General features: G+C 36.0%; 3 protein-coding genes, 2 non-coding genes and 1 pseudogene across 6 annotated transcripts in view; 3 read left to right on the forward strand and 3 right to left on the reverse strand.

Annotated features, from left to right (window-relative positions):
• Positions 1-2,062: 2,062 nt before the first annotated feature.
• LOC148581729 (small nucleolar RNA R71) lies at positions 2,063-2,166 on the reverse strand. The gene has a single exon (XR_015899370.1). It is a non-coding gene; the product is annotated as a small nucleolar RNA R71 (small nucleolar RNA).
• Positions 2,167-24,842: 22,676 nt separating this feature from the next.
• Positions 24,843-24,946, forward strand: LOC148581730 (small nucleolar RNA R71). Its single transcript, XR_015894568.1, has one exon. It is a non-coding gene; the product is annotated as a small nucleolar RNA R71 (small nucleolar RNA).
• A 12,792-nt stretch (positions 24,947-37,738) lies between these two features.
• LOC107623386 (transcription factor MYB3R-1) lies at positions 37,739-43,770 on the reverse strand. Of its 2 annotated transcripts, none has more exons than XM_016325626.3 (12): positions 43,566-43,770; positions 42,971-43,164; positions 42,603-42,657; positions 42,339-42,396; positions 41,928-42,022; positions 41,693-41,796; positions 41,403-41,531; positions 39,491-41,195; positions 39,143-39,414; positions 38,718-38,832; positions 38,399-38,632; positions 37,739-38,080 (listed from the first exon to the last, which is right to left on the reverse strand). In XM_016325626.3, exons 2-12 carry the CDS (start codon positions 43,045-43,047, stop codon positions 37,964-37,966), a joined length of 2,961 nt encoding a protein of 986 aa, XP_016181112.1. In that variant the 5' UTR covers positions 43,048-43,164; positions 43,566-43,770; the 3' UTR covers positions 37,739-37,963. The 2 variants fall into 2 exon arrangements, with proteins under 2 accessions (XP_016181112.1, XP_016181111.1); XM_016325625.3 differs by having other exon boundaries at positions 42,971-43,169.
• A 3,073-nt stretch (positions 43,771-46,843) lies between these two features.
• Positions 46,844-50,598, reverse strand: LA1 (La protein 1). The gene is made up of 10 exons (XM_016325677.3): positions 50,333-50,598; positions 50,129-50,207; positions 49,884-50,033; positions 49,267-49,409; positions 48,940-49,088; positions 48,532-48,636; positions 48,039-48,447; positions 47,668-47,815; positions 47,232-47,313; positions 46,844-47,094 (listed from the first exon to the last, which is right to left on the reverse strand). Exons 1-10 carry the CDS (start codon positions 50,381-50,383, stop codon positions 47,004-47,006), a joined length of 1,407 nt encoding a protein of 468 aa, XP_016181163.1. The 5' UTR covers positions 50,384-50,598; the 3' UTR covers positions 46,844-47,003.
• A 3,757-nt stretch (positions 50,599-54,355) lies between these two features.
• Positions 54,356-55,089, forward strand: LOC148581731 (uncharacterized; annotated as a pseudogene).
• A 16,639-nt stretch (positions 55,090-71,728) lies between these two features.
• Positions 71,729-72,089, forward strand: part of LOC107621087 (E3 ubiquitin-protein ligase RING1-like) — a 525-nt gene continuing 164 nt past the window's right edge. The window contains exon 1 of the mRNA XM_016323134.1: positions 71,729-72,089. This exon is cut by the window's right edge and continues 164 nt beyond it. Coding sequence (XP_016178620.1) covers positions 71,729-72,089 — 361 coding nt within the window.

The raw sequence follows: 72,089 nt of genomic DNA on the forward strand, positions 1-72,089 counted from the left end.
TTCTGGTTTTTTTCTGAATGGCGTTTGAGTCAACGTTGGCCATCAAACATTGACTCCAACGTGAGGCATCAGAATTCACAATTCAAACAGATCTCTTCTCAACAGCAAGGGAAACCAATTGGAGAAACTTCAACCCAATTTGATCAAGGCCAAAAGCCCAATTCAGAGATTGAAGATCAATGGAAGAAAGTGTATAAATAGCTTAGAATTTAAGTTAGAAAGGACTTTTTCACTTTTCACTTTTCAGTACCATTTTAGTTTTCTGCAATTCTTTAATTTCGAGAATGCATCTTCCAATTGTAATTTCCATTTTGAGAGCTATGAACAACTAAACCCCATTCATTGGGTTAGGGAGCTCTGTGTAATTCAATGGATCAATAGTAAATTTTCATTCATCTTCTTCTTTCTTTTCTCTTGATTTTGCTCGAAAGCTTTCGTTCTTCATCCAATTGGATAGTTATCTTGGGAAAGAAGCTATTCATAATTGGATCTCTTCGAAATCTTGGAAGAGGAATGAGGAGATCATGCTAGAAATGCTTTCTCACATTGGATTAGATTGGGGTTTGGATGGATATAGTGACATGTAATCCTACCAACACTTTGATCTATGAATTTGTGTGGTATAATCAGTGACCAGACTTCATCTCTTCCCATGAGCACTTAAATCAAGGAATTGGGCAATTGTTCATGCTTAGAGAGATTGGTGAGCCAAGGAATTAGGATCCAATCATTTAAGATTGCCAAGGAGATCAATGAATGCATTGATTGCGGAAGGGATGAAAATGAATTTGATCCAGAGAATTATACATCTCCTAAACCCAATGATTTTCCCATCTCTGATCTACCCATTCTATTTACATTCTGCTTCTTTAATTTCTTGTTAAATCCCCGTTACCTTTTAATTTCTTGCAATTTAAGTTTCTGTTCTTTATTTCCAGCAATTTAATTTTCTGTCATTTAATTTCTTACAATTTAAGTTTCCCGCCAATTTTTACTTTCTGCAATTTCCAATTGAATTCCGATTTCGCTCAACTAGCATAATTCTCCAATTAACATTGCTCAATCTACCAATCCCTGTGGGATTCGACCTCACTCTACAGTGAGTTTTTACTTGACGATAATCTGATGCACTTGCCGGAAGAAAATTTGTTGAGAGGCAAGTTTTTTTTATGAATCAAGTTTATGGCGCCGTTGCCGGGGATTGATTTTGTATTGACAATTACTAAATTGAAGGATAACTAGATTGAGCACTTTACTTTTCCATTTGATTAATTGAATTTTAATTTCAGTTGTGAATTTTTATTCTCTGCAATTTTCTGTTAGTTAATTCTCTTTAATTTTACCTTACTTCTTTACTTTCCAGCAAAGCTAACCCACTAACTCATTAACTGTTTGATTAATTACCTCAATTGTTATAACCACCCTTTTAATTAATTGTGAATTCTTGCTGGTTGCTGTTTGTTGTGCTACTTGTATGACAGATAGGAGAAAGGAAACCTCAACCTCATTTGATAGTGAACCGGAAAGAACCTTCCTGAGATTAAGGAGGGAAGCAAGAGGAAAAAGAGTTGTTGGTGCAGAAGAAGAGGATGAATACTTTGATATAACCATGGAGGATGATATGGAAAACCATCACGAAGGAGAGGTGAACAATCATGCCAGAAGAGGTGGAGCTAACCTTGCTGGACAAGAGAGGAGAGTTCTGGGATCATACATCAATCCAAATCCAGGAAATTGTGGTAGCAGCATTCAAAGGCCAACTATCCATGCTAATAATTTTGAATTGAAGCCTCAGCTTATAACTCTTGTCCAGAACAACTGTTCTGTTGGAGGAAGTACCCAAGAGGATCCTAATGAGCATCTCACTAAATTCCAAAGGATATGTGACACAGTTAAATCTAATGGTGTTCATCCTGACACCTATAGATTGCTACTATTTCCATTTTCTTTGAGGGGCAAAGCATCAAAATGGATGGAGTCATTTCCGAAGGAAAGCTTGACCACCTAGGAAGATGTAATGAATAGGTTCTTAACAAGGTTCTACCCTCCACAAAGAGTAAACATGTTAAGAACTAAAGTGCAAACTTTCAGACAACAGGATGGTGAGACTCTATATGAAGCCTGGGAGAGATTCAAGGATTTGACAAGGAAATACCCCCCTAACATGTTTAATGAGTGGGTGCAAATCCATATCTTCTATGAAGGGCTGAGTCATGAATCAAAGAAGGTTGTAAACCACTCATCTGGAGGTTCCCTCAACAAGAAGAAGACCATTGAAGAAGCCATTGATGTTATAGAGACAGTGGCTGACAATGAGTACTTTTATGCCTCAGATAGGAGCAACAACAGGGGAGTCTTGGAATTAAACCACATGGATGCAATCCTGGCCCAGAATAAGATGATCATCAAGCAACTAGCTGAATTGACCAAGCAAACTGAGAAGAATCAGGCTGCAACTATCCACACTCAACCATCATCCCTAGAAGAATTAGAGACAGAAGAAGGAGTTAACTGGGAGGAAGCTAATTACCTTGGAAATTCATCCAGGCAAGCTAATGATCCATACTCTAAAACCTATAACTCTGGTTGGAGGAACCACCCAAACTTTGGGTGGGGGAACTAACAAAACCAACGCCAAGACCACAGAGCCCATAATCCTAACCAGTATAACAACTCCACTCACCAAAACTCCAACCAAAGACCATACCAGACCACACAAAACACTTATTCACAACCACCATATCAAAATTACAACAACCACTCTCAACACTCCAATTCCAACCAACCATTACCACATGATGATGACAGAATGGCCAAGATGGAAGCTATGCTTGCAAACCTTAGCAAAGAGTGTGAAGACATGAAAAAATTCAGGAAAGAAGTGAGAGGTAATATAAAAAGCCGAGGGGAGGTTCTTAAGAATCTCGAATCTCAGGTAGGACATCTTGCACAACAGACTCCAAAGTCCACTGATAATTTTTCAAGTGATACAGAGAAAAATTCAAAAGGAGAAATGAAGAAGGTAAGGTGGGAAGAATGCAAGTCAATCAATCTAAGCAGTGAAGAAGGTCTGAAGGAAGAATGCTCCAGACACTCAGAGCATGATGAAGGAGAGTCAAGGAAGAATGTAAGGGAGATAGAAGAAATGGCTAGCCCTGAACAGAGGAACGAACAAAAAGAGAAAGAATCCCTCAAGCCTTTTGTGCCACAAGTACCATTTCCACAGAGACTCAAGGGAATTGAGAAAGACAGGTCATATTCAAGATTCCTAGACATGTTTGCATCCCTCAATGTCAACATCCCCTTCATCAAAATTCTCCAACAGATGCCAACATACATCAAGTCATGAAAGAACTATTGACCAAGAACGGAACCTTAAAAGGGGGACAGACAGTGATAATGAACAAGGAATGTAGTGCCATCATCAAGAAATACATACTCATGAAGAAAAAAGATCCAGGGAGCTTTCATATTCCATGTGCCATAGGAGAGACAAAAATTGACAGAGGATTCTATGACTTAGGGGCTAGCATAAATGTGATGCCTCTATCTCTTATGAAGAAGTTGCAAATCAATGAGTTGAGATCCACGGATGTAATCATCTAATTGGCAGATAAAACTCAGAAGCAGGCCGAAGGAGTAGTTGAAAATGTATTTGTGAAAGTAGGAAACTACTTCCTCCCCACTGACTTTGTTGTTATGGACATGGAGGAAAGTTACCTTCATTCCATTATTCTGGGGAGACCATTTCTAGCCACTGCTAGAGCCTTGATAGATGTGGAACAAGAAAAGTTAATCCTGAGAATACATGATGAACACCTCACCTTCCATGTGTTCAAACCTACATCTGAGTCTGAGCCAGAACCTAAAGAGTCAAAGAATGATCACAGCAACATGTGCACAAAGGGAAGCAACAGTAAATCAGCAGCTGAACCACTGAAACAGTCTTTGGTGAACAAGCAAGAAATTCAAGAGATACAGCAACCAGGAGAACTCAAGAAATAACTGAAGCCACAAGAGTTGAGAGGAGCAGCTAACAAGGAACTTCCTAACACAATACTCATTGGAGCACCACTGGAAGAAGAGGAAAAAGTTGTGAAGAAATTGTCAAGGCGATGGAGAAATAAAAAGATTCCTACAGAGGGTTTTTTCCCTAGAGACAAGGTGATATCAGCCCACCAGCCACCAACCCTACCCCATCTTCCAACCATTCCATCTCAATTACCTCAAGTGTTCACCATTAGAAAGGTCCTCTCCCTAGAGCATGTAGAAATCATTAAAGAATCAAGTGGAGACCGCTTCACTGTAAGGGGAGAAGACCTAAGGCACTACAATCCACCATGACAAAGACCAACCGTCAAGCTAGTGACTCTAAAGAAGCGCTCCATGAGAGGCAGCCCATGATTTAGATTCGTTGTTTTTAATACTTCAGTATGAATAATAATTGTTGCTCTAACATGAATTCAAGCTCGCATAGACAATTTTGACAACTATCCATGCTATGGTGAAGCATATGATCCAATTCTAAGTTTGGTGTGCCTACAGGCACACTAAGATACCTTTCAAAAATAATGATCATATTGCCATGTTAACATATCTTTCCTGGAATATATAGCCAAACATTAAGTTTGGTGTTCTATATATTGCAGGAACAAATCATGAGAGTCAAAGTTCTTTTGAGTCTTAAAAGTCATGAAAGTGCAACCATGTTAATAAATTTTAGTTCATGTTTAGAAATAGAAAAAATAAAGTGTTATCATAATGGTCCAACCAAAAGTGACAATAATCCCGTGAGATTTCAATGATAATACTTGGAGGAAGTAACACTTTGAACATATAGCCAAACACTAAGTTTGGTGTCCTCCAAGAATATATAAAATAAAATAAAAAGGGAGTCACGGATGGATGAGCAATTATAAAGAACACTAGTCAAATTTTTAGTTAAAATTTAAGCATTGCTTACCATGTATTCACTGCCACCTATTTTAATCCTTTTCTTTGTTGTGACATGATGGATAGGTATGTTGAAGAATTGTTTGATGAAAGGGACGGAAGAGTAAAGCTAGCATGAAGACAAAAGTGAGTCACATGGCTTGGAAGGTTGCTTTGTAAGGATCAAGATCTGCACATCCTTGGGAGAAACCCTTAGAACACCGACCCCACATGCTTAAGGAAGAGGCAACTTTTGTCCTCGTTCATCTTTATATGCAAACCATTAATTCATGACTTGTCCCAGAGAATCCTAGCCATCCATTCTTTATTAAAGCTTACTATAAATGGCCCCCCTTGAACCGTGCATGTAAACTATAGTCTCACACTTCTTGTACTCCAAATATTCAGCTCTTGTGTCCTCTAAAACTAAAACCCAATAGCTGTGTTATTTGTGCAACAAAGCACCATTGTTCACTTGCTTCCATAACACTACCTTAAATTCAAACACTTTTCCCCCGAGAGTGCATCACACCAACCGTCCCTCTTCATAAACCTTTAACCCCCACTCGGCTAACCAATCAAGGAAAGCATGGCATCTTCTTCAAGTTCTAAAAGAAGGAGAGGAAAGGAACCTGTCACTGAGGAAGCTGAAAATGACTATGATCGATGGAAGTTCAGATCATGGTTTCACCAAATGCAACTTGGGTGGATGAATGACAAAAAGATATATCCAAAAATTCCTTTCTTATTGTCCGAGGAGAAATGCCCAGAAATAAAAGCTAAGATCAGAAAGAGGAAGTGGGAAAAGCTAACCTCACCAATCACCAAGATTAATGCAAACATCATAAGAGAGTTCTATGCTAATGCTACAAGGCTGGATATGACTGAAGCACTAACATACAAGAGTTCTGTATGGGGTGTAGAAGTAGACTTTAGCCCGAAGGCCATTATGAAGGTCTTAGGACTAAGGCAAGCACATTTTGATTAGCCAGGGTACCAACAAAGAGTGAACGGGAACCCCGATTATGATGAAATTTGCAGTGATATCTGTGTGATAAATACTGACTGGGAGAGGACAATGAAGGAGGGCACAAGTACCTGAGAAGAGGAGATCTCACTCCTGAGGCAAAATGTTGGTATGAACTTATAAAGAGATCAATTTTGGACACAGTGAACACCTCTAAAGTTAACAGGCAAAGGGCTGTCATGCTACACTGTATAATAGTGGGAGGAGAGGTAAAGGTTCATGAGATCATTGCAAATGACATTCAAAAGATCTCAGAAAAAAATTCTGCTGAATCCTGGCTATACTACCCTAGCACTATAATGCTGTTATGCATGAAGGCCAGAGTTCCACTGGAGGATGCAAACCCAACATGGCTGCACCCAGGAATGCCTATGACCCTCGAAAGGATGATGAATGTCATGGAGACACAACAAAGTCAAAGACCCCAAAGGAGGAGAAGGAGAGAAGAACCACGGGAGGAAGAACAACAACAAGAAGAACAAGAAGAGGAGCAACAATTCCAACCACAAAACAACATGGACATGGGGCTGATGCAAGAAGCAATTGAAAGGTTATCAGAATAGTACATGAGAGTTCAAGAGAAGTAAGAAGAATTCCATTCACAGTACATGAGAGCTCAACAAAGACAAGAGGAGCTTCAGTTGAGAATGATGAGTCAACAGAGAGATTATGAGTCAAGATCCTTAGTTATGCAAAGGGAACAAGCTTCACAATTTCAAGAATCTTTCAACCAGCTGGTCCAACTTCAAGTTGATGACATGAGAGCTTTCAAGGAGTTCACATTCCTTCAGGATGCAAGATATGGAGTTCGAGCTGATTATAACATAAGTGGCCAAATCAAGCTCAATTATATGGCAGAACATCTACCTGGTCTGAACCCAGCATTTTCAAATTATGATCAATACTTCAAGGTACAAAGTGAGATAGAAGTAGACAAAGCACTATGCTTGAAGACAGAGTAGAGAAGACAATGAAAAAAGCTGGATTCTGGACAAAATTAAAGGGAAAAGGCAAGGGAGAAACTAGTAAGCAAGCAGGAGAGAAGAAGAAGAAAGACAAACAAAATGAAAAACGAAATGTGGACCTGCTCCTTGTTTATCACATTCAATAAAGAAAGAACATGTCTGTTTTAGTTGATAGTGATTTTTAGTTTAAGTTGTTTTGCATTTTGTCATGTTTAGTTGTGCAATAAGTATGCTAGCCTAAGTGTGTGTGCTTCCACTTTCACTTGTTAAATGCTTGTCTTGTCCCCTGAGTCTTTTCAAATTAAATAAAAGAAATGTTTGAACAAGAAGTGGAATAGTTCCTTTTTAGCAAGAAGTAAAATAATAGTAAGTGGTGGTATATATGTTTGATTGTGTAGTAGCTCACTTATAATGAATAAAAGGATAGATTGTTTCCACTTTAGTGTAGATTAGCATGCTGTCTATGAATCTTAGCAAATAAAAGTCCTTGGAGGAAAGAAAAATAAGTAAAAAGAAAGAAAAGAAAGGCCAAAAGTGGTAATAAAAAACAGAAGAAAGCAAAAGAATAAGGTTAGACACCAATAGCTTGGACCTTAGGACATATGCCTGTGGTGTCTTTGTACTAGGATCTGCTTGGATGATTAGGTTCTATGGAGTGCTTTAACACTTGGTAATTTGGGTTAACTAACCCGGGATTATCAACTGAAAGTCCATTATCAAGAGCAACCTAGTTACAAGGCATTTAGTGACCCAAAGAGGTGCTGGGCATCAATGTCTTAAGAAGAATTGTGAGCCAAGTGTCTGTAGTGAATATGTGTTAAGTACAAATGAGCTAAAGAAGCTACTGCTACACATGACACTAAGCTACAAGTAAGAAACAAGTTTACAGAAAAAAAAAAAGAAAGAAAAGTAATTACCAAGGATGAGTGAATAATAAGAGGTCATAGCAGTGTGTTAATTAATGCTTAAAGGAGACAGCCTATACCTAAAGATCAATAAAAAGTGAGCTGCTGCATTCTCTGCATAAAACCACATGAGCTACTAATAATGTCTTGCTGATATTAATATCACTTTCTGTTTCATTCTTTCTTCTCAAATAATTCATTACTTGCTTAGGGACAAGCAAGATTTAAGTTTGGTGTTGTGATGCCATGGCATCTTAGGCTAGTTTCACTATCCTTTTTCCTTGTTTTTAATAGGTTTTATGCACTTTTTTGAGTTATAAGTAAGCAAATTGGGTACAAATTCATGCATACTTAGATTCATCCAATTGTGATTAATTTGATGCAATTTCATGAGAATTCTGTTATAATTACTTGTGTGCTAAGAATGATTAGAATTCTCATGACTTTAGCAAGGCTTTGATGCATGTATTGGTTGATGATAGGTGAAAGAAAGCATAGAGGAAGGATGAAGAAGAAGCAATGTTGGTGGCCACGTTGGACCACCAACGTTGCCTCCAACGTTGGAAGAGAAGTAGAGCAAGACTCTGCATGAATAAGTGATGCTCACGTTGGAGGGAGCGTTGGACATCCAACGTTACCCCCAATGTGGTAATAAAAGAATTCAATCCTGGAGCTAAATGAATTTTGAGTGACGCGTAAGCGTCTACGACGCGTACGCATGAAAAAGCAAAATCTCTGTATCCGCGCGCAAGCGTGAGTCGCGCGCACGCGTGGAATAGCAAAATTGACCATCCACGCGTACGCGTGGGTCACGCGTACGCGTCATTACACGAACGTTGGAGTCCAACGTTACCTCAAACGCTAGCCTCCAACGTTCGCGATAAAGAACCCAGGATTTGGATTTGAAAAACTTGAATCGACGCGTACGCGTCAGTGACGCGTACGCATGGATGGGGAAAAAGGGCAATTCACACGTGAGCGTAATGCATGCGTACGCGTGAATCAGCAAAATCATAGACTTCACGCTTAAGCATGAAGCACGCGTACGCGTGGGAAAGCAGAACGTTGGCCCTCCAACGTTGAGTCAAACGCCAATGACAGCAAAGTATCTTATTTTTCTGGTTTTCTTCTGAATGGCATTTGAGTCAACGTTGGCCATCAAACGTTGACTCCAACGTGAGGCATCAGAATTCACAATTCAAACAGATTTATTCTCAACAGCAAGGGAAACCAATTAGAGCAACTTCAACCTAATTCGATCAAGGACAAAAGCCTAATTCAGAGATTGAAGATCCATGGAAGAAAGTGTATAAATAGCTTAGAATTTAAGTTAGAAATGACTTTTTTTTTTAACTTTTCACTTTTCAGTACCATTTTAGTTTTCTGTAATTCTTTAATTTCGAGAATGCATCTTCCAATTGTAATTTCCATTTTGAGATCTATGAACAACTAAACCCCATTCATTGGGTTAGGGAGCTCTGTGTAATTAAATGGATTAATAGTAAATTTTCATTCATCTTCTTCTTTCTTTTCTCTTGATTTTGCTAGAAAGCTTTCGTTCTACATCCAATTGGATAGTTATCTTAGGAAAGAAGCTATTCATAATTAGATCTCCTCGGAACCTTGGAAGAGGAATAAGGAGATTATGCTAGAAATTCTTTCTCACATTGGATTAGATTGGGGTTTGGATGGATATAGTGACATGTAATCCTACCAACACTTTGATCTATGAATTTGTGTGGTATAATCAGTGACCAAACTTCATCTCTTCCCATGAGCACTTAAATCAAGAAATTGGGCAATTGTTCATACTTAGAGTGATTGGTGAGCCAAGAAATTGGGATCCAATCAATTAAGATTGCCAAGGAGATCAATGAATGCATTGATTGCGGAAGAGATGAAAATGAATTTGATCCGGAGAATTATACATCTCCTAAACCCAATGATTTCTCCATCTCTGATCTACCCATTCTATTTACATTATGCTTCTTTAATTTCTTGTTAAATCCCCATTTCCTTTTAATTTCTTGCAATTTAAGTTCCTATTCTTTATTTCCAGCAATTTAATGTTCTGTCATTTAATTTGTTGCAATTTAAGTTTCCCGCCAATTTTTACTTTCTGCAATTCCCAATTGAATTTCGATTTCGCTCAACTAGCATAATTCTCCAATTAACATTGCTCAATCTACCAATCCCTGTGGGATTCGACCTCACTCTACAGTGATTTTTTACTTGACTATAATCTGGTGCACTTGCCGGAAGGAAATTTGTTGAGAGGCAAGTTTTTTTTATGAATCATAAATCAACATGCATGTACCTCTCTCTCATCCCTTCTCATTAAACTTTATCAATCTGAGCCTTCCATCTTGACTTTGTCCCCAAGAAAGAATTCTAACCCTTGATGAACTCTTGATCCTTGACAGCTCCATCTATTCCATTTTTGCTTCTTCCTCTACGTCGCTGCAGTAGCTACCTTCTGTCTTAGATGAACAAAAGTGGAAGAGGAATGCTAGGGGGCCAGCAATTTTGGTGTTTTGTAAGCATCAATGGCCATCAATAGTGTTTTTAATGGTGTGAGATTACATCTAATGGTGGGAAATCACTCACTTTTGTTTTGATGGTTAAGTGATGGCCAGAAAACACAAAATTTGCTGGCCCCCTAGACTTTTCCAAAGTGGAAACGAGCTTCACCACAGAGATCTTCTTCTTTGACCGAGCTGATTGCTTCTACTTTTGGTATGAAGATCTTGAAGCTTTTTCTTCACACCTTGCCTTTAGTGGCAACAATCTTGGCCACTCCATGCTTTGGATCTTCTTTTTGCAAAGGCCATCACCCTAGCCTTTTGCTTCTTCCTAGCTCCTCTGATAATTTCTCTGATAACTTTTACCTTCTTCTTTCCTGTTGATATGACCAAAGAAGAGAGAGAGGAGAGAGAAGAAAGAAGAAACTTTGGAAGCAATGAATAAATTAAAACAAATTAAATCCCACTTCCGTTTCCCTATATAGTAACGTGTGGAACATTTAATGCAACAAATCAATTTGAATTTTTTCTTTCCTATTACCAATGCATGCATTCAATTTAATTAAACTTTGAATTCAACCAAAGAAGAGAGTGGGTAATGGAACCACTCTTTTTTCATTCCTTCTCTTTTCAATTTCAGACCATGATGATGTTGGTCTCTCAACAAAAGATTTTGGGCCGCACATTGGCTTTCTGGCCCAATTAACATTTGCAATGCAAAAATATTTCAGCCATAATGCTTGAAATATTTTTGTACCAAAGATGAATATATTCTCTTCACATTGGGCTTGTGTAACTTTTGGCCCAATAACAAAATCTGCATACTAACAAAATTATTAATCAAACAATTGGAAGCATAAATTAAATTAACAATTTTGTAATTAATCATTTTTAACAATGTTTGATCATCACAATAATTTCAATTTTTCCAAACTCATCAATCTCCCCCTTGATGACAAACATTATTAAAAATTTAATTGAAAAAGGTTAAGGATTAAGAGAACTCCCTTGTTGATTTTGAATCCTCCCCCTTTCAATTGATCACATGGCTCCCCCTTAATGTGTGCATTAATCCAATGGAAGCTTTTATCTGTAACATGCTTTAAACAATTCCAAAAAATTTTATGTATTCAACACATGGAACCTTTCAAACAAAGACATGTTAAACAGCTTGTTTTTTGAGCAGATTGATAAAAATAATCAAGACTTAATTTTTTATCTTTCGGATAACATGTTGCTCACAAAAAAATGTTCTTGTAAACAAAGTATGTCAGAGTACTCTCAGAGTACATTGCAATAGATGACCAAGACTCAACATACTACATACAGCATTATATCCAAAGGCAAATAATCCCTGCCAAAAAAAATGTTTCCTGCCAATCAAAGTAATTAAATCAAGCAAATGAAACATATAGCCAATATTCAGCCATCAAAATAGAATATCAGAAATATTGGCATGAAGCAATAATCATCAGAAAACTTAAAAAATCAAAAATCAGAGCACACAAATTAGATTGACAGTCCCAATCCTATTCGCAAAAGATCAGCCCCTTTTTCTTTTCTTTTTAATATTCCTCCCCTTTTGTCATCAAGAGGGAAACCTACAAAACAGATAGAAATAGTAATGTAATGCAAAATATTTGATTAAAAACCAAAACAGAGTACTTAAAGTTACTTAGTACAGTCATCCAACATCAAACAATTCAAAAGACACTAAATCCAAAGGAGCAGTAAAATAGAAATTATTCAAAGTCATAGGCAGCAGTGGACAAAACAGTCAAGCATCAGAAAGATTTATGTCCGAGTCAAGGTGATCATCTTCTCCATCGGAATGAGCCATGTCTTTCTCCAAGCTCTTGATTAGCAAATTAACCCTCTCATTGCACTTGGTCCAGGCCTTTTCGTTTTTATATGCTTGTTTCCAAGCCTCTTTGTAGGTCTTGACCATCAGACTAGACATGTGGGAGAACTCATTCAACACATCCTTGACAGATTCAGAGAGCTTAGAAGATTTAGAAGGAAGACTATCACTTTCGCTATCAGAGAGCATGGATGCCATTGAACTTTTGCTCCTTTTTCCTTTCACAGACTCGGGAACACCACCTCCCTTAATAGTAGAAACCCTGTTCTCAACAGGTTTATTGCTTAAATCAACATTAAAATACTCAAATAAGCAAGTCAGAAATATTCCATAAGGTAAATTTGCTTTCTTATCACTGCGAACACAATCCCACATGTGTCACACCATCAGATATGAAAAAGAAATTGATGCAGAAGTAAGAATAGCAAATAAGACAAGAGTATCACAAACAGTGACTTGCTGATAGAAACCACTTTGAGGCATGAGAATGTGATTGATGATACGATGAAACACAGGTCCGAGTGCCTTGTGGGTCAAAGTAGTTCCATCGAGAGTAGAAAAGTTTTCACAGACCCGAGACAGGGCTACCTGAAGGGAAATCCCAACATGGGAGTCCCATTTTCTGGACATGTAAGCCCTTGCTCCTTCATCTTCATATCCCAAGGCAGCGCTCACTGTATCTCTGTTCAAAGTCAGATGCACCCTTTTGACATATGAGTGTAAAGCCCCATCATGATACATCATGTTAGCATAGAACTCACGAACCAAATTCGGGTAAATAGGTTTACAAATTTTGAAGAGTGGAGACCATTTTAGATCATCAAAGAGTGCAGTAAAGTCAATACCTTTTTCACTCAGATTTTCCAGATTTACAACATAGGAAGCACACAAATGGCGATTTACCAGAACTTGTGCGAGGAACTCAAAAGCAGCGCATGACATAAAATGCGCAGGATCAAAATGTGAGTGAATTTTACCAAACTTGTTTTTGAAGTCCAGAGAGTCCAGGTTAGGGGGTTCTCTGGTGTTGTGGAGTACTGGCTTCTTTGTTCTTTGGGACCGGCTGGATGGATGGGGTGTTGACCGTCACGGTGGTGAAGGTTGAGGAGATGGAAGAGACTCTTCTTCTTCTTCTTCAGGGACTTGCTCCTGTCCCTTGGTGTTCTTCTTGGATGAACCAGCCTCCTACCTTGCAGATGCTCTTGCATGGATTGTTTTATGTGCCATGGATGCGGTTGAGTGAGAGGAGGGTGAGAAGATGAAGAGAGGCCGAAGAGGGTGGAAGGTGGGGAGGGGTTTTAGATCACATTAAATGCTTAGTGGAGAGAATATCATTTAAAGAGATGAGCATATAATGGAAACGGTTTTCAATCAAGAAAATTTTAAAATAAAAACAAATAACTGAGACACTTGTTCCTTGAAACGTGGGAGAGAATAAGGGAAAAGAGATTTGATATGACATGAACTCCCTTTTAAAGATATGATGTGACAACCTTTCCAAAAAATATTTAAAAATTATTTTATTGAAACCATGATGAAGAAAAAAATGAAAGCGGGCCAGAATCATGGAATGGATCAAAGTAGTTGGGTTGGGCTTAAGTTAGAAGGCACCAAGGTTCAGTCTCCCCCTGTTTCATAGCTTGTTCATCACATGCCCAGATTTGTCTCCTTGCTTCCTATGAGATAAAAACCAACAGAAACATAAAAATCACAATTTTTCAACACAGTTCAAATCCATCATTCTCAAACTATTCCTTAAAGAACAAAACCTATCTTCACATAGAGGTTTAGTGAAAATGTCAGCCGGTTGCTCTTCGGATTTCACAAATTAAATATCAATAGTACCTTTTTGCACATGTTCTCTAATAAAATGATATCTTACTTCAATGTGCTTAGTTCTAGAGTGCAGAACAGGATTTTTAGAAATATTTATAGCACTCATATTATCACAAAATAAAGGTATACTATTGATTTTCAATTTATAATCCTCTAATTGAGTTTTCAACCAAATTAATTGTGAGCAACAAGCTGCGGCAGATATGTATTCAGCTTCAGTCGTGGATAGTGCAACAGTGGCTTGTTTCTTGCTTGACCACATATTGAGTGAGCTTCCAAGGAAGCAACACATTCCGAAAGTGCTTGTTCTATCCACTCGGTCACCCGCATAATCTGCATTACAAAAACCTACTGCACAAAATTCATTAGATTTTGGATACCATAAGCCAAGGTCATATGTGCCCTTAATGTATCTAATGATTCTTTTAACAGCCGAAAGATGGGATTCTTTTGGGTGTGATTGAAATCTTGAACATACACCCACACTTTGAACAATATCCGGTCTAGAGGATGTAAGATACATAAGTGAGCCTATCATTCCTCTATACCGTGTTTCATCCACATATTTGCCACTTTCATCCTTATCAAGTTTAGTGTTTGGATGCATAGGTGTTCCCATTGGTTTGGAATTTTCAAGGCCAAATTTCTTGATTAATTCTTTTACATATTTATCTTGGTGAATAAAAATACCACTAGGAGTTTGTTTAATTTGAAGACCAAGAAAAAAGGTTAATTCACCCATTAAACTCATTTCAAACTCACTAGTCATAAGTTTTCCAAACTCTTCACACAAGGTTTCATTGGCCGAACCAAACACTGTCATCCACATAAACTTCAACAAGTAAAATATCATCATTAGATTCTTTTATAAATAAAGTAGTATCAGTGGTACCCCTTTGAAAATGATTTTCCAACAAGAAGGCACTAAGCCTTTTATACCAAGCTCTTGGAGCTTGCCTTAGGCCATAAAGAGCATTTGAGAGTTTAAAAACATGATTTAGAAATTTTTTGCTTTCAAAATTGGGTTGAGCCATAAATACTTTCCTATCTATAAAACCATTAAGGAAAGCACATTTGACATCCATTTGGAACATCTTAAAACCCTTGTGGGCAGCATAGGCAAGAAGCAATCTAATTGCTTCCATTCTTGCTACCAAGACAAATGACTCATCAACATCAATCCCTTCCTCTTGATCGTAACATTGGGCCACTAATATAACCTTGTTACGAATAACACTAACATCCTCACCCAATTTATTTTTGAAAATCCACTTTGTATTGGTTACCTTCTTACCATTAGAATTTGGTACAAATGTCCAAACCTCATTCTTTTCAAATTGAGCAAGTTCCTCTTCCATGGCTTTAACCCATGAGGGGTCTGCAAGGGCTTGCTTTACATTAAGAGGATCCAATTGGGACAAGAAAGCAACTTTGCTTTGTTCCACTTGTTTCTTGCTTGAGGATCTAGTGGTTATGCCTTGGGAAGGATCACCAATGATAAAATCATGGGGTAACCCTTCAAAAACTTCCATTCTCGTGACCTTTGAGGGAAGGTTCTGCCTTGATGAGTTTCAGTGGATTGCTCTATTCTGGATTCTCTGGCTTGTTCAGGAGACAAAATAGAAATGTCTCCTTCATTCCGACGAGACGTTTCTGGACAGTTAGGTTCAGCAGCTGGGACGGACTTGGGATCATCTTGACTAGCTTCTTGGTTTACATCAGCATCACAACCTGCATCATCTTCTATCACAGCACCGGGAATAGAGTTAGAATCACAAAAGGACACATTTATGGATTTCTCTATTGTTCTATGTTCCTTGAGGTAAATCCTAAACGCTTTGCTAGTGGTGGAGTATCCAACAAATATTCCTTCATAGGATTTTGGATCAAATTTTCTAAGATTTTCTTTATTGTTAAGAACAAAACATTTGCATCCAAAAATGTGAAAATACTTAAGATTAAGTGGGGTTCCTTTCCATAGCTCATATAGAGTTTTCTTTAAACCTTTTCGAATGATGGTTCTATTCAGAATATAGCAAGCTATATTTACAGCTTCAGCCCACAAAAATTTTGGTACATCATTTTCACAAAGCATTGCCCTAGTAATTTCTTGAAGGCTTCTATTCCTTCTTTCAACTACCCCATTTTGTTGAGGAGTTCTAGGACATGAAAAGTTGTGTGCAATACCAAAATCATCACAAAATTTTTCAAAATCTTGATTTTCAAATTCTCTTCCATGATCACTTCTCAAGTGGGCAATTTTCAAATCTTTTTCATTTTGAATCTTTTTACAAAGAGTGGAAAAAGCATGAAAAGCATCATTCTTGTGAGCTAAGAAGAGAACCCAACCGAATCTAGAGTAATCATCCACCACCACCAAACTATAGTGTTTACCTCCCAAACTTTGAGTCTTAGTTGGACCAAAAAGATCAATATGCAACATTTCTAATGGCCTCTTAGAGGAAATTCCATCTTTTGGTTTAAAAGAAGATTTTACTTGTTTGCCTAGTTGACAAGCATCACAAGTAATATCTTTATCAAATTTAATATTGAGAATTCCTCTAACCAAGTTTTTCTTAACAAGCTTAGAAATTTGGTACATGCTTGCATGACCCAATTTCTTATGCCAAAGCCATTTTTCAGATTCAAGAGAAGTAAAACATGTAACTTTTTTATCTTTTAGATCCTCAAGAATCAATCCATACACATTATTACATCTTTTTGCTTCAAATAAGACTTCACCGAATTTTTCACAAATAACTAAGTAATCCAATTTTCTAAAAATAACCTCATAACCAAGATCACACAATTGGCTAATGCTTAGTAGATTGTGCTTTAATCCATCAACAAGCAAAACATCATTAATAAAAGAAGAAAAACTCTTACCTACTTTACCTATGGCCACTATTTTTCCTTTTCCATTGTCACTGAAAGTAACAAAGCCTCCATCATACTCATCAAGCTTGATGAAGAACGTTGCCTTTCCGGTCATATGCCTAGAGCACCCACTGTCCATATACCACATATTGTCCTTTCTTTTGGATGCTAGGCAAACCTACAAAACAAGCTCAAGTGACCTTAAGTATCCAAATCTTTTTTGGATCCTTTGATGTCAAACCATCTTCTTTATCCCAAGCCATTATAATCACTTATAAAACACTTAATAGGAAAATGACCATTCCGATTGCATAATCTACAAAATTTTTGAGTTGCTGTTTTTCTAAAGTTTGTTGGATTTTGAAACCTTATGTCACCCGAAGAGGATGCCATGTTAGTAAAAGAAGACTTTTCAATGAATTTTTTAGATTTGTGAAAACCCAACTCAGCTTTATCATAAAGAGATTTTTGACTAGCCAAGAGTTGATTTAAATTTTCAGAACTTTTATCAAAGTTAGCTAAGTCCTCTTTAAGTCTTTTTATCTCTTTATGCAGCCACTCATTTTCTTCAAAATAATTCAGATTAGCAGTCACAGAATGGTGATATTCACAGCTCTTAAGTTCAACCTTCAACCGCTTGTTTTCTTCAACAAGATCAACAACAGTTTCGGTTTCCCTTAATTTATCTTTAAGAAAACCATTTTCAGCTTTCAATATTGCTATTTGAGACTCAAGATCTTGGTTTTCACTTAGGAAACATTTAATCTTTTCAGAAAGATGATCTATCATAAGATGAAAGTCTTCAGTGGAAGGGTCAAAAAATACTACATGCTCTACGTGATTGGCCATGAGGCATGTTTGAGACTTGATTTCTGATTCTTCATCTTCATCTGAGTCATTTTTCAAGTCTTCCCAAGATGCCATGAGACCTTTCTTCTTTTCCTTTTTCGGCTTGTCCTCCTTCTTCAGTTTTGGACAATCAGACTTGAAGTGCCCAGCTTCTTTACAGTTGTAACAGATCAATTTGCTAAGATCTCTTTTTGGCTTCCTTGAGCTGCCTCCTTTGTTTCGTTCCTTTAGCTTCACCATTTTTCTGAATTTCTTAGCAAACAAAACAAAATCATTTTCAGATGAGTTATCACTAGATTCATCATCCAGTGGTTCAGAAACAGATTTGAGAGCAATTTCTTTCTTTTTTGTATCTTTTTTCAAATATGTGTTTTCAAAGGCAAGTAAATTTCCTCTTAAATCATCATAGGTCATAGTATCAATGTTACTACTCTCAGCTATTACTATTGCTTTGGTTTTCCACTCTTTTGTGAGACATCTCAGTATTTCCTCACAAGCACAGATTCTGAATATGTGATCTGGTATGCGAAATTGTTACTCAGGTTGTGAATTATTGTACGAAATTGATTCCCTGGCGATGGCACCAAAAACGGATGCACAGAACCAAGGTCTAAACATATCTTCACAACTTCGCATAACTGACCAGCAAGTGCACTGGGTCGTCCAAGTAATACCTTACGTGAGTAAGGGTCGAATCCCACGGAGATTGTTGGTATGAAGCAAGCTATGGTCACCTTGTAAATCTCAGTCAGGCTGATATAAAATAGTTATGTAGTTTTCGAAATGTAGTAATAAAAGAAGGATAGAAATACTTATGTAAATTATTGGTGAGAATTTCAGATAAGCGTATGGAGATGCAATCGTTCCTCTGAGCCTCCGCTTTCCTGCTGTCTTCATCCAATCAGTCTCACTCCTTTCTATGGCTGGCTTTATGCAAGGGCATCACCGTTGTCGGTGGCTACATCCCCTCCTCTTGTGAAAATGGTCCAAGATGCCCTGTCACGGCACGACTAATCATCTGAGGTTCCCGATCATGCTGGAATAGGATTCACCCTCCTTTTGCGTCTGTCACTACGCCCAGCACTCGCGAGTTTGAAGCTCGTCACAGTCATTCAATCATTGAATCCTACTCGGAATACCACAGACAAGGTTTAGACTTTCCGGATTCTCTTGAATGCCGCCATCATTCTAGCTTACACCACGAAGATTCCGATTAAGAGATCTAAGAGATACTCATTCAATCTAATGTAGAACGGAAGTGGTTGTCAGGCACGCGTTCATAGGGAATGATGATGATTGTCACGTTCATCACATTCAGGTTGAGGTACGAATGAATATCTTAGAAGCGAAATAAGATGAATTGAATAGAAAACAGTAGTACTTTGCATTAATCTTTGAGGAACAGCAGAGCTCCACACCTTAATCTATGGAGTGTAGAAACTCTACCGTTGAAAATACATAAGTGATAATGGAGTTCATTGGTCTCGGTCCCAGAGGGGAACCGGAGTAACCAAGACTTGATCACAGGATCAAAATACAATCCAGGATGTCTAATACAATAGTAAAAAGTTCTATTTATAATAAACTAGCTACTAGGGTTTACAGAAGTAAGTAATTGATGTATAAATCCACTTCCGGGGCCCACTTGGTGTGTGCTTGGGCTGAGCTTGAATGTTACACGTGCAGAGACTCTTTCTGGAGTTGAACGCCAGGTTGTAACGTATTTCTGGCGTTCAACTCTGGTTTGTGACTTGTTTCTGGCGTTTAACTCCAGACAGCAGCGTAGAACTGGCGTTCAACGCCCTTTTACGTCATCTAAACTTGGCCAAAGTATGGACTATTATACATTGCTGGAAAGCCCTGGATGTCTAATTTTCAATGCAATTGGAAGCGCACTATTTCGAGTTCTGTAGCTCCAGAAAATCCACTTTGAGTGCAGGGAGGTCAGAATCCAACAGCATCAGCAGTCCTTCTTCAACCTCTGAATCTGATTTTTGCTCAAGTCCCTCAATTTCAGCCAGAAAATACCTGAAATCACATAAAAACACACAAACTCATAGTAAAGTCCAGAAATGTGAATTTAACATACAAACTAATGAAAACATCCCTAAAAGTAACTAGATCCTACTAAAAACATACTAAAAATAATGCCAAAAAGCGTACAAATTATCCGCTCATCACAACACCAAACTTAAATTGTTGCTTGTCCCCAAGCAACTGAAAATCAAATAGGATAAAAAGAAGAGAATATACTATAAATTCCAAACTATCAATGAAACATAGCTTCAATCATATGAGCGGGACTTATAGCTTTTTGCCTCTTGAATAGTTTTGGCATCTCACTTTATCCATTGAAGTTCAGAATGATTGGCTTCTATAGGAACTCAGAGTTCAGATAGTTTTATTGATTCTCCTAGTTCAGTATGATGATTCTTGAACACAGCTATTTTATGAGTCTTGGCCGTGGCCCTAAGCACTTTGTTTTCCAGTATTACTACCGGATACATAAATGCCACAGACACATAATTGGGTGAACCTTTTCAGATTGTGACTCAGCTTTGCTAAAGTCCCCAATTAGAGGTGTCCAGGGTTCTTAAGCACACTCTTTTTTTGCTTTGGACCTTGACTTTAACCGCTCAGTCTCAAGTTTTCACTTGACACCTTCACGCCACAAGCACATGGTTAGGGACAGCTTGGTTTAGCCGCTTAGACCAAGATTTTATTCCTTTAGACCCTCCTATCCACTGATGCTCAAAGCCTTGGGATCCTTTTTATTTGCCCTTGCCTTTTGGTTTTAAGGGTTATTGGCTTTTTGCTCTTGCCTCTTGATTTTAAGAGCTTTTGGCTTTTTCTGCTTGCTTTTTCTTTTTCTTTCTAATTTTTTTTCGCCTATATTTTTTTTTCTGCAAGCTTTGTTCTTTGCTGCTTTTTCTTGCTTCAAGAATCATTTTTATGATTTTTCAGATTATCAAATAACATGTCTCCTAGTCATCATTCTTTCAAGAGCCAACATATTTAACATTCTTAAACAACAACTTCAAAAGACATATGCACTGTTCAAGCATTCATTCAGAAAACAAGAAGCATTGTCACCACATCAATATAATTAAACTAAGTTCAAGGATAAATTCGAAACTCATGTACTTCTTATTCTTTTGAATTAAAACAGTTTTTATTTAAGAGAGGTGATGGATTCATAGGACATTCATAACTTTAAGGCAAAGTTACTAAATACTAATGATCATGTAATGAAGACACAAACATAGATAAGCACTTTACATAGAAACGAAAAACAGAGAAAATAAGAACAAGGAATGAATCCACCTTAGTGATGGTGGCGTTTCCTTCTTGAGGAACCAATGATGTCCTTGAGCTCTTCTATGTCTCTTCCTTGTCTTTGTTGCTCCTCCCTCATTGCTTTTTGATCTTCTTTAATTTCATGAAGGATGATGGAGTGCTCTTGATGTTCCACCCTTAATTGTCCCATGTTGGAACTTAATTCTCCTAGGGAGGTGTTGATTTGCTCCCAATAGTTTTGTGGAGAAAATTGCATTTGAGGCATCTTCGGGATCTCATGGTGATGAGATTCATGCGCCTCTTGAGCTCCATGAATGGGCTCTCTTGCTTGCTCCATCTTTTTCTTAGTGATGGGCTTGTCCTCTTTAATGAGGATATCTCCCTCTATGTCAATCCCAGCCGAATTGCATAGGTGGCAGATGAGGTGAGGAAAGGCTAACCTTGCCATAGTGGAGGACTTGTCAGCCACTTTGTAGAGTTCTTGAGGTATAATCTCATGAACTTCCACCTCTTCTCCAATCATGATGCTATGGATCATGATGGCCCGGTCTATAGTAACTTCAGACCGGTTGCTAGTGGAAATGATTGAGCATTGAATGAACTCCAACCATCCTCTAGCTACAGGCTTAAGCTCCAGTCTTCTTAGTTGAACCGGTTTGCCTTTTGAGTCAATCTTCCATTGAGCTCCTTCTACACATATGTCCATGAGGACTTGGTCCAACCTTTGATCAAAGTTGACTCTCCTTGTGTAGGGGTGTGCGTTCTCTTCCATGTTTGGCAAGTTGAACGCCAACCTCACATTTTCCGGACTAAAATCTAAGTATTTTCCCCGAACCATGGTGAGATAATTCTTTGGGTTCGGGTTCTTACTTTGATCATGGTTCCTAGTGATCCATGCATTAGCATAGAACTCTTGAACCATTAGGATGCCGACTTGTTGGATGGGGTTTGTTAGAACTTCCCAACCTCTTCTTTGAATTTCATGTTGGATCTCCGGATACTCATTTCTTTTGAGCTTGAAAGGGACCTCGGGGATCACCTTCTTCTTGGCCACAACATCATAGAAGTGGTCTTGATGGGCTTTGGAGATGAACCTTTCCATCTCCCATGACTCGGAGGTGGAAGCTTTTGTCTTTCCTTTCCCTTTTCTAGAGGATTCTCCGATCTTAGGTGCCATCAATGGTAATGGAAAAACAAAAAGCTTATGCTTTTACCACACCAAACTTAGAATTTTGCTCGCCCTCGAGCAAGAGAAGAAAGAAAAGATGAAGAAGAAGAAAAGATGGAGAAGAGGGGGAGGTGTGTTTCGGCCAAGAAGAGAAGAGAGGGTTGTGTTGTGTGAAAATGAGGAAGAATGGAAGGCTTTATATAGGGAAGGGAGGGGGGTTAAGGTTCGGCCATTTAGGGTGGGTTTGGGTGGAAAATTGATTTTGAATTTTGAAGGTAGGTGGAGTTTATGAGGTAGGTTTATGGAGAAGAGTGGATGGATGTGAGTGGTGAAGAGGTGATGGGGAAGAGAGATTGAGGTGATTGGTGGAGGGTTTTGGGGAAGAGTGTTTATGGGATTGTGTGAAAGAGGGGTGAGAAGAAGTGAGTGGAGGTAGGTGGGGATCCTGTGGGGTCCACAGATCCTGAGGTGTTCAAGGATTTACAACCTTGCACCAAATTAGGCATGTAAAATACCCTTGCACACAACTCTGGGCGTTCAGCGCCAGGTTGGTGCTTGTTCTGGGCGTTCAGCGCCAGCTCTCCTCCAGGGTGCATTTCTGGCGTTCAAACGCCCAGATGCTGCCCATTTCTGGCGTTCAGCGCCAGAACCATGCTCTGTTCTGGCGTTGAACGCCCAAAACATGCTTCTTACTGGCGTTTAAATGCCAGTAAGGTCTTCCTCCAGGGTGTGATTTTTCTTCTGCTGTTTTTGATTCCGTTTTCAATTTTTATATTTATTTTGTGACTCCACATGATCATGAACCTAATAAAACATGAAAAACAAAAAAAAAATTAGATAATTAAACATTGGGTTGCCTCCCAACAAGCGCTTCTTTAATGTCAATACCTTGACAGTGGGCTCTCATGGAGCCTCACAGATGTGCAGAGTTCTGTTGAGACCTCCCAACACCAAACTTAGAGTTTGGATATGGGGGTTTGACACCAAACTTAGAGTTTAGTTGTGACCTCCCAACACCAAACTTAGAGTTTGACTGTGGGGGCTTTGTTTGACTCTGCTTTGAGAGAAGCTTTTTATGCTTCCTCTCCATGGATGCAGAGAGAGATCCTTGAGTTGTAAACACAAGGTTGTCCTCATTTAATTGAAGGATCAATTCTCCTCTGTCCACATCAATCACAGCTCTTGCTGTGGCTAGGAAAGGTCTTCCTAGGATGATGGATTCATCCTCTTACTTTCCAGTATCCAGGACTATGAAATCAGCAGGGATGTAAAGGCCTTTAACCTTTACTAACACGTCCTCTACTTGTCCATAAGCCTGTTTTCTTGAATTGTCTTCCATCTCTAATGAGATTTTAGCAGCTTGTACCCCATAGATTCCCAGTTTCTCTATTACAGAGAGGGGCATGAGGTTTATCCCTGAACCAAGGTCACACAGAGCCTTAAAGATCATGGTGCCTATAGTACAAAGTATTATGAACTTTCTAGGATCCTGTCTCTTCTGAGGCAATGTCAGTTGATCCAGATCACTTAGTTCATTGGTGAACAAGGGAGGTTCATCTTCCCAAGTATCAATGCCAAATAATTTGGCATTTAGCTTCATGATTGCACCAAGGAACTTGGCAGCTTGCTCTTCAGTAACATCCTCATTCTCTTCAGAAGAGGAATACTCATCAGAGCTCATGAATGGCATAAGGAGGTTCAATGGAATTTCTATGGTCTCTAGATGAGCCTCAGAGTCCTTTGGTTCCTCAGAGGGAAGCTCCTTATTGATCACTGGACGTCCCAGGAGGTCTTTCTCCTTGGGATTCACGTCCTCTCCTTCCCTTACAGGTTCGGCCATGGTGCTTATGTCAATGGCCTTGCACTCTCCTTTTGGATTCTCTTCTGTATTGCTTGGGAGAGTACTAGGAGGGATTTCAGTGATCCTTTTACTCAGCTGGCCCACTTGTGCTTCCAAGTTTCTAATGGAAGACCTTGTTTCATTCATGAAACTTACAGTGGCCTTGGATAGATCAGAGACTAAGTTTGCTAAATTAGAGGTATTTTGTTCAGAGTTCTCTGTCTGTTGCTGAGTGGATGATGGAAAAGGTTTATTATTGTTAAACCTGTTTCTTCCACCATTATTAAAGCCTTGTTGAGGCCTTTGATCCTTCCATGAGAGATTTGGATGATTTCTCCATCATGGATTATAAGTGTTTCCATATGGTTCACCCATGTATTTTAACTCTGCTATTGCAGGGTTCTCAGGATCATAAGCTTCTTCCTCAGAAGATGCCTCTTGAGTACTGTTGGATGCAGCTTGCATTCCATTCAGACTCTGTGAAATCATATTGACTTGCTGAGTCAATATTTTGTTCTGAGCCAATATGGCATTCAGAGTATCAATTTCAAGAACTCCCTTCTTCATAGGCGTCCCATTATTCACAGGATTCCTCTCAGAAGTGTACATAAGCTGGTTATTAGCAACCATATCAATGAGTTCTTGAGCTTCTGCAGGCGTTTTCTTTAGGTGAATGGATCCACCTGCAGAAGTATCCAATGACATCTTTGATAGCTCAGATAAACCATCATAGAATATATCCAGGATGGTCCATTTTGAAAGCATGCCAGAAGGACACATTTTGGTCAGCTGTTTGTATCTTTCCCAAGCTTCATAGAGGGATTCACCTTCTTTCTGTCTGAAGGTTTGAACATCATCTCTAAGCTTGCTCAGCTTTTGAGTACGAAAGAACTTGGCTAAGAAAGCCGTGACCAGCTTATCCCAAGAGTTCAGGCTGTCTTTGGGTTGAGAGTCCAACCATATTCTGGCTCTGTCTCTTACAGCAAAAGGGAAAAGCATGAGCCTGTAGTCTTCAGGATCTACTCCATTAGTCTTAACAGTATCACAGATCTGCAAGAATTCAGTTAAGAACTGAAAGCGATCTTCAGATGGAAGTCCATGAAACTTGCAGTTCTGCTGCATCAGAGAAACTAGCTGAGGTTTCAGCTCAAAATTGTTTGCTCCAATGGTAGGGATGGAGATGCTTCTTCCATGTAATTGGAATTAGGTCCAGTAAATTCACCAAGCATCCTCCTTGCATTATTGTTGTTGGGTTCGGCTGCCATCTCCTTTACTTGTTCGAAATTTTCAATAAGGTTGTCTCTGGATTGTTGTAATTTAGCTTCTCTTAGTTTTCTCTTCAGATTCCTTTCAGGTTCTGGATTAGCTTCAACAAGAATACCTTTTTCTCTGTTCCTACTCATAAGAAAGAGAAGAGAACAAGAAAAGAAGAGGAATCCTCTATGTCACAGTAAAGAGGTTCCTTATTGTTAGTAGAAAAAGAAGAAAAGGAAAAGAAATTCGAACACAGATAGAGGGGGTTCGAATTTGGTGAGTGATGTGAGGAAGAGATGTTAGTAGATGAATAAATAAATAGAATAAGATGAGAGAGAGGGAGAGGATTTTCGAAAATAATTTTTAAAAAAGAGTTAGTGATTTTCGAAAATAGTTTTTGAAAAAGGTTGATAGTTTTTCGAAAATTCAAATAAAAAATAAAATAATTAGTTTAATTAAAAAGAAATTTTGAAAAAGAGGGAGATATTTTCGAAAATTAGAGAGAGAGAGAGAGTTAGTTAGATGGTTTTGAAAAAGATAAGAAACAAACAAAAAGTTAGTTAGTTAGTTGAAACAAATTTGAAAAGATAAGAAGTTAGGAAGTTAGAAAAGATATTTTGAAATCAAATTTTTGAAAAAGGTAAGATAAGAAGATATTTTTGAAAACATATGATTGAAAATAGTTTTTAAAAAAAAGATTTGATTTTTAAAATCACAATTAATGACTTGATTCACAAGAAATCATGAGATATGATTCTAGAACTTAAAGTTTGAATCTTTCTTAACAAGCAAGTAACAAACTTGAAATTTTTTGAATCAAAACATTAATTGATGATGTTATTTTCGAAAATATGATGTAAAATTAAGAAAAAGATTTTTGAAAAATATTTTTAAAATTTTCGAAAATAACTAAGAAAAATGGAAAAGATTTTATTTTTGAAAAAGATTTTGAAAAAGATAAGATTTTTAAATTGAAAATTTGATTTGACTCATAAAAACAACTAGATTTTAAAAATTTTTGAAAAAGTCAAATCTAATTTTCGAAATTTTAAGAGAGAAAAAGGGAAAGATATTTTTTTTTTTTTTTTTGAAATTTTTTTTATGAGAGAGAAAAACATGCAAAATGATGCAATGCATGAGAATTTTGGATCAAAACAATGAATGCATGCAAGAATGCTATGAATGTCAAGATGAACACCAAGAACACTATGAATGTCAAGATGAACACCAAGAATATATTTTTGAAAAATTTTTAATGCAAAGAAAACATGCCAAACACCAAACTTAGAATTCTTTAATGCTTAGACACTAAGAATTCCAGAATGCATATGAAAAACAAGAAAAGATGCAAAACAAGAAAACATCAAGATCAAACAAGAAGACTTACCAAGAACAACTTGAAGATCATGAAGAACACCATGAATGCATGAATTTTCGAAAAATGCAAAATGAATATGCAATTGACACCAAACTTATAACATGACACAAGACTCAAACAAGAAACATGAAATATTTTTGATTTTTTTTTTTTGATTTTATGTTTTTTTTTTTGTATTTTCTTTTAATTTTTTCGAAAATCATTTTGAAAAAGAAAAATAAGGATTTCAAAATCTTTAATATGAATTCCAGGAATCTTGTACTCTTTAGTCTAAAGCTTCAATCTGAGGGTTAGACATGGCTTAATAGCCAGTCAAGCTTTAGAATGGATTTACATCCATTGAGGTGATTAGTTGAAGACCAATCCCAAAGGAGTTTGGGTATGGCTTTTCAGCCAGATAGGATTCAACATGTTACCATGAAATTCTAGAATTTATTCTTGAAAGTTTTGAAGCCATAGAATAATTTATTTTTGAAAACATTATTTTTATTATTTTTTTTTTTCGAAAACAAAGGAGAATTTTTTGAAAGATTTTTGAAAAATTTTTGAAACAAAAAAAAAAGAAAATTACCTAATCTGAGCAACAAGATGAACCGTCAGTTGTCCAAACTCGAACAATCTCCGGTAACGGCGCCAAAAACTTGGTATGCGAAATTGTTACTCAGGTTGTGAATTATTGTACGAAATTGATTCCCTGGCGATGGCACCAAAAACGGATGCACAGAACCAAGGTCTAAACATATCTTCACAACTTCGCATAACTGACCAGCAAGTGCACTGGGTCGTCCAAGTAATACCTTACATGAGTAAGGGTCGAATCCCACGGAGATTGTTGGTATGAAGCAAGCTATGGTCACCTTGTAAATCTCAGTCAGGCGGATATAAAATAGTTATGTAGTTTTCGAAATGTAGTAATAAAAGAAGGATAGAAATACTTATGTAAATCATTGGTGAGAATTTCAGATAAGCGTATGGAGATGCAATCGTTCCTCTGAGCCTCCGCTTTCCTGCTATCTTCATCCAATCAGTCTCACTCCTTTCTATGGCTGGCTTTATGCAAGGGCATCACCGTTGTCGGTGGCTACATCCCCTCCTCTTGTGAAAATGGTCCAAGATGCCCTGTCACGGCACGGCTAATCATCTGAGGTTCCCGATCATGCTGGAATAGGATTCACCCTCCTTTTGCGTCTGTCACTACGCCCAGCACTCGCGAGTTTGAAGCTCGTCACAGTCATTCAATCATTGAATCCTACTCGGAATACCACAGACAAGGTTTAGACTTTCCGGATTCTCTTGAATGCCGCCATCATTCTAGCTTACACCACGAAGATTCCGATTAAGAGATCTAAGAGATACTCATTCAATCTAATGTAGAACGGAAGTGGTTGTCAGGCACGCGTTCATAGGGAATGATGATGATTGTCACGTTCATCACATTCAGGTTGAGGTACGAATGAATATCTTAGAAGCGAAATAAGATGAATTGAATAGAAAACAGTAGTACTTTGCATTAATCTTTGAGGAACAGCAGAGCTCCACACCTTAATCTATGGAGTGTAGAAACTCTACCGTTGAAAATACATAAGTGATAATGGAGTCCATTGGTCTCGGTCCCAGAGGGGAACCGGAGTAACCAATACTTGATCACAGGATCAAAATACAATCCAGGATGTCTAATACAATAGTAAAAAGTTCTATTTATAATAAACTAGCTACTAGGGTTTACAAAAGTAAGTAATTGATGCATAAATCTACTTCTGGGGCCCACTTGGTGTGTGCTTGGGCTGAGTTTGAATGTTACACGTGCAGAGACTCTTTCTGGAGTTGAACGTCAGGTTGTAACGTATTTTTGGCGTTCAACTCTGGTTTGTGACTTGTTTCTGGCGTTTAACTCCAGACAGCAGCGTAGAACTGGCGTTCAACGCCCTTTTACGTCATCTAAACTCGGCCAAAGTATAGACTATTATACATTGCTGGAAAGCCCTGGATGTCTACTTTCCAATGCAATTAGAAGCGCGCCATTTCGAGTTCTTTAGCCCCAGAAAATCCACTTTGAGTTTAGGGAGGTCAGAATCCAACAGCATCAGCAGTCCTTCTTCAACCTCTGAATCTGATTTTTGCTCAAGTCCCTCAATTTCAGCCAGAAAATACCTGAAATCACAGAAAAATACAAAAACTCATAGTAAAGTCTAGAAATGTGAATTTAACATAAAAACTAATGAAAACATCCCTAAAAGTAACTAGATCCTACTAAAAACATACTAAAAACAATGCCAAAAAGCGTACAAATTATCCGCTCATCATGATCCCCATAGCATCTAAGCCAGTGATGATGACATTGAATCTTTCAAACAGTTCATCTATCGTCTCTCCTTCCTTCATTGAGAATATTTCATATTCTCTGTTTAGCATGTATATTCTGGTCTTCTTTACTAGGGTTGTGCCTTCATGAGTGATTTGAAGTTTGTCCCAGATTTTCTTTGCTGTTGTGCATCTTGATACCCGTCGGTATTCCTTGAAGCTGACCGCACAGTTGAGCAAGTTGACAGCTTTGGCGTTGAGCTCTACTTTCTTTCTGTCTTCCTCATTCCAATCGGCTTCGCCTTTGAGCGTAACCACACCATCTGCACCTGTAACTGTTGAAAATTGTGGTCCTTCCAGGATTATCTTCCAGAGTCTGTAATCTACAGATTGAACAAATATCTTCATCCTTTCTTTCCAGTAACTGTAGTTCTTTCCATTGAAGAATGGAGCTCTGTTGCTTGACTGCCCTTCTGTCAGAGTATAGGCAACCAGATTTGAGCCACAGGTAGCCGCCATCAGGATCTTTTCTCCAAGATGCAAAGCTTGATCTCTTTGAGATCAAGCTCTGATACCAATTGATGGTAATCAGTGGCTAAGAGAAGGGGAGGTTGAATCTTAGCCCCTTTTTTACTGTGTGTAACTTTCTGCCTTTTAAGAAAGCTTCGGGAGATATTTCTGCTTTCTATCTCATAAAAAGTCACGAGACATTTTCCTTTTGTTTCGTAATCGGTTAGGAGATATTTTTTAATTTTGTCTCCTATGCAATAGAATCAGAAATGGAGTAGAAGAGAAAGAGAGAATCACACCCAGAAGTATCCTGGTTCAGCTGCTAAGTGCAATGCAGCCTACATCCAGTCTCCATCATAACAGTGACAAAATTTCACTATAATCAAATGATTACATACACCAATTCTTTCCTAGGAACTACCCATTCCTATCCAGGACAAGTCCAGAATCTATCCCCAAAACTGAACTTGACTTGGTCACCCACCAAGCTTTCAACCACAAAGTGCTAACCCAACTTGCAAGGGAATCCCCACAGGATCATGAAACACAACACAGATATACAAAGGAACTCTTAGACATCTATGGCTTTTTCTTTAATTTTGTACTCTCTGCCTTTTTTCTCTCACTAGATTTTTCTTACAAACCTCACTCTGTTTGCCTTTTTCACCATGAGACTCAGACAGATAAAATTAAAGAAAAGAATACAAAATAAAACCCATTGAAGGAGAAGAACTCTGTAAGCTTAGTGTAGCTATGAGAACTCTGTGCTTTTCTCTCCTTATCTCAACTATTGGCCGTTCACCCTTATTATAGAAGGGGAAGCTTTCAAGGTTGAAACCGGTTCAACCAAGCCACCGGCATCTTCTCCATCACACAAGGCCGGTTCGGACAGAGAGAAGAGAGAGTGAAACCGAAAGTAAATCAACATGCATGTACCTCTCTCTCATCCTTTCTCATCAAGCTTCATCAATTTGAGCCTTCCATCTTGACTTTGTCCCCAAGAAAGAATTCTGGCCCATGATGAACTCTTGATTCTTGACAGCTCCATCTGTTCTATTTTTTCTTCTTCCTCCACGTAGCTGCAGTAGCTACCTTCTGTCTTGGATGAACAAAAGTGGAAACGAGCTTCACCACAGAGATCTTCTTCTCTGACCAAGCCGATTGCTTCTACTTTTGGTATGAAGATCTTGAAGTTTCTTCTTCACACCTTGCCTTTAGTGGCAACAATCTTGGCCACTCCATGTTTTGGATCTTCTTTTTACAAAGGCCATCACCCTAGCCTTTTGCTTTTTTCTAGCTCCTCCGATAATTTCTCTGATAACTTTTACCTTCTTCTTTCCTGTTGACATGACCGAAGAAGAGAGAGAGGAGAGAGAAGAAAGAAGAAACTTTGGAAGCAATGAATAAATTAAAACAAATTAAATCCCACTTCCATTTTCCTATGCATAGTAACGTGTGGAACATTTAATGCAATTAAATCAATTTGAATTTTCTCATTCCTGTTACCAATGCATGCATTCAATTTAATTAAACTTTGAATTCCACCAAAGAAGAGAGTGGGTAACGGAATTACTCTTTTTTCATTCTTTCTCTTTTTAATTTCAGACCATGATGATGTTGGTCTCTCAACAAAAGATTTTGGACTGCACATTGGTTTTCTAGCCCAATTAACATTTGCAATGCAAAAATATTTCAGCCATAATGTTTGAAATATTTTTGTACCAAAGCTGAATATATTCTCTTTACATTGGGTTTGTGTAACTTTTGGCCCAATAATAAAATCTGCACACTAACAAAATTATTGATCAAACAATTGGAAGCTTAAATTAACAATTTTATAATTAATTTTTTTAACAATATTTGATTATCACAATAATTTCAAGTTTTCCAAACTCATCAGAGTCAATTTTTGCATGTTGCATCCTTTTAGAGGGAAAGAAAGTTTGATTGGTAGATACCAAATTTTTTAAAATACCGGTATCTGGTGGAATGAGTTAAGAAAATCTAAAAGAAGGTACGAGAAAAGACTAATTTACAATTGGGAGATTACGAAGAAAATCATGAAGAACTGGTTTGTGCCATCTCTTACCACAACGAATTTTTTAAAAAATTTCATAAGTTGAAACAAGGTTCACAATCAGTGATAGAGTATCAAAAGAAGTTTTCATATTTAATAGTCAAGACTAATATTAAAATAAGTCCTGAGGTTCTCATGGGATAATTTTTGACTGGATTAAATAGAAAATACAGATAAGGTCAAACTTCACTGTTATGCAACAATGGATGATTTAGTCTATTTGGCCATTGAAATAGAGAAGCTGCATCAATTTATGACAATTTGATTTTCTTCGAACTCCAATTCTATGTGGGTTCTACAGGAGCAAAGTTTAAGGATAAGACAAAATTCAAAGTTTTACATTTTAAGAAGAATCTTATAGATCAATATAAGAAGAAGAGTTCTTCTAAGCCTATATTTAATTTTTCTTTAAAGCCACTGATGAAAAAAATTTGTTGAGTATGTTGTAGAATGAGATATGCACTTGGAGGAACTAAAAGTACAGAATTTTTTAAATGGGTCCATAGGATGTGAACAATTTGAAAAAATAAGAAAGAAAAGACAAGAATTTGAGAGAAGAAAAAATTGAAAAAGAGAGTGAGTGTTTGAGTAAAAAGAATCAATGTTTGAGTGAAAGCCAGAGTTTTGAGAGAAAAGAAGAAAATAGTGAAAGAGAGGAGTTAATGAGAGAAAAAAGAAATTGAGTGCAATAAACACACTTGTGAGAGAGATCTAAAAATTTCTAGTTTAAATAAGAGTGTATTAGTATCATTGAAATCCAAAGAGGCTTTAATTTCTCATATACCTAACCACAAATTGCCTAGTATTTTTATGTCAACTTTTTAAAATTTTGAAGATTCACTGATAAATTATAGAGGTATTAATGTGGATAAAAAAAAAAGACAACTAATTCCAAATTTTGGTAAGCAGTTATATGGAACATGTCTCAAGTTTTTAACATATGACAAGGAGTGGTATGTTTTGCATTTGATAGTTCAAGAGATCTTGAACAAAAGGTATGTAAAGTGAATTGAGTTGCTAGATTAATTTTCATATGTGATAGAACAAGGTAACGAGATTGTGATTATTAATGAGTTGTCCATAAGATATGATTTAATCACAAATTGTACTCCTAAATTCTTAGTATTTGATTATATGAAGTATTTTCATGCATCTAAATTTGATTTTTGTTCTATATTTGTTACTTGTGAGAATATTGATTTAGTGCCAACGTAGAATACAAAGAATCTCATATATGTTAACTATATATTTTTGTTAGCCTCATAGATGTAGGAGTATTGGTGGACTTTATCATGATTTTATTGCATGTAAGAAAGTTAAATCTCAAACTTCTTTAAATATGTTGTGCATTATTCCTCTGCTTATTCCTACCCATGGATTGATATTTCTATAAATTTATGGATAGTTTGCCTAGGGTTAAAAAACATAAATATATCATTAATTTTTTTGTATATAGCTTTAATGTGATTATATTTCTAATTGCTAGTCAATATATTAAAGATTTTACACACATTGTTGAGTTGTTTTCCAAAGAGTTTATTTATGTGTTAACTTATGCTAGTTTTTTGAATGTTTATATCATACATGCTAAGGGTGTTTTAGATAATTCTATGCGAGACATTGAGTGTATTCATAATTTTGATATTTATAATTCTGTTGGGTGTTATTCGTGTGAATCTCTGAATATTTTTAAGTATTTGACTATTTTTAAATTATTATTTTTGTGCTTGAGTAATGGTGTTACTTTAGATGGTTAAAAAAAGGTTGACAAGATTGAACTTGCATACATGAGAGATATAGCCACAATTCAATGGATAAAAAAGAGCTATTAAACCATGGTATTTAAACCTAGAGATTGGGTTTAGATTCTTTGGAGGGAAGAAGAGCTTATCTTTCAGAGAAAAACAACACTTGTTAGAGAAGACGATCCATTCTAAGGTTGGGATTATCAAGGACAATTCCAATAAGAATAATTTTTTTGGTATGTATTATAATCCAATTGTGTTTAGTATATCTAATTTTTCTCCTTTTAACATATATACATATTCGAGGACAAATCTTTTTTAAGGGGGAGAGAATGATACATGCTCAAGAGAGTATTTTTTGTATTTTAGAGCTTAGGGGCAGAATGATAATCTTATCACGTTGAAAGACTTAGAATACTAGAAGAATTATACCATGCCGATTTTGGATAGCAAGGAGACTAAGAGTTCATCCCAAAAATAGTGGTGCTGAAATGGCGGCAACTTATATGGCCCATTGGACTAAGTTAGGACAGCAAGTGGTCCAACAGTATTTTTCAAGTCCAGTGGAAGACACAAATTTAGCAATTATTTTCGACTTTAGGTAGTCCCTATTTTAGTTTATTTTGTTGTTAGGGTTTGTTAGAAGATTTAATTTAGTTTTGATTTATTTAGTAGTATTTTTAAGAATTTTAAATTTAAATCAATCTTATCTAATCTAATTTAAATTAAGTTATCTTATTTTTAGGAGATTTAAATTAAGTTGTCTTATCTTATTTTTTAGGCTAATTCATTAAAAGTCTATTTAAACACTTTTTGCGAGATAATTTACAGAACTTTGGATGAATAATAATTTTCAGCTGCTTTATGCACGTTTTTATTATATGATCAAGTGAGAGGTAAGTGATTTGTTTCGCTTGTTGTAGGAAAAAAATTGAAGGATTCAACCTAAGGTAATTATGTGTGTTAGTTTCTTTCAATTTTCACCTTTTGATTTAGGTTGTGAGGGATAAATTTTTTGAAGGTATAATAAAGAATTCTTTCCGATGACCTAAGTTACTAAGAATAGATTTTTTAGAGGTCTAACAAAAAATTATTTTTTTTCTATCAGTTCTTTATCTATCTTTTTGTGTTCCTGTTGTGTCTCTTTTCTTAGTCCTATTAATTTTGTCGGTTAAATAACAGTATAAGCTAAGCTCATAAATACATAACACAAACAAAAAAAACATCCCATTCAGTATCTGACCTCTTGTAATTTTGTAAGACAGTTTTGTTATTTTTATTAGAGTAAAACCTCTTCCCGGTTCCTAACTATTTACGAAATTGATCTGGCGCCCCCTCACCATTAGAAATTAACAACGCGGTTCTTAACCATTCTCTCCGTGTGACCAAAAGGACCCTCTTACTGGTACTTTCAGTTAAGAGGGTCCTTTCGGTCACATGGAGAGAATGGATAAAGACGGTATTGTTATTTTCTAATGGTGAGAGGGCGCCAGGTCCTTTTCAAGATGGTTAGTGACCGGAGAGGGATTTTACTTAAAATTAAAAAATAAATAAAAAAAAAAGCATTGTTTTAAATTTTACATCTAATACATTCTGCCATATTTTACATGTGGACGGAGAGCAAACAACGTTAAACTTAATAGATAGCACGAGATCATTAACAACGAGATCTAATACAAAAGTAATAATTATTTGGGTTGATTAAGCATTATTATGTCTTGGATTCAGGGTTTTAAGAATGACATGTATGTTCTATATTGTTGAACCTAAAACAAAAAAAAAAAGTTAGTTCAAGATTATTATTATTCCATACACTTTTTTCTAGAAAAATTAAACTGCTTTTCTTATTAGTGGAATTAAATTCATCAACCATAATTTTAATAGTAGGGTTACACATAGAAACTAAATATTCTTTTTAGATTTTTAGAAGTGATATTTGCTTCATCCAAATGTTCGTAATATGACGAATTAATTTTAATTTAATTTTATGTATTTTAATTTTATTTATTTAGTTACTTGTAAGAAGATTTTTAGAGTTTTCTTTATTTAACCTAAAGTTAAGTGAGTTTTTTCGATTTAATTTCCAAATCAGTGAACAAATTAAATTGAGGTATTTCTTTCTTGTTGCATCAAGAAATTGAATAAAAAATCAACTGATTCTCTTTGTATTCAATTTTAAGTAAAATTTCTCCCCGGTCCATGACCATTAGAAAATAATAACACGGTCTTTATCCATTCTCTCCATGTGACGAAAGGACCCTCTTGTCAGTTTTCGGGTAAAAAGTAATCGAAAGTATTAATAAGAAAGTCCTTTTAGTCACACGGAGAGAATGATTAAAAACCGTATTGTTAATTTCTAATGGTGAGGGAGCGTCAGGTCAATTTTGTAAATAGTTAGGGACCGGGGAGGGGTTATATTCTTTTCATTACTCTTACTTGTAAAGAGTTGAGTTATACACTAATTAGTTTAGTACCGTAAGGTATTTCGGTTTCGGATGTAGTTGGGATTTGGATTTAAATTTTGTTTATCACTTTGGTATCTCATTAGAAATTTTGGTTTAAGTAGAGTTATCATCTATTTTATACCTCTATATTTCATAATGAAATATTTGTTATCGTCTTTATCTGTAGACGTAGGCGTTAAGCCGAACCACATAAGATCTCTTGTGCCATTTTGTTACGCTTCCGCTTCCACCTGAATTTCTTATAAGTGGTATCAGAAGTCACAAGAATTCTGGGCCAAATGAGTTCTCAAGATATCATCCGTGACGGAATTTGAAATCAAGCAATTTGATGGTCGTATCAATTTTGAGATGTGAAAAACCGTATGATGGCAATTCTTACACAACATGGTATGAGAGTTGTGATTAATGGCAAGGAAAAGATTCCTACCAAAATGAAGGATTCTAAATAAAAAAAGATCAATCGAAGGGCTCTTACAATCATTCATTTATGTATTATAGACGATATGCTGCAAGAGGTTCTTTCAGAAGAAACAATTGCTTCGTTATGGACTAAGTTGGAGTCATTATACATGACCAAGACGATAGTCAATCATCTCAGTGTTTTACAACGTCTGTATATGTTACATACGATAGAAGGAACTTCGGTAAAATTTTATATTGTCGAGTTCACATTTTTTGTGACAGAATTAAAGAATATAGTTTAGAGTATCTCTAGAGAGCAACAAGCTATGATGTTGCTTTGTTCGTTACCCAATTCCTACAAGTATTTTCGTGAGATATTTATCTATAGATGTGAAAGTCTTAGTATTGATGAAGTTAACTCTTCGCTTTTGAATCATGAAAAGATGGAGCACGATGGTGGTAATAATCTTGATGCCACAAATAATGCTTTGGTTGTTAGGGGTGATTGGATAGAAAAGTCAAAATCTGGATTCAAATATCGTGAAGGGAGATGTAGATATTGCCACAAAAAAAATCATTGAAAATCAGATTGTCTGAAGCTCAAAAATAAAAAAGATGAAGATTCCAATGCAACAACTAATCTTGCAAAGTATGATGAAGTTCTCTAGTATCAACTAGCTTAGCTGATATTATTTGAGGGTTTGTTTCAAAGTGTTCTTACTCTATTTTTCTTATTTAGAATTTGTTTTCTTTAAGTATTAGTATTTTTTATTTCACGTAGAGTAAAAAAACAAAATATGAAATTATTGTAATATCATTGCAAAATTAGATTTGTGTATGGCACTTTGGAGACGACGACTTTGAATCTTGTAAAAATCAAACTAAGGTGGAAATTTGTTGTGAAGTTGGTTGATTTTTCTTCAAAGATATAGTAGTTAAAATGAGGCAAATATTAGTGGTAGATGACTAGTTAGAACATGTGCATGTATACATGTCAAATGTGGTAACTGCATGCATTGAAATTGAAGTAAAGATACTAGCATAAATAAGAGCATAACCATACACGACACAAACAAGAATCCCATTTAGTATGTATATCTCCTCTTGTAATCTTTTGAGTTGTGTTGTTTTGGTTACTCTCATTTTGAGGAGTTGAGTTATACACTTTAATTTAATACCGTAAAGTATTTTGGATGTATTTAAAATTTGAGTTTGAGTATTGTTTATCACTTTACTATCTCATTAGAGATTTTCCCTTGTGTTATTTTGTTACCGACAAGTTTTTGGCGTTGATTGCGATAGAAGGTGCGCTGACTAACTATTCAGCTAATTGAATCTGAACCTTTTGAATTTGAATATAAGAGTTAGTATTCCCAGCACCGGTTAATGGGTCTCCGCGGGATGACAGTGAGTTTAATGTAAAAGCTTGAGGTTATGAATTCCTCCGTTTGTATATTTATATACACCAACTAATCATTACTCATAATTAGAGTATAATATCAACAGCTATGATTCAGCAAATTCAAATTGTACGAAATGTCTAAATCTTGCCACTGAATAGGTGATATCATAACGAACTGATATGGAATATTTCTCTTACAATTCGAGTCTTGTTCACTGTAAAAACTAAATAACTAAAAAAGAAAGAGAGAAAGAAATCCTAAAAAATTGCATGCTATGTATAAAAAATAAACTCAAACATGAATAGCAAAGCAACCGGAGACTTGCTTTGGCAATAACACAATTGAATAGCTATCTACAATCCTTCAAATATGACGACGGACTTTCTAAGATCATGCTTGATGATTTGCTGCTGTCACCCTTGCCTGGTGATCCGCATTCACTGAAGTCAAGTATGCGTCGCTCCACCTGTAAACAAATAAGTTCTAGGTGAGCAAGCTACTGAAAAAAAAAACAAAAAAAAAAAAACAAAAAAACTAAAAAAAAAAACCAAAAAAAAACAAAAGAAACTAGAAATCTGAAAGTATATAGTGAGCAGCACCCTTGTATTTACTTTATACACATGAAAGAATAACATCTATTCAATTCGGTTAAAACAGCACAAGAACCAAAATTCAACTGAAAGTGTTGCTTTTCTCTTGCCAAGTTCCATCAAGTAATATAAGAGATCGCAGTTGGTTTCGGAAAAAGCTTGAATATGGAAGGGCAGAGGAACCCAGCTCTTACCAAAGCTTTTGAAGTCAATTGAGAATGGTTCACATGCTGCTTCTGTGGATCATTATTTTCCTTGTTCTCATCCCTGTTGTTTCCAGATGCATCTTTTGGTAACGCCTTAGGAGTTTCATTTTCCAAAATCTCATGAGCATTGGCATATTGAGCAGCAGTTTGTTCGCTAACCTGTTTCATCAACCCAATTGCATCATAGCTTCTATCACATGGGCTCATGAATATCCCAAAATCCTGAAACATTATTTTGCAGTAGTTAGTAGAGTGGGAAATTCAAATCCACTTCAAGAAAGTAATTATCCAACAGAATCAACAATACCTCAATTGTAATTTCGGTATCAATCCTGGGACTAGACAGAAATGTATTTATGAACCAAGGAGATTTCCACGGTGAAGGTGATTCAAGGCTTCTCCTAAAAGGTGTTTCATTAAATCTAAAATCAAACAAGCAGTCAGTCAGAAACAATGCAACAATTGCCATCAAACATAATAAAACAATAAATTGTTTATTAAAAAAGTTGAGCATTTAACTGCTTTAAAATGACAGAAGTGTTTTCGAAAGCAGTGGTTTAAAGAATCAACACCGTTAACACAGGCCAAAATGAGGAACCTGACCTCATCCTAGGTTCCAATATCAAAACAACCAAATATTGAGCATCATCACTTTGATGAGACCAAGTTAAAAGAATAAATAGATGTCTAAAATGATTCTAGAAACAGTAACAGTATTGTTAAGAGTATTACATGCTGGATGTTTCAAAGCCTCCATCTTTTCCTGTTTGATCACCCAAATTTTCTACCGCGGCTGTTGAACAAACAGATTGTACACATGTAAGAGCAATTGAAACTCTCTCATTCTCCTTTACACGAATACAAGGAGACTTAACACTTGAGCATGCATGTTTATTTGTTCTAGCACTTAATACTATGTCTGATTTCACACCAACTTGATTAGGAGAATTCAACAGCAAGTTATTCGGATCACGGTCAACCAAGACTCCAGAACGTTGTTGCACCTGGCAAATAAAATAACAAGGGTGATAAGTAAATGTTTTCAAATTCAGGAAAGTAATTAAAGAGGATCATACTTACAATCTCAACGGTAGTGTTAACATCATCATTCCTCTTAGAATCAACATCGAGAGCTCGTTGCTCAGTCTTATCCAGAAAATCACTAGCATCCTTATCATTTACTGATTTATTGTCGTCCAGCATTGGTGGTTCATTTTTCTTGTCTACTTGTTCCATTTCAGAAGATGGCCCAAGACTTTCCTTCAATGGAGATGGAGAAAGTGGATCTGCTTTCTGTGTCTCACTGTCATCAAACATGACATCCAGTCGGGAAAAGTTTTTTATCAAGTTGGATGTCTCAAGTTTCTTGTCAACTCTCTTATCTGATAGAGGAGACAAAAAATCACGGTGTCTTTTCTTTAATATTGATGGTGTACCTGTGAAGGTTTTAGCAGCACTTTTCAACAAAGCATCCGGGCTTTTATCATGAGAAGGTGAGTCCCATAACCTAAAGGGAGTCAGACAGTTCATAGAGGACATCATAAACTGGCGAATACCAAGGGGACTAAATTCTTGCTGCATATCACTGCCAGATTGTACAAGATCACAGCTGAAGAAAGGAATATCCGAACTAGGAAAACGGGGAGGTTCATAACATAAAGCTCCTGTGTCTTCCTGTTCTGCATGCCCATTCAGCTTTTCCATGATAGAATGGTCAGTTTTTTTAGTATCTGGTCCACAGCCAAAACTATTTACAGGGATCAATTTTGAAGTGTCATTCACTATATCAGATTCCTCTTGCATTTCAGCACTACATATACCATAAATAGAAGGAGCACTGGCTAAGTCATTAGCATAAACATCATGTGCTCTGGAGACAAACTGCTGATCCTCAGGCTGAAGTAAATGTTTTGTTTCTGAAGTACACTGCAATCTACCATCATTAGCAGTAGGTACTGAGGCAGATGGTAAAGACGACTCGTGAAGAATGGAAGTGCACCCAGACAAGTCAACCATATGTACACCTTTATTATAGTCCACAGAAGAAGGGCCGTCATCACTTATTGCCTCTGAAAATAAAACTCTGCAACATTCATCATCAGATATCAACATGTGCTCTCGTAGCGAGTCCATAGCAGTAGGTCTTATGGATGTTGAAACAGCTAGCTCTACAGAAGTCTGAAATGGAGCATCGGCCATATCATGGCCTTCACAGCGAGCATGAACCATACACTCATTTTGCAACTGTGTGGATTCCTGCACAAAACCCAGTGAGGAAATATTGGGTAAGGAAAGCAAATTATGATGGCAATCCCCGGCTGCTGGATTTACAGGTTCTTGTGAGTAATTTTGCTCAATGAATTGAGAGGAGGAAGTCACTTGGCGAGGCATCTCTGGGATAGATATAGTGATGTCGTCCAGAGAAACATAATATGGCTCTGAACAAGAAGCTTGGCTAGGACTATACCCCTTTCCAGGACCATATTCTTCGTTTCCTCTGTATTCCTCTCTGGATTGTAAAACATTGCTCATCTCTTTGGCAGATGGAAACTGTGTGGCATTAGCTGACTCCTGGCTACATTGTGAAACTTCCTCTCCTTCAGTCCCCCTATGACCAGCTTCATCTCCACTAGACTGCAACTTTGAAGAGGTTGAGGCCATGGGTTGATTGGGATTTCCAACAAGTGGTACATTTGATAACGGAGTAATCAAGCCTGACGCCAAGTAAGAATCCAATTTCTTTTTTACAGAACTGTTCCAGTGGTTTTTTATGGCATTGTCTGTCCTGTACCCACAGAAAAACACAAGTACATTACAAATCTGCTTACCTATATAAACTGAAGAACGATGAAGCTAACCTATTCAAGGAACTCTGAAGCCATACTACCCAAGTCTATGCCACTGACTCCACCATGAAGTGGAAATTTGGGAGCGTGCCCCCTTTTCAACCTTCTCCCTACTTCGGGGCAAATTTCATTATTATTGTTATTACCTTCCAGGTAAGAACTTTGTTAGTTCTGCCCATTTGTTTCCATAAATTTGATGAGCACGTATAAGAGCCAACTCCTCTTCCTGTGTCCATGCTTCCTTGTTTATTGAAGGATTAAGATGATTATGCCACCTAATGAAAGATTTTAAAAAATTACCAATAAATATTAATAACATTGCTCCAAATCCTTCAATTTGAATTATAAAGACACCCAACATTATTTATTTTGGACAATAAAACTCTAATCGTACTTGTCTTGTAGAAAATACTATTTATACATCAAGTAATCATACCTTTCTCGACATTGCTTACCAATACGTCCAGGTAAACTCTGAGCAATAGTAGACCACTTTTTAGGCCCATATTGATTCACTAATTCGATAATTATTTCATCTTCCTGTTTACATTCATATTCATTAGTATTGTTAATATTAGATAAATACCTAAGCAGAAAACTTATACAATCTATATCATATACAACTTCAGAAACAAAATAATAACAGAATAGAAATGGGAAGTAGAGGTTACCTCTTTAGACCATGGACCTTTGACAAGATCTGGATTTAGGACTTTCTGCCATCTATGCAGGCACTGGACATCAGTTCTATCCTTGAAACACTCAGCTACAGAGATAACGAAAGCAATTCAAACATTGAATAATCAAGTTGCACACAAAATGAGAGACGGTGAAAGTGAATGAGTGAAACTACCAAACTGCTATGAGACCTAAAATAAAAATTATTTAAAAAAAAAGGCAAAAGCAAAGATTTTTCTTTTCATTTAAATCTGCACAATTAGGTCTATTAAGGTCCAACTGAAGAACCCTGCTTAATAGACTTAATTGGACAATTTATTATTACCCTAGTGGACGACCGGATGCCAGTTGAAGTGGGTCAACAAAATGTTCTTAAAACATACTCAATGATACAAACATATTACCTATTTTTTTCCAATTCTTTCCTTTAAAACGCTGAACAGCTTTACGCAAAGTCTCATCCTGCAAAACCAAAATCCATTATATTGAGTTCATAATTTAATTCATACATCTGTAGATATAACTATCAATAAATTTTGAAGTCCAAGATATAAGACCAAAAGAACTGAAATCCTAAACGCATACACATAATATGAAAGTAGCAAATATTTATATGAATATAATTTATATAAAAGGTAACCAGAATATGAAATAGTAATCAAATTTACCTCTTCGGCAGTCCATTGTCCTTTTGTAGAACGCCTTGTAGGACCAGTCGTCCTCCTACAAACACACAATTTATTGGGAGAGAAAGATTAAGTTCACTTCCTCTGAGAGAAATAAATCCTTACTATGGTTAACTGCAACGAAAGAACTATAGGAAAAGAGGAAACACGAAGGGTGATGAATGAGCTTCAAAGATAGTCAAGTTAATTGTTAAAAGGCTTTCAGCTAAGCACTAGCAGGGAAATGTCCTATAGCTGCTAGAGAGAAACAGAAGAAGCACACTAACCTTTATACAAAAGGGTAATTATTAGATAACAAGAACAAGTGCAGTTTAAAAAATGAAGTAAAACATGAATGATCTGAAAATTACCCGTGCAATGCTCTAATTTTCTGAACACCATCAACTACCCCATTTGGTGCAGCAATGATTTCCCTGTCACCTTCCATAGTTTGTTGGCAGATAAGAAAAATACCACACCCCAATTCCCACTCGATTATAATTCTCTTTGCACTTGGCTCCCCAGATCATTATAGTCCCGCCCTTAAACATGAATCAGTATGAATCTGAGCTGAAACAAAACACAGAAATCACAATAATTTTCCATCAAACCAAACAATTCAACCAAGAATATTGAAATCTTCAACAAATTGCAGCTTCTAATTATATCATAAGCCTTCCCCGACTTGCATCACGCAACAATGCAGCATTTACCTAACCACCCACCAGCTTAATTACACAACTGAGCACTCAAATCGAACTCAATGAAGCTCAATTGAAACTTTCAATTTCAAGAAAGCTCAAGTTATCAACTTTTTCCCCCTTTTATAACGAGACTAATTATTTCTATTCAAGTTAAACTTGAACGAAAACTGAGGAGCCAGTGTCAAATACAAAGCCAACGCAGATTTAATAGTGACTACGAATTTTGAATGAACGAAATCCAAATCGACCGTTAGATACTCACAGTACATTGCTTCAGAATGCGAGTTCGAGAAACAACTAATAACGCGATCGAAACGGCGCGCATCTGAAGATCCAAACGGGGATTGCGAAGAGAGATCTACGGATGCAGATTTTGGAAGAAGATTTTAGAGAGAGAAACAGAGTGAGCGAGTCAATGGAAAACGATCCAAACAATTTTTTTCATTCAAACATAAAGGGGCGGGTCTATTTGGGTTTTCAAACCCTATCGGTTATAGTCACCAAAAAAAAAAAAAAACCCTATCGGTTAAATGTCGAGCATGTTTGTGATTTCAACGGTGGAGATTGTGACACGTAGGAGTATAAGTTGTGTTTCTGTTCTTCGTATGAAGCGTGCCGTCTTTTTACCGTCTTTTTAAAAAAAAAAACTCAACGGGCAACTTATTTTATTGTCCAATTTTTGTGCTATTTTGGAAAGAGTCCCTCTCTTTCTTTTTATTTCTTCAAATGTCCACCACAGATAACAGCGTTTTTAGTTGAGTTATTTAATGCTACATAATTTGATGTTTCCCTTCTACCTTCCGAGAGGGAAAAGGTGCAAAAATTTTTTTTTTTTGGTGCCTTGTACAATTGTACTGGTTAGGGTGTGTTTGGCAAAAGCGTTGAGGAGGAAAGAAGCACGTTTGAGTCTCTTGAAAGTTTCACTTTTATGTTTGGCAACTTTTATCCTTCTGAACGCAGAAGTGATTCTATCTTTAAACGTACGTTTAGGAGAAGCTAAAATTTGTAGCTTCTGCGTTTCACGTTCATGGTGGCTGATTATCTTAGAAAATTAGGTAGAAATTTTATTTCTTTTTTACTAATCCTATCCTTCATTTTCTTCTATACAAAGGATACTAGTAACTATTACCATCACAGTTCTCTGTAATTCCTCCTACTTATTCTTAGTTCCAATTTTTTTTATCAAAATGGTTCAAATTTATTTCAATCACTAGTAAAGTGAATATTTTATTTTTTTTTATTATTTTTAGTACTTACTTTTATATTTTAATTTTATATTTTTTATTGTATTTTATATTTATAGCATAAATATTTTTATATTATTTGTGTAGTATTCTAATTTTTCATGTTATGTTTTTATATAAATTTTTTTTATCATTTATTATACTATTTTTTATATGTATATTTTTTATGAAATTTTTTTTATTTTTGTTTAGCTTTGTTCATGTGATTTTTATTTATTTTATTGTATTTTTTTTTATTCATATGACAAATGTTGTTGATTTTTTTATTGTGTTATCATTTTTAGATATTTTATTAATTTTATGATATTTTTATTATTTTTTGTTCATATGAATTTTTTTTTCTATCCTTTACTGCATTATATTTATGTTGTGTATGAAATTTTTTATTTTTTTATTTGATTTTATTCATATGAATTTTATTTACCTTTTATTGTATTTTTTTTGTTCAGATGATATATGTTGTTAGTTTTATGAAATTTTTATTATTTCTTATCTGTATCAATTTTTTTATTCTTTGATGCACTATATTTTTGTTTTGTATTAATTTTTTTTATTTTTTATTCTAATTTTATAAAATTTATAATTGTAATTATTATATACTACATTTATTATCAAAATTTTATAATATAAATTATGATCTTATAAAAAAAGACAAAATAAATAAAAACTAATTATAAGTAACAATAGAGTCATAGATAATAAAAAATAGTTGATACAACAAAGGAAATGGATTATAGTCTAAAATAATACTAAATTAAAGAGTATTGACAGTACTAAAAAATTATAGAATATTTTTTTTGTTTGATATTATAAAATTTATAGTACTCTTTTTCATATTTTTATTTTTTATTGTATTTATTTTATTTATATGATAAATATTTTTTATATTATTTTTGTTAACGTTTTGATTTTGCATGTATATAAAAAAATTATTTAAATTGATGTCTCTTTTGGTAATTTTTCATCTAAAAGTGATTTTGAGTAGTATAATCCAAACAACATTTATTTTACTATAATCAATTTTGATACAAAGATTGCCAAACATAAATCACGTTGACACAAACTTACTTTTTATCAAAATCAATTTTGCAAAATCAATTCTATGCAAACTCCCATTTGCAAACTATAATCCAAACACACACTTAAGAGAAAAGAAAAAGCAAAAGTACTAATAAGAATAATTCTAGTCTCAAATAAATGTATATCTATTTTTCTATTTTATTAAAATAATTTTTTAAGAAGTACTTTAACATAAATTATTTTTTATATGGATAAATAAGTGATATTTTTGTTGAATATTGTTATTTGGGATATTTTGCAGAATTGTAGAGTTGTAGATACACTGATACAACACGTAGGTGCGTGTTGCTTTTGTAGATATTCCGGCAGAATTTTAAAGCAACTTTAACATTTAACAAGGATTCACTACGTGTTGCACTTGAATTTGCTGGTGTCCAATTTATCATATTTGTGACGTCCACCCACTTCTGTAAAAAAAAGTAAAACTAATTACTCATGTGGTACATTGGTAAGTAAAACTTTTTATTATTTTAATACAAAATCGAATTTTGATTTCTCAGCATTAAAATAATAAAATGTTCCAATTAATAATTCCATTAAATAAAAGAGAGAATAAATATAAAAGGAAAAAGGAATTTTGAACAAATTTAAGTGGAGATAGAGAGAAAGAGAATTTAAAATTCCCTTTATTATTTTCAAGAAAAAAAATTTTGATTTCTTAGTTAAAATTAAAATGTTTTTCGGATTAATAATTCCATTGACTAAAAGAGAGAATAATTATAAAAAAGAAACGAAAGAGAGCTGCTACACATACAAGTCTTTTTGGCGTACAAGTTTATACAAGTTAACCCTAACTTAATAAAATTCACTTTTATAATGCAAGAAAGAAGAAGAAGAATTTTGAATTATGCAAAACTTATCAATACACATATACCAAAAATTTTTAAACAATACAATATAAATAACTTGTATAAACTTGTATGTGAAGAATAATTCTTTAGCTAAATAAAATTCTTTATCAAAATCTCTTGAAGATTCTTCCAATTATATACTTAGATTATTTGGTCGTTAAAAAATTTAATTATACTCTAAAACTTCTTTCCCTTCTTTAATATACACCTGTCGAAAAAGAAGATAAGGTAGAAAATAAGTACAAATTTTGCGGAGTATTAATTTGTAAATCACCCCTAAAGGAAGATTTTACATAAAATCACTTAAGCTAAACACTTAATATATACTAGCATAAAAAGCGGGAAAGGTAGGAAAAAATATAAAATTTCGCCCAAAGAGAAACAAAAACTTGGTAGATTATAAAGAGAAGTGTGTTGAAATGATATCAAAACCTAATAAGCTGAGAATACATCAGGCTACCATACAATATTCAGCTTCAACCAAAATCTTAAGAGACCCCAAAAGTTGATCTCTATTTAGAGTATTTAAACTTTCTGAGATTTGTTTGGGCGATTTCGTGATCCATTATCTCTAGAGCGTGCATGTTTTCCTCCTCTACCACCATGCCTTCCTCCCCTGCTAAAACATTATATTATTAATATTCTTGGTTTCACCCCATCCATATAGTACAACTAAGAGGATGGGAATGAAGAAAAGAAACACACAGGATTATGCTGGTCAAATTCAAGGCATTGCTTTGTGTCGCTACTTACCTTCCTCGATTACCCTTAAACTCGCGGTACTTCTTGTCTTGGTTTTTGCGGAGAAGGCTCCAGTATTCTCTTTCAGCCTCACCTGAGATCATAGACAGCAAGTTGTAGCTTGAGTTTATCAACCAATCACAATTTAACTGTCAGCAAATACCACTCTGGTACTGATAGTAATCTCAACAACTATGCACCTTCCAAAGTCCAAATAAATTTAAAAAGAATTTCCATTTTTTAATGCAATGAGCAATGGATGAAACACTGATAGAAACAATCACAAATAACGTACTAGTGAAAAATAGTTTTGTTCATGAAGCAGAAGTTTTTAACAGGTAAATAGGGCAGACAATATATCATCAGACAATGATAATTAGAAACAAATTTGAGAGTACAAATTAAAAACACTAAATGGTAAATATTCTAAAGAATTGCTTGCACCAACCAGTCACTGGATCTAGGATAGCAACAAAATTCTTCACAGGCAAGCCACCCTTATCAGTAAGTACCGCAGCAGCACGAGCTTTCTGAGCAGCTTCAGCTTCTTCAAACCGGATGTATCCTGACTCATCTCCAATCGTGAAATCAATGAACTAAACAGGAAAATAAAAATACAAGATTAACACACCAGCCTTATCCAATTCAAAAAGATGATGAAAATAACCAAAGATAAACTAGAAAAATAAGTATCCCAAAAAGTGATGGGGTCTCCAAAAGGGATAAGATATGAGTATGAGTTATAAGATACGTAAAATATTTTGGCTTAACTAACAGTATTATGTACCACCAGCTTCGTGAAGGGGAAAACACAAGTACCTTCACAGTACCAAACTTCTGAAAGATAACCTTCAAATCCTCACGCGAAACAACATTCTTGTCACCCTTGTAAGCAGGGGGTGAAATTTTTTCATCAGTTTCTAGACCCTTTTCGTCACTTTCAGTTTCCTTTTCTTCACTTTCAGTTTCCTTTTCCTCACTTTCAGCTTCTTTTTCCTCACTTTCAGTTTCCTTTCCTTCTTTCTCCTCATTATTTTCTTTGTCATCCTCAGCACTTTCTGATACCTTTTCATCACTTTCTCCAGCAGCAACTTCAGTGGGATTTGTCCCATCTGTTTTGTGGCCATTGCCATTGCCAATGGCCAGTTGATCAGCACCACCTTGGTTGGAAGGAACTTCATCTGAAATGCTCTTTAGTTTGAAGGCAATAATTAAGCCTTTAGGGAAGCTGGGACGATCATTAAAGAAAACAATCAGTGCATAATTCAATATTCATATATGGAGAGTAAAACAAAAATTGGCAGCTTCTTACTTGTCTTCTGCATTGGAGTTATTATTCTGGTGATTTGAGCCCACAGGAGGACGAGATTTTTCAAATTCTTCTTTTTCCTTTTCTCTCTCCACATCAAATTCCTTCCTGGATTCAGTATAAATACAAATTATTAGCCAATATGTTATTATCAGAAACCTGGTAGTCCTATTTTTTCCTAATAATCTCATATTCCAAAATTCTGTTCAGTAACAAAAGATAACATTGGAAGTGACAGGGCAGTGAACTGAAATTCTTCAAAAGATTATGCCAAAAAGATAAATAAATGAAAAAGATTTATAAAGTTCCTTTCATCTATTTTAAACTGAATATACTCCGTGTAAGGGAAAATTGGTCAAGTTAATCACAGGCAATAGTACATAACAACTATGAGCATTCTTACAATCTTACTTTGGTTTTAATTCTAACTCAGCCCCAGCATAGACCAGTTTTTGTTTCAAAATTTTTTCTACATCTTCCTCTGATGAAAACTCAATGAGGGCGGTGCCACAGAAGAACCTTTTGTCTCCAACATGCCGGGGCAGACGAACACTATTGACCTGAAAAAGAAAAGAACAATTTCTCAACAAGAGCTTTAACAAACAACTTCTACATAGATTTTAATCCAGTGAATTCACAACAAACATCAAAACCCAGGACAAACAGATAAAGATAATGCTTTCTGGCAAAAGTATTGGAATGTAAATCATTGCTCTGTTACTAACTTGCTATCAATACCTTGGCATGTTGACCAAAGAATGCCTCCACATCTTCCATCTTCAAGTTATATTCAAATGGGGATGCAGCAACTGTTCTTCCCTCCACCTGCTCAATAACCTCCTCTGGTTTTGGAAGTTCTTTTGTCCTACCAACTTTTTCCCCTGAAACATCAAATATACAAATAGAAGGGTATGAAAAAAAGGAACGAAGAAAATATCATCCAGCCAACCATTAAGATGACAGCGAGCAATATCATGTTCAGTGAAGAACTAATTTCAGAGAGCATATTTTGCAGCTGTATAAAACTGAAAATAACCCATCACTGTAAATCATTCTATTCCTGTTACAATGTTACACGTATATGCTGAGTGCTGACACCAAGAAAACTTAAGGATAAAGGAAACCACTATCTCCAGCTCTAACCCAACAAAATACCTATCAAATTTTGCATACTCCTTCCATATGAGAAAATCAATTCTAAAATATCAAATTATTTACACTACCTATAAATCACGTTTTGAACGTTTATCCTTACAAATTCCAAATTTCCAAGTCTACTAAACTTAAACAAATACAGAGCAGAACTCACAGAGTAATAACAAAAAACAGCGAGATATTGGGGAGATGAAACTGACCATCTTCAGAGACCTTGAGAGATGAAGAACTTCTCAAAGCTTGAGCAACAGCAGCAACAGTGTCTTTCGAAATCTCATCAGCCTTCACATCACCAAGATTAAGGTGCTTTCTCATTCTATTGAATGAACAAAGCAACGCCAAACTAACCACTGTGAAGTAACGGTCAAGAACAACAACTGGAAGGGGGAAAATTCATTTCACACTACTTCAGCAATAAGGGAAACGAAAAAGACAAAAAGGATACTGCCATCTTCGCTTTCAGATACAGTTTTCCGCATGAAATTATCGGTGGGAAGGTTGCTGTCGCTGAAGTAGAACTCAACCTGCATGAATTTTTTAGAAAAGAAAAATGGAAATGAAAACAATTGAGCTGGTTATTTAACAAAAAAGAAAAAAGAAAGCGTGGATCAAATGGAATCGTAACTAAGATTGAAAATGCGAATCGTACTTGTCTAATGACTTTCTTAGATGTTTGTTCGTCCAACGAGGGCGTCGCCATTGATGAGCAAGAACTTGAAACGCAGAGAGACGAAGCGGGAGAGAGCGTTTCTAGGGTTTCGCTGAAGATTGTAGGGTTTTGGGTTTGGCGAAGTTGTTTGAACCTAAATTCGATGACGGTTAACTTTTTAGTGGGTGGTTTAGTGAGTAATAAGGTGCCTCCCACGCTCCCACTAACAAACGTGTGTAACAGTAACTAACCCACAAGAAGTTTGATATTTCTTTTATCAATCATTATTTTAGTATAAATAGATATATACCTATTTTATATATTTTTATAAAATAATTAATTATTAAAAAATGTAATTTTATATAATGTAAATAATTAAATATTTGCCAACGAGTAATAGCTCAAATGGCATAGTCTCTTCATATTCAATTAAAAGGTTGCGGGTTCGAGTATCCTATCTTTGGTAAAAAAAAAATAATAATTAAATATTTGAATTTAATTTTATATCAATTTTTAATGAAAAAACTAATCATTTGATAAGAAAATAATTTTTAAATCTATTATTTACAAAAATATTTAAATCCATAAATCTGGTTGAACAAATATCTACCTTTTTTATAGTTTATACTTTATACTATCAATGTTCACCAAAATTAAAATTTAAAAATAATTTATACTAAAAAAATGGAATTTTTCACAATAATAATTAAATTTTTATAAATATGAAAATCAATTATTATTATATTTTATATTTTTATTTTGTTTAATTATTTTTTTTTACCGAAGATATGGAGACTCGAATTCGTAATTTTTTAATTGAATATAGAAAGATTATGCCATTTGAACTATTGCTTCTTGGCTTATTTTGTTTAATTATAAATCTAAATTTAAGATATTATTTATTAAATTAGATGATAAATATAATTTAATTTTAATTATTTTTTAATATATTTTTTATATATTATTAGTGTCAAATTCTTTTATCCAATTGTCCGCTCTTTTTGATTTAGTATGAAAAACAATTTTTTTTTCACGTGATAATATTTAATTGTAAGATTTTTTTAGGGTGATTTGGGTTAATATTAAACAAAAATAATCTGATTCAAATTATATAACTCGTGGCGACTTGAATTGAATCCATTAGTTTTTATTTTTAATCAAATCCAATCAACCTACATTATTACAATTTGGATAAATCATTTTATTTGGATGTTGTAGAAAAACAAAATTTTAATATTTAAGTAATAAAAAATAGAAGTAATTTTAAGTTGATAAAATAAATAAATTTTATATTAAAAAATATTCATCAAATAATAATAAGATATGAATAAAATAAAAATATATAATAAATTAGATATATATAAATAAAATATTAAATTTGATAATAAATTAATAACATTATATTATATTCTGCAACGTTGATAAGTGAGATCTAATTAGTGCGGTTTCAATTTTAATTTTGTTTATTTAGCGTAATTAGATAAGTCATTTTGTTTAAATTAGTGTTATTGTGTTAGTGTGAATAGTTTTATAACATGATAGATATTCTTATAATAACATCTTTATATAAAGATTATATTGTAGACTATTAGATAAATTGATATGATTGATTAAATATATTTAATTAATTATCTAAGAACTTACAATGTCATTTTTATATAAAAATGTTATCATGTGAATATTTTTCTTATAACATTGATTGCACTAGAAACTAGAAAGGTTTGATGCGGCTCAACAAGACTTTCTTGAGAGTATCTCCAACTCCAATTATATAAAATATGGAGTTCTGTTTTGACATGCAAGTCAAGAAGAACTTGTTTTATGCGTTGGAGCCTTGGAGGAGAGACTTGTTTGCATCCTTCTCTCTGCTCAAGGCGCTCCAACAGAGACTTTTTGGGTGGCCACTAAAATTTTTGGATTTTTTATTTAAATTAAATAAATAAAAAATTTATAAAAATAAATAAATAGTAAATTAATTACAAAAATGTATCGGCAATCTTATATCAAATGCTGAGGATGTTTTTAAAAAATAAGCATATTTCAGAGGTACGGATTTTGAACTGTGATAGAGTGCGTATATGTCATATCTCGAATGCAGCTGTGATATAAGTATGCGTTGATATTGGATACTGAGCATCTGAGATACGCGCGTTCGTGACGGGGAGCTTAATATCTGAGATAAATGCAAATGTCCTGGATCGGGGCTCAACATCTGAGATAAAGCCAATTGTGTATATAAGTCACAACATTCGGGAAGAACGTGCATTACAATCTTTTTTTTTTTTCAATTTTTGTGAGTTTCTGGATGTGTGAAATCGAGTTCCTTCAAACAATATGGCTCCCTGACAATATGTACGCAAAGGAGACATCAACATATTGAATGTTACTTAGCACGTAGTTGGAGCGTTAGACTTTGATGTTAGTAGTTTAACTTTTTTTATTGTTAATTAATAATAGGTTTAGATGTATAGTCTTTAGTGACTTAGTTAGTGGTGTAGGTATAGTGAGTTAATAAAGTTAGAAGAGTTTCATTGGTTTGTATACCTGGGATCGTTGTATACTTTGTATGATTGATTATAATTACTTAAGTTAAATAAATGAAATAGGTACTTAATTGTGAGCTAAGTTAAAGAAATAAAATAAGTAACTATCATTGAACCTGTTAGTACAATAAATAGACATTTGTTACATTTAATGTAAATGCTTATCTAGGTGGATTATAAGTTGTAGTAATGTTTAGCAACAATTAATGATTTAGATGTAATTAATCTGCACTAGTAAATGTTTTGGGAATTGAAGAGACACAATTACTATTGCCACGCTGTGTGACCCTAGGTCTCTCGCCGCCGCCCATCCTATTATCCTATATAAGGGAGGCGGGATTTGGACATGTAGTAGAGTTGAGCGATTTTATGTTTGACAATTCATTGATCTCTGCATTTGTCAAGCAGTGGAGGCTGGAGACCCACACGTTCCACCTTTTATGGGGTGAGGCCAGTATTATGCTCCAGGATATTGCCTACCATATTGGATTGCGCACGGCTGGAGAGCCCATTGGGGGTTGTACCAGAGACTTCCAACAGTGGCATGGACACCCAACATGAGAGTAGGTTGAGAATTTATTGGGTGTTAGGCCACCACCACAGCCAGAGGAAGGGAAGCAGGTTTATGGTGTCAGGATGACGTGGCTCAGAGACCGAGTGGCACACACTCCTGATGGGGCAGTCCCGGAAACACTCCATCAGTATGTCCGATGCTACTTAATCATGCTGATTAGGGGGTTTTTGTTCACGAACGAGTTGGCTACACTTGTCCCTCTAAGATGGCTGCCGCTGTTGGAGGATTTTGATCGTTGCTACCGGTTGTCATGGGGTCTGCACTGCTCTGTCATACCTACCACTCATTGTACATCGTGGCATTGCGTGATGTGGCAGATATTGCGGGGTGTATGCCGCTTCTTGTATTACGGATTTACCGTAGGTTTCCATCTTTCAGTTCGGCAGATTACGATGTCGTTAGGTTCCCACTTGCTTCTAGGTACGTACATATTGTAAATAATTTTTAACTTACCATGTAGTAGACATCTGAACAAGTGTTTTGTTATGGAATATAATTATTTAAATTCTGTTAAATTATTTCTGTTGTGTGTAGGTTGGCAGGGCTAGAACAGCAGAGCAGAGATCATCATGATGGCAGGATCTAGAGTCTGTGTTGTCGTATCGATGCACTGGCATTTGAGCAGGTACGGCATAGTCTGGTTTATGTATTTTTTCCATGCATTGGTATATCATGTAATTAATTAAGGTCCGTTAACCTGCTGTGAATAGTTTCGGTGTACACCTTACGACAATGTCCAACTACGTCAGATTGCGCTCAACTGGCTTATGGTTGACGTAGAGTTTTGCTTTCACTTTGTTGAGTTTCATCACGTTGCCAGAGTGAAAAGGCAGCTAAGAGGGCAGCAACATAGGCTAGTGGATCTAGTGAACATCGATGAGTACCTTTCCAAGATGACCTGCGGAGATGATACCTGGTGGCCTAAGCAGCACCGTGAGTGGTACGATCTATTCAGGGCCCATTACCAGACACAACACTTGGTTACCATCGACGGTCATCGGGATCTTTGCCCTACACAAGAGTACCTTTCCTGGTGGTAGCAGGCCTATAAAGTCAGATTTCTCTTGGGGGAGGATGTCCTTGCCGATCCCAGAGCAGCAGCTGCATCAGGTGATATCCTCCTTGCGGCCCCTGGTAAGAGAGATGAGATACAGTTACCACGAGATGCCCCAGATTAGAGGCGATGGGCGAGGAGGCGACCTCGCGATGATGTTCGGAGACTAACCCGGAGGGCACGCAATCAGCGCGTCTGGTGGGACAGTGGAGATCCTCAGCATAGGGAGGGAGACTAGCAGTTGTCAGACGAGGAGGCTGAATACGCACGGTAGGAGGATATACCTGAGGGTGACATTCCCGATGCACATGTAGGGCCTCCATCCGATGCATTCTTAACTGCCCATGAGGTTGACATGGCTAGGAGGCTTAAGCCGAGTACCTCCATCCCAAGTTACTACCCGGCTGATGACGTGGCTTGGGACTAGGCCCAGTTTGACATTAGATCCGATGTTGAGATTAACATTGATGACCTGTTCCAGGTCGTTGGGGCGACTGGTGATGCGATGGATGAGTTGGCCAACCGTTATCGACACTGGAGAGACGATACCAACATACCTGGGCCATCGACAGGTGTATCCTTCTAGCATGGTTCAGCTCCGCCGTCATATTAACAGACTCCTCCTCCATCACCCCACCAGTCTGGAATCGTACCATCACCCTACTATCAGACTCCATCCCCACCACCATAGCCATCTCTGTCGGGATCTATCTTGCCACCACCTTTTTCGCCTCCTCCCATGCTTGTAGCAACTCCTCCACCACTACCACCCCAGCGGCCACCAGCCACTACGAGCCACCTTGCTGTTCGTCCTCGGTCATACCGTCCTCCCAGGGGTCCCGTCCTCATGTTCTGCTGGGATTGAGGAGGCTTGGTAGGCGGTGGTGATGGGATCGCATAGAGGATAGGTTGGCGAAGGCTGTGGGACAGTGATGAGTGGAGATTTGAGTGTCGGCCTAGAATTTCTCTTCTAGAAATAAGAACTTTGTTGTAAGCATAGTTCTAAACCAACAAACAATTCCTACATCAAAAATTTGAGTTGTCACAAGTACAAACCCCAAATAAGAATTAACCGAAGTATTTAAACCTCGGGTCGTCTCACAAGGAATTGCTATGAAGTGTATAATTATTGGCTATGAAGATGCAAGGGGTTTGATTTTATATTTTTGCAAGAAAATAAATGGCAAGAAACATTAAATGGCAAGAAAGTAAAATGATAAGAACTAATAAAATAAAGGAAAAGTACTCTTGGCTAGACATAGGTAATTGAGATCACAATCCTTGTCTACAAACCAAATATTGATAATTATGAGGAACCAAGCTCACTAAGTGTACTTCTATACTTGAAGTATATCAAATGGCTTAATCAACATCAACCCATAAGTCCCAACCTATCTACTAATTAGATTAGTAGTGGGTTAGTGTCAATGGGTATCAAATTGATCACCAAGAGTTCTCAAATCACCAATTCAATGAGACCCAATGACTCAAGGTCACTCAATTCCCTTAGCCTAGGCCAAGAGTCAAGAAAACTACTCAAAAATTAGTGCAAATATTTTATCAAATACCTAGAGTACAATAAAAGCAAACATCACAAAATACTAGAATTAGTAAAACCCATGACTACCACAAGCAAGAAATCAACAATAACAACTAAGATAAACATAAAAGAGCATGGAAACATAAGATTGCATTCAAAGAAATCAAGATTCAACAATGTTCATCAACATAAAAGAGAGTAAAATAAGAAATTAACAAGAGAAACTAAAAAGATTAAGACAATAGAACACTAAAACATAAAGAGAATTGAAATCAAAACAAGAATTGAAAGAGAAAATTGAGAGAGATTAACCTAAACTATCCTAAATTCTAGAGAGAAGAGAGAGCTTCTCTCTCTAGAATTCTACCCTAAAACATGATGAAAACTAAACTATGACTATTTGGTTCATTCTCCCTCCAATCCTTGGGTTCAATAGCATCAGAAATGAGTTGGATTGGGCCCAAAATGAGCTACAAATCGCTGGCCACGATTTTACTTTAGTGAATCACGCTGCTCCATCGTGCATACGCGTATAGTGTGCGTACGCGCCCCTAGACGCAAAGCAAATATGGCAAATTTTATATTATTTTGAAGTCCCGGATGTTAGCTTTCCAACGCAACTGAAACCGCCTCATTTGGACCTCTGTAGCTCAAGTTATGATCGATTGAGTGCGAAGAGGTCAGGCTTGACAACTTTACGGTTCCTTCATTTCTTCATGAGTTCTCCCACTTTGCATGCTTTTCTCCTCACTTCTTCCATCCAATACTTGCCTTATGAACCTGAAATCACTCAACAAACATATCAAGGCATCGAATGGAACTAAGGTGAGTTAAAATTACCAATTTAAGGGTATAAAAAGCATGTTTTTACATTTAAGCACAAATCAAGGGAGAATTGCAAAACCATGCTATTTCATTGAATAAATGTGAGAAAAGGTGATAAAATCCTCCAAATTAAGCACAATATAAACCACAAAATTGGGGTTTATCAAATCTCCCCACACTTAAACTAAGCATGTCCTCATGCTAAGAATAAAGAAGGACAAGAAAAGGGGTATGAACATTTATTCAATGCAAATAAACTATGTGCACCTATCTATATGAATGCAACTAAATGCAAAATGGTTCTACCTACTTGGTTAAAAGTAAATCAATCCCCAAGAACACATATGAACAAGTAGGGCTAAGATCATATGACAATTCATGAATCCTACCAATTTGAATATCAAATAAAGTTCAAATAGACTTGCAAGAAGAAAAGCTCATGAAAGTTGGGAACAAGGAATTGAGCATCGAACCCTCACCGAAAGTGTATCCGCTCTAGTCGCTCAAGTGTATAGGGTTGATCACTCAATTCTCTTCTACTCATGCTTTCCAAGATTTGTTTTTCATCTAACAATCAAACACTTATTCAATGCATGCATACATTCATCATGAGGACTTATTCATAGGTTGTAATGGGGCTAGGGTAAAGGTAGGGATGTATATAGTCAAGTGAGCTTGAAATTTGCATCTTTGATTAGCCTAAGCTCTCACCTAACACATATAACAACCTATACAATTCTAATACACAACCTAGCTACCCATGATTCCCACTTTTTCACATACTCATACATTCTTTTTAGTTCACATTCCATATGCATTGATTTTTATTGAACTTTACTTTGGGGCATTTTTTTGTCCCCTTTTTATTTTTTTTTCTCCTTTTCTTTATATATATATATGCATTTTTTTTTCTTCTTATCATTTTTTTTCTTAAAGTATATACAAACATATCAATGCATATGGTTTTACATATAGTGCATGAATATGTACCCAATTCCCAAAAATTTCAATAAAAATAAAAAATTATACTTTTACCTCAACCAATGTCCCAAGTTTTCCATACCCAAATGATACACACCCTCACTAGCCTAAGATAATCAAAGATTCAAATTAAGGACATTTATTGTTTTTCGCTTATGGGTAGTGATGTGCTAACATTAAGAACAAAAGGGATTAAATAGGCTCAAAATTGGCTAGCAATGGTTGATGAAAGGTAGGCTATTTGGGTATGTGAGCTAAATGAAATGATGGCATCAATCATATAAATGCATGTATACATGAAATAATGGATATAAAGAATCAAACAAATCAAAGATTACAATCATAGAAAGAGAATAATGCACACAAGAATGAAAAGAAGTGGTTATATGATGTAACCATGCAATTGGGATCAAAACTCACATGCTTGTGTTCTTAGCTCAAAAACCATGTTCCAAAATAAATTCTTCAAACAAGTTCATCACAAAAATTTTTTCAGATTGGTAGGGTGCCCTAGAATAATATTTATTGGAAAAGAAATCATCACCCTAACCAAGTAGTTCTAACATAAAAAGAAGTGGTAAAATATGTACAAATTTTAACTATCATGCAACCTATCATGCAATGCAACAACTAACTAACAAAGACAAAAATTAAGAATTGGTGTTGAAAAAGGAAATTGTTACCCATGGAGATCGGTCAAACGACCTCCCCACACTTAGAAATTTGCACTGTCCTCGGTGCATGCAAAAAGAGCAAGGTGGACGGGTTGCTACAATTGATGAGCTCCTTCAAAAGATTATGCGGGTGAACTTGTTTGTTACCCCATTTAGAAGCTTTTTCCGCCCTTTCCTTCTTGGTGGCCAACCTAAAAGGAAAGAAAGAGAAAGAAAATTAAGCCTACAACAAAGATATGAAAGCAATTAGAACATAGGCGGGGCTAATGCCAAATAAAAGTAAAATTCTCACTACATGTTAGCTACGCATGCAAGTGAGAAAATAATATAGGCACAGGGCGTATTAACTAATACTTGATGCAAGAACAAGTTAAAGCATGAAGAGCACTCAAAAGCATCAAATTCAACTAGAAAGAGTGGGTCATGAAGGACATGCAAGTTCATATCAATGCACAAAGAATATAAGAGTCATACAAGATTAAGCATTGATTTAAAAGTTTCATCACCCAACAATATCAAACAAGTCAAGAAGCACCACGATTAACCAAGAAATTTTTAACAATTGAGTAAAAGAATTCAACACCAATATTAAAATAAGAAACTTAGAAAATAAAAGGGAAAACAAGTTACAAAAATAAAATTAAAATGCAATGAATAAAACAAGCAAATGCAATAAAAGATGATGGAAGAAAAGAGAAATATATATATATATTTAATTATTATTATTATTATTATTATTATTATTATTATTATTATTTTTAAAGAAAAAAAATTTTCAGGAGAGGAAGAAGAAAAAAAATAGAAAGAAAGAAGAAGAAAAGAAGAAAGAAGGAGAAAGGGGGAAGGAGAAAAACAAGGTGCAAATCCGCGCATATGTGCCATGTGTGCTTACGCGCGGATGCGGCAGGGGCAATCGGCGCGTACTCGCCATGCGTACTTATGCGCGGATCGCCTGGCACAAAGTAGGCATAAAGTGGGCACAACTATCGAGTTTTAGTACTAGGAGTTGTGAAACCACACCGACGCACGCGCGCACTGCGCGCTTGCGTGCCGATGCCCGCTTTTAAAATTTTTTTTTTCAAAAACAGGGCACTCTCCTAACCTACAAGCATTCTAAAACAATCACAAATCAAATTTAACAATAAATCTTTTTAGTTTTTGAAAAATTTTTAAATACACTAAAAACAAAACTTATACTACAAGCAAAATGCAATCTAACAACAACTATTCCAATCAAAGCATAAATGCAACAAACAACCTATCAATAAAAGCAAAATGCATAAGAGTATAGAAAATAAGAAAAACTACCTACAATGACAACTCAATTCATTCATTGATTATATATACAAGAGAATGAAAAGGGGTTACCATGGTGGGGTATCTCCCACCTAGCACTTTTAGTTTAAACCCTTAAGTTGGACATTTGGGAAGCTCCTTGTCATGGTGGCTTATGCTTGAACTCATCTTGAAACTTCCACCAATGCTTGGACTTCAAGTAGGCTCCAAAATTCAAGATGAATGGCACCAAGCTTTGATGAAGTTCCACACAAGCTAAAGGCTTCCAAAATTGGTCTTCATATATTCCCGGATCCCAAATCTTGTTTCTACATCCATCTTCAAGTTGATCATCACAATTCCAATTGGGTGAGAAGTGATCCGAATTCTCAAGTAAACACCAAAGCATCTTCCTAGACCCCTTTAGTTAAGAACTATACCAACCATTGCACTTAGACTTTGAGTTTCCAACCATAAGGAACCTTGATTGGCATTTCCACCCACTAATAAATTCTCTTTTGCTCTTAACCCCACAAAGAGCTCTAAGTTGCCCATCCGTTTCAATCAAACCATATTCAAGTGGGAAAGTAAAAAATTAGAGATAAAAATTTTACCCACTTGAATGTTATGTTAGATGGTGACTTAGAAAGGGAAACCTCCCCACACTTAGACAATGCGAGGTCTACTCCCTTGTACTCTTTCTTGACTACCTCCACCTCTTGGCAAGCTTCTTCAACTTCAACCTCTTCCTCTTGACAAAGTTCTTCACATTCAACCACCTCTTCACCAACTTCTTCTAGCTCTTCCCCACTCTTCATGTCACAACGTGGAGGTAATGTGGAACTTATCTCAACATTTACCTCAATATCAATAGGAGAAGATTCCTCAAATACCAAAGGATCATGTGTTGGTGTGGGCTCATCTCTAAGAGGAAGATTTGTTATTTGCTCACCTTCTTCCAATTCTTCATCATTCATTATATGCTTAGGAGGTTGCGCACCCTCCTTAACATCGCCTTCAAGCTCAATGGAAGAAGGTTCAACAACTTCCACAAGATCATCAACAATATCACTTGGTGTGGAAGTGTTCTCAAGCTTGAAATCCACCTCTTGTTCAACTTCCTCTAGCTCTTCAACCACTTCTTCTTCATTAACACTCTCCATCCTTTCCACTTGTTGCACGACACACTCCATGCTCCGCTCTTTGGTTGGTTCTCCACATTCATCCGTGGAGATGCTTTGTCTATGGTATGAATCCCATGCGTCCAAGTTGGCTTTAATTTTGGCAAGGTTAGCCTCAATAGTTTCGTGTCTCTTTTGGGCTTCCTCTTGCTCCTTTTGACGGATTATTGCTTGAAGTCGATCCATTATTTTCTTGAGACGATCCATTGGCTCTTGTTCCACTTAGCTAGTATAAGTAGGATCATATTGCTCTTGGATTGATGGATATGGGTATTCTTCCATAGAGAGTTGTGGTGGAAAGGGGAATTCATTTTGTGGTTGAAAGTTATCATACATGGGAGGTGATTCATCTTGGTAAGAATAGTGAGGTGGTGGTTCTTGAGGGTATTGGTGGTGGAATTGGGGTGGTCCTTCATATGGTTCATATGGTTCACAAGGTGGTTGGTATGGTGGATATGGGTTGGGGTCATATGGAGGCGATTGGGGGTAAGGGGCTTGTGAGTAAGGTGGTTCAAAATTATGTTGAGGAGGTGGTTCATAGGCATATGGTGGTGGTTGTTGACAATCACAATAAGGGTCATCACATCCATTAGATTGATATGCATTAGGATTAGGATTATACCCATAAGAATCTGGGGGTTGTTGTTGCCAAGAAGGTTGATCAATCCCTTGAGGCTCCTTCCATCTTTGATTGTTCTATCCTTGATGCACATCCTCATTGTAGCTCCCATTTCCTACAACATAATTTGAACCAAACTCATAGCCAAAGTGAGGATGAGAATTCATAATAGCAAATAAAAACAAAAGCTAACAAAAACAAGCAACAAAGTCCTAAGCCTAACAAAAACTAACAAATAAGCAAAAGGCAAACATATTCACAATATTCACAATAGCCAATAACATAGCACCATTGCAACTCCCCGGCAACAACGCCATTTTGATGAGCAGAGATTTGAGTGTCGGCCTAGAATTTCTCTTCTAGAAATAAGAACTTCGTTGTAAGCATAGTTCTAAACCAACAAACAATTTCCACATAAAAAATTTGAGTTGTCACAAGTACAAACCCCAAACAAGAATTAACCGAAGTATTTAAACATCGGGTCGTCTCACAAGGAATTGCAATGAAGTGTTTAATTATTGGCTATGAAGATGTAAGGGGTTTGATTTTATATTTTTGCAAGAAAATAAATGGCAAGAAAAATTAAATGACAAAAAAGTAAAATGATAAGAACTAATAAAATAAAAGAAAAGTACTCTTGGCTAGACATAGGTAATTGAGATCACCATCCTTGTCTACAAACCAAATATTGATAATTATGAGGAACCAAGCTCATTAAGTGTACTTCTATACTTGAAGTATATCAAATGGCTTAATCAACATCATTCCATAAGTCCCAACCTATCTACTAATTAGATTAGTAGTGGGTTAGTGTCAATGGGTATCAAATTGATCACCAAGGATTCTCAAATCACCAATTCAATGAGACCCAATGACTCAAGGTTACTCAATTTCCTTAGCCTAGGCCAAGAGTCAAGAAAACTACTCAAAAACTAGTGCAAACATTTTATCAAATACCTAGAGTACAATAAAAGCAAACATCACAAAATGCTAGAATTAGTGAAATCCATGACTACCACAAGCAAGAAATCAACAATAACAACTAAGATAAACATAAAAGAGCATGGAAACATAAGATTGCATTCAAAGAAATCAAGATTCAACAATGTTCATCAACATAAAAGAGAGTAAAATAAGAAATTAATAAGAGAAACTAAGAAGATTAAGACAATAGAACACTAAAATATAAAGAGAATTGAAATCAAAAGAAGAATTGAAAGAGAAAATTGAGATAGATTAACCTAAACTACCCTAAATTCTAGAGAGAAGGGATAGCTTCTCTCTCTAGAATTCTACCCTAAAACATGATGAAAACTAAACTATGACTACTTGGTTCATTCCCCCTCCAATCCTTGGGTTCAATAGCATCAGAAATGAGTTGGATTAGGCCCAAAATGAGCTACAAATCGCTGGCCACGATTTCACTTTAGTGAATCATGCTGCTCCATAAGCGCGTACACGTATAGTGCACATATGCGCCCCTAGACGCGAAGTAACTATGACAAATTTTATATCATTTTGAAGCCCTGGATATTAGCTTTCCAACACAATTGGAACCACCTCATTTGAATCTCTGTAACTCAAGTGAAGATCGATTGAGTGCGAAGAGGTCAGGCTTGACAGCTTTACGGTTCCTTCATTTCTTCATGAGTTTCCCACTTTGCATGCTTTTCTCCTCACTTCTTCCATCTAATACTTGCCTTATGAACCTGAAATCATTCAACAAACATATCAAGGCATCGAATGGAACTAAGGTGAGTTAAAATTACCAATTTAAGGGCCTAAAAAGCATGTTTTTACATTTAAGCACAAATAAAGGGAGAATTGCAAAACCATGCTATTTCATTGAATAAATGTGAGAAAAGGTGATAAAATCTCCCAAATTAAGCACAATATAAACCACAAAATTGGAGTTTATCAGACAGCGGTATTCTGTAGAATAAAAAATCCTTAAGTTAGATAACCTTTTATGGTTTAAGATTTTATTATAATTTGAATTTTATATCTGCGTGAAGTTCTAAGATTGTCTTTGGCTTTCCAGAACCTTATATCTTATCTATTAGACACTGTTACCATACTGAGAACCCTCGCTTCTCATACCATATGTTGTTGTTTTTCAGATGCAGGTCACAATCCACCTCAGTGAGTTGGCGGATGACGACAGAGCAGAGGATGGCTTAGCATTACTTTTGTTTTATTTTGTTATAGTACCTCTCACTTTTGATTATTGTACCTTGTTTTCTTAGAGGCTTAAACTTTGAGAGACTGGATGTATCTATTTTTATCACAAACTCTGTTGAAAATCTTGTTTATCTAGTCGGTCTAAACTTCGCAGGCTGCGGCCAATTACCTTTTGAATATTATATATATAACTTGTTCATCTTATATTAACTACCTTGTATATCCTGGAGCTATTTTCAAGGTTTTATATATTATGTTGTGTTCCTTTTCATGCCAACACACTTTGTATCTTTATTTTATATATCTTTGGTCTTCGTTTCCTTCATCGGGCTTCTAGTCTTAATATTTTTTTATTATACACTATTGAATTTGACCTTTAGAACTGTCGTGACGCTTTGTCGTCCTTTGCTTTACGGCTAGAGGTAAAGCTTACATGTGGCAGGTGCAAGCAAGAATCTTGATAGTGCCGCTAGTTGTCCGATGAGTTGCTGAACGTCTTTAATGATGCTTAGTGACTTCATTTGAATTACAACTTAGCATTTATCAAGATTTGCTTCTATACCTCGGCGTGTTAATATAAAACCAAGAAATAAAACCGTGTACTTCAAATCCACATTTTTTAGGATTCCACCTCATGTTGTATTTTCTTATTTGTTGGAAAATTTTAGAAAGGTCAGTGCAGTGATCTTGTTTGGATTCTGACTTTACCACCATGTCATCAACATAAACTTCTATGTTCTGGCCAATTTATTCTTGGAATATTTTATCTATCAACCTCTGGTATGTTGCACCTGCATTTTTAAGTCCAAAGGGTACTACTTTATAACAAAAATAACCTTAGTATGTTATGAAGGCTGTTTTATTCTGATCTTGGGGATGAATTTCGAATTGATTATAGCTGGAATAGGCATCCATGAAGCTTACAACCTGAAAATCTGAGGTATTGTCCACCAAATTGTCAATGTTCGGCAATGGGTATGAATCCTTAGGGCAACCCTTGTTGAGATCCATAAAGTCAACACACATGCGCCACTTTCTCAAGCTCTTTTACACCATAACCACATTGGCTAACAACGAGGTGAACCTAGTTTCACGTATGAATCTTACATCAAGTAGCTTTTGGGTTTCTATCAGGGCTACTTATTTCCGTTCATCTTCGAGATTTTGTTTTTTCAGTCAAATAGGTTGCATGGTTAGGTTTATTGCTAACTTGTGGTATGTGATATTTGGATCAATTCCGGGCATGTCGGCAGGTCTCCATGCAAAGAGATCGGCATTGCTTTGAAGTAAGTTGATCAGGTTTTGTTTGTCATCTGCAGAAAAAATGGAACCAATGTTAGTATATTGTTCACTATTTTTTGTAAGTTGTACCTTTTGAAGTTTGTCCATTGGAATTGGTCGGCTTGTATAGTTGTCTCGGGGGTCGAGCTCGGCTAGTCCTGGGATATCATCTTTGTTGTATATAAAGTTTATTTGTTGAATTTGTTCATCTGGTGGTGATGTTATCCTCAAGCCTGTGTTGTAGTGAAAACTTCTTTACGGTCGGCGTAAATGGTTGCAATGACGTCGCCCTGTACCTGAAACTTGACATACAAGTGAATTGTCGAGACAATTGTCTCGAAAGCGTTCAGGGATGGTCGTCCTAAGATGATATTATAAGGGCTTATGCTATCAACTAGGGGTGTTCAAAACCGATCTGGAAACCAATCAACCGAATCTAAAAAATTGAAAACTGAACAAACTGAAAATAAAAAAAAAACCGAAAAAATGTTTTGCAATTTTTTTTTGCGATTCGATTCGATTTTCGGTTCTGACCATGAAAATCCCAACCGAACCGGTGGGGTAAAAACCCTTAAAAAACCAACCCCACCCACCCCTGACCCCCCCACCCCCAATTCCCATTGAGCGTGACCCCTGTCCCCTAGTCCTAACCCACGCCTCCCATCCCCAATCGAAAGTTCCAAACCTAGTGCTCTCCTCTCATAGCCGCGCTCTCTGCAGTCTGCACCGGTGCGCCCAGCCACCCATGTTCTCTGCAGTCACGCTCTCCTCTAATGGTGTCCAGCCACCCATGTTCTCTCCGTAGTCGCGCTCTCTTCTCACGGTTCCCAGCCACCCACGTTCTCTGCAGTCACGCTCTCCTCTCACGGCGGCAAACCCACGTTATTACAGCACCTCCCATCGCCGACAAGAGACCGTTCCTCCCACCACCTCACAGCGAAGCCTTCCTCCCAACGCGGCCGAACCACTTCACAGACAGAGCACCAGGAAACCCTAGCCACAGCCAACACCACCCTCGCACCCAGCAGTAGCAGAGCACCACCCTCGCCACCCACAACACAACATCTCCCAGTCTCCCACCCAGCCACCGATTCAAGTCAAATATGGATCCCGAGCCACCGAGTCAGGTATGTAATTTGACTAATTTCTGACTTGCTGATTTATTGTTGCTGAGTTGCTGTTTGTTGATTCATTGTTTACCAATTGCTGTTTATTGATTCATTTTTGCTGTTTATTGATTTATTGCTGACTTGGTATTGTTGCTAGTTATTGATTCATTTTTTGGTTTATTGATCTCAGTATGGTAAACGATAAATTTGAATGAGAAAATGGAAGCATGTTTGAAGTATTAGATTACCTCCGTCACTGAATCTAATGATTTAGTATATGTCATGAGAAACTGGATATTGTTGAAACCAGGAACGCTCTTCCCAACAGCGTCGAGCCACTGACCCCAGTTCCCATCGAGCCACCCAGCACATCACCAGCCAGCAGCCTTCTTCCTGCCGATTCAACTGAGATATGGAGTCTGAGCCTCCAAGTCAGGTATGTAATTAAGTAATTTAACTAATTTATGTTCAATAAATCAATAATCATTGATGGATTGCTGCTGGTTGTTGACTTTTTTATTTCATTGTTGCTGCCTTGCAGATTGTTCTTTTGATTTACTGAAACTGCTTCTGTTTTGTTTTGTTTTGCTGTTCTGTTGAATTACTGAATTACTTTTGAGTTTTGAAGTGATTTAGTATTATTTATCAATTCTTGGAGGTTTTGGATCTTGATAAGGTTAGATTGAAATTAGTATGGTAAGATAAATTTGAATAATGAAAAAATGGGAGCAGATTTGAAGTATTAGATTACCTCTGTATCATGAGAAACAGGATATTGTATTATTGTTGAATTACTTTATTGTTGGTATTATTGCTGGTTGGTTAATAATTTTGTAAATTGCTTGATTTTGTAAACAGGGTCTTGATTTTGTAAATTGCTTGTAAATTGATTTTGTTGTTTAATATATTTGTTTATGCAGTTTGATGTCAGTTCAAGTGAGAATATGGGTGACAGCAGATTGCCGATTTCAATAGTGTATTTGTGTTTGTCGATTTCAATGTATAAGACTTTGTGAAATAGTATGGTAGTATTTTTTTAACCAAAAAAACTGAACCAAACCAAATTGATTTTAATTGGTTTGGTTTTCTTTCGGATGGTCTCGACAAAAAAATCAAACCAAACCGAACTGCAGTTTAACTAGACGATCGGACCAGATGACATTTCTCACAAAAATCGAATCAAACCGCACCGCGAACACCCCTACTATCAACTACTAGGAATTGAATATCTATGATTTTCGAGCATGGAGGCTCCCCTAGGGTTGTTCTCAATGAAACATAACCCGTAACGAGAACTCTTTCCTCGAAGAACCCTACCAATTCTCCAGTCAACAATTGTAAAGCTTTGTCGCTGAGTTGCATCTTCTTGAATGTGGAGTAGAATATTATGTCGGCACTGCTTTTTGGGTCTAGAAAAACCTTTTTAATTTTCAAATCCCCGACATTGATAGATATTACAACGGGATCGTCGAGGTTTGGGCATTGCAATTGTAGGTTTGAGGCAATGAAAGTACTGCTTGCTGGTGGTGTTTGCGTTTCTGCTGACGAGGATCCTTCCATAGTCAACATAGCTCGGTAGCTTCATTTTCTGGCTGAATAAGTGGTTCCGCCTCCTGTGAATCCTCCTGAAATGTAATTGATTACTACCCGAGTTGTAGGGAATTGGGGTTGGGCATCCCATTTTTCTTTATCTTTCGATGCTGAGCTTTTATCTATTGTTTCCTGTATGTTTTCGGCTATTGACATACTTGTCCAGTGATCTCTGTCGTGTTAAATGCTCTAGCAAATCTTTTGCTATTATGCATCCACCAGTTGTGTGGCTAAAATTCTGATGAAAAGCATAGTGTTTTGTTTTATCCGCGTATTCTTTTATCTTGATAGGTTCCTGCCTTCCTAGGTGGTTTTATAATTTTAGCGTGGAGTATTTCCTTGATTATATCTTCCTTTTTAGTGTTGAATTGCGTATATGTGTCGAACTTTGGAGTAAGGTTAAAGGGTTTCTTGTGCTCCCGAGCTTGGTTTGATATTCCATGTTTATCCTCATATTTCCGAGGCGCCTGTTTCTCGGCTCTTTTTGCCTTGCGGAGTTCCTCGATCTTTATCTATTCTGCTGCTTTATCTCAAAACTCGGCGAGTGTTTTTGGTTTGGTAAAAACAATCGTCTCCTGAAATTTTTTTGATCGGAGGCTGCTTTTCAGGGCATGCAGATGAACTTCGGGACTGAGCTCGAGAATTTTTATTGCAAGGTGAATTGCATCATATAGTCCTTTAGGCTTTCGTGTTGGCCCTGCTTGATAATACTAAGATAATTAGAATCATGGACGTATATTTTCGAGAATCATAGACATAGATTTTGGAGGTTACAAAATGGTTGATAAATAGGTCGGCGAATTCTTCAATGTTAGAAATTGAACCTACAGGCAAACCAAGAAACTAAAGTAAAGCAGCTCCGTCCAAAAAGGTTAGAAAAGAACGACATAAGATTGGATCAGAAGCACCGTTCAAAAACATCATTTATTCGAACTTGGTAACATGTATCTTTGGATCCCCCATCCCTTCGTATGGTTTCAAAGTGGTCGGAAGTGTGAAATTCTTCGGCATTTGGGAATTCATGATCTTCGTCGAGAAAGGATTTGCTCTTCTTTTACCGGTTTTTGGAGGAGTGGCCTCCATTGTCATATTTGTTTTAGAGTGATGCTTATATTCGGGATGCTCCTTATCAGCATTCTTCATTTCTCCATCTCCTTTACTCCCACTTGTCTTGCCGGTGAGAAGGTCAGCCATTTTCTGTACCTCGGCTTGGAGGGCAGTATTCATAGATACCAGCTCGGCGTGAGTTGGAGTAGGAGGGGGAGTACCATCATTCGCCATGATTGAGGTCCTACAGGAAAAAATAAAAAGAAAACATAGGGTGACTTTATCGTCGGTCTCATGGTGGGCCCCAAATGTTCTGTCGAAGAAGCACCTTCCGAGGTATAGCTAGTTACTATCGTTTGACGACCTTTCCTTTGTCTCTCAGATAGCATTGGTGAAGACTGGGCGTGAAACCTGCAAAAGAAACTCCGACACTCAAGTCAGTATATATCTAAGAAACTGAAAACAATAGAGCTGATGTATTGGTATAATCCTTTTTTTCAGTGTTGAGTAGCCTTGTATGTACTTGTATTTAAAGGTGTTTGACGTAACCATTTATTTGTTTAGTTTTCGAGTTTGTATGCAGACTATGAAGATGTGGTCCGTATAAAACCCTCTGAGATACAACTACTTTATTTCGAGATATAAGGGGTGATAATTAATATCTATTTGTATTTTGAATATCTTGATGGTTTTTTTTGGTGACTTGAATATCTTGATGTTTGAGGACAAGTAGCAAAGTCCATTCAAAAAGAAAAAAAATTGTTTAAAAAAAGAATAGGAACAAACAAAAATGAATCGAAATGTTTATCACATGATGTTTAAAGCAAGTGGTAAGAGATTATGAAGTATTTAAACAGAATATGTTTGAATACTTCATAATACATGCATACGTCATCTTCTTCTTCTTTCAAATTCACGTATAACTCCTCCTCTTCCTTCTTCGCGCACGCAGATTCTTCTTCTGCTTCTCCTCCTCCTCTTCCTTCTCTTCTTCTTCTTCTTCTTCTCCTCTTTCGTTATCGTCATCACCAACAACACAAACATTATTTTTTCAATTGAATTGAATGGAATGCAATTGCTAAATTGAATTGAATGGACGCAGGTGTTCTGAATCTGAATTGAATTAAATTGATAATCTCTAAATTGTAGACAGAGGTGTTTCGAATTTGATTTTATATAATGGATTATGTTTCGTTCAGTCAGTACTATACACTTGTTTCACCATGAGTACGTGTTCGGTTCATTATGCAGAAAGCTGTTTGATTTTGATTTTATATAATGAATTATGTTTCATTCACTCAGTACTATACAATTGTTTCACCATGAGTACGTGTTCGGTTCATTATGGAGAAAGCTGTTCGAATTTGATTTTATATAATGGATTATGTTTCGTTCACTCAGTACTATACAATTATTTCACCATGAGTACTGTGTTCGGTTCATTATGCAGAAAACTGTTTGAATTTGATTTTATATAATGGATTATGTTTCGTTCACTCAGTACTATACAATTATTTCACCATGAGTACGTGTTCGGTTCATTATGCAGAAAGCTGTTCGAATTTGAATTTATATAATGGATAATGTTCCATTCATTACAATTGTTTTACCATAATAACATGTTCAGTTCATTTATGTTCTGCACAATTCGAAACTCTTTTTCCTCACCTTCTATTGCTTTTTCACCAGGGAGAGTAGGAAGAAAAGACAAAAAAATACAGCAGTAACAACAACAAAAGAATGACGATAAGGAGAAAATACGTGAAGAAAAATGAACCCGAAAAAGAAGGAGGAAAATGATGAGGAGGAGGAACGCGAAGAAGAAGGCGAAGAAGAAGACGCTTCATGCGTAAACGAGTGTGAGAAGAAGAAGAAGAGGAAAGAAGAAAAACGAAAAAAAGCGCATGACTTAAAATTGCTTGGATGAATTTAAATACCAAAATTGCTTGAATGTGGAGAATATCTTATTATTAAATTAGGATTCAACTACTTGATAGTAATTTTACACAAAATCTTTGTAAATCAATTTTTTTTTTGTCTAATCAATCTATTTATAACTATTCCAAAAAAGAAAACATTATTTTAAATAATTGGCAGTTATTTTAATTTATATATAAAATAAATATTAAATGATTTTTTTATAAATAATCATTGTTATATTTTTTCTCACTTATCTCGAATAATTAGTTTCAGTTAGTTAGTAAAAAAAATAAAAATAATCATTTTTAATTTTTAAATTATGAATGATAATCCAAGAAAAATAAAAATGGTTAGAAAATAATAAAAAATTATCTTAAAAAATTACTATCCTAATTAAACTAAAAAAGTTATTTGGTTAATTAATATCTAAAAACTAAAGAGAAAGTCTAAAAGGCCAATTTTTTTATTAAAATTTAACTAACATTTTAATTATTAAAAAAAATGTATAATTTCATATCAATAAATGATTCCTAATTAATTATTACAAATCACAAAAAAATTATACTGCCTCTAGGATTACCGTTAACCAAATCTTACTAGAAGCCTTGTATATATATAAGTAAGCAGAAAGCAACAAGGATTCATTCTCAGTTTCATTCTTATTTCTATTAAAGAAAGTTTCCATATTTCTAGTAAACTCGAAGCATCAAACCAGTTCTTAATTTCATCATCATGACTTCGCCATTTACTTTCTTTTGGGAAGCGTCATCTCCCCCATTGTTACAAGAAGAGGAGGCAGATTTGCAACACTATCTAACCCTCATGAGAGATCAAATAACAGATTACTTCATTCTCAAGGTACAAGTTACGCATCAAACTTGCTGGACTCATCATCAACAACCACAATCACAATCACATGCACCAGTGTTAGGAGCCATTTATTCGTTTACATCCTCAATTCTAATCCAAGCGCAAGAATTCCTTCAAAACGGTTCATCACACATGCAAATGCACTTCCCTGATGCTGTTATACCAATTGCCTTGATTCATAACATGATGCCAGATATTATATCCTACGCGAAAGCCATAATTCAAACTCGTCCTTCCGGATTCCTCTATGAAAGACCTGATTTTCGTTTGTTCAGTTTGTATCTGGACATTATTATCCAGAATCCTATATTGTACGTTGATGACTTGAATATCCAGAATTTGTCATTGGAAGTTGATGACTACGGCAACATGATCACCGACTTAATCATTGAAGAGTCCATGGAAGATCCTAATAATATTAAGATGGTTCCTGCATCGAAGAATGCCATTGAGTCTCTTGAGAAAGTGAAGCTTGAAAATAATAACCACCTAG

The sequence above is a fragment of the Arachis ipaensis genome, chromosome B10 (genome assembly GCF_059453495.1).
Source record: "Arachis ipaensis isolate K30076 ecotype BB chromosome B10, ASM5945349v1, whole genome shotgun sequence".
NCBI classification, from domain to species: Eukaryota; Viridiplantae; Streptophyta; class Magnoliopsida; order Fabales; family Fabaceae; genus Arachis; species Arachis ipaensis.

Excerpts from the sequence above, each read along its gene's own strand:
- LOC107623386 (XM_016325626.3), bottom strand. The coding sequence starts at position 43,047 with ATGGAAGGTGACAGGGAAATCATTGCTGCACCAAATGGGGTAGTTGAT. Across the intron at positions 39,415-39,490 it reads TTAACACTACCGTTGAGATT|GTGCAACAACGTTCTGGAGT; the intron begins GTAAGTATGATC and ends TTTATTTGCCAG. Across the intron at positions 38,081-38,398 it reads AATTGACTTCAAAAGCTTTG|GTGGAGCGACGCATACTTGA; the intron begins GTAAGAGCTGGG and ends ATTTGTTTACAG.
- LA1 (XM_016325677.3), bottom strand. The coding sequence starts at position 50,383 with ATGGCGACGCCCTCGTTGGACGAACAAACATCTAAGAAAGTCATTAGA. Across the intron at positions 48,637-48,939 it reads GAGTTAGAATTAAAACCAAA|GAAGGAATTTGATGTGGAGA; the intron begins GTAAGATTGTAA and ends TACTGAATCCAG. Across the intron at positions 48,448-48,531 it reads AACTCCAATGCAGAAGACAA|CTTCCCTAAAGGCTTAATTA; the intron begins GTAAGAAGCTGC and ends TGATCGTCCCAG.